At 37.7% G+C, this 72,089-nt stretch overlaps 2 protein-coding genes across 8 annotated transcripts in view; one reads left to right on the top strand and one right to left on the bottom strand.

Annotated features, from left to right (window-relative positions):
* Positions 1-17,093: 17,093 nt before the first annotated feature.
* Positions 17,094-57,281, top strand: MED23 (mediator complex subunit 23; the record flags this gene model as incomplete). 7 transcript variants are annotated; one of them, XM_079716075.1, is made up of 30 exons in its annotated part: positions 17,094-17,141; positions 17,495-17,526; positions 17,685-17,772; positions 20,550-20,674; positions 22,827-22,938; positions 24,617-24,715; positions 25,286-25,387; positions 25,872-25,941; positions 27,227-27,339; positions 28,663-28,758; positions 29,305-29,322; positions 34,402-34,602; positions 36,179-36,322; positions 37,893-38,038; positions 39,019-39,264; positions 41,106-41,248; positions 42,387-42,561; positions 43,242-43,405; positions 45,924-46,048; positions 46,600-46,805; positions 46,894-47,074; positions 48,018-48,188; positions 48,628-48,844; positions 50,509-50,759; positions 51,717-51,880; positions 52,440-52,512; positions 53,315-53,529; positions 54,186-54,306; positions 55,279-55,410; positions 57,060-57,281. In XM_079716075.1, the coding sequence occupies 30 exons, from the start codon at positions 17,094-17,096 to the stop codon at positions 57,225-57,227; spliced, it is 4,146 nt and encodes a 1,381-aa protein (XP_079572201.1). In that variant the 3' UTR covers positions 57,228-57,281. The 7 variants fall into 7 exon arrangements, with proteins under 7 accessions (XP_079572201.1, XP_079572200.1, XP_079572204.1 ...); XM_079716078.1 differs by having other exon boundaries at positions 17,103-17,141; positions 34,561-34,602; XM_079716074.1 differs by lacking the exon at positions 29,305-29,322.
* A 2,773-nt stretch (positions 57,282-60,054) lies between these two features.
* The window catches only part of ARG1 (arginase 1), a 12,046-nt gene continuing 11 nt past the window's right edge, over positions 60,055-72,089 (bottom strand). The window contains exons 1-8 of the mRNA XM_079716083.1: positions 72,001-72,089; positions 67,770-67,842; positions 65,214-65,388; positions 63,189-63,348; positions 61,861-61,955; positions 61,420-61,524; positions 61,058-61,194; positions 60,055-60,812 (exon numbers count right to left, since the gene is read on the bottom strand). The exon at positions 72,001-72,089 is cut by the window's right edge and continues 11 nt beyond it. Of these exons, the coding sequence (XP_079572209.1) occupies positions 60,646-60,812; positions 61,058-61,194; positions 61,420-61,524; positions 61,861-61,955; positions 63,189-63,348; positions 65,214-65,388; positions 67,770-67,842; positions 72,001-72,057 (969 nt within the window). The 5' untranslated portion in view covers positions 72,058-72,089 and the 3' untranslated portion in view covers positions 60,055-60,645. The remainder of the gene's footprint in view (positions 60,813-61,057; positions 61,195-61,419; positions 61,525-61,860; positions 61,956-63,188; positions 63,349-65,213; positions 65,389-67,769; positions 67,843-72,000) is intronic.

Genomic DNA, 72,089 nt, shown 5'->3' with positions numbered 1-72,089 from the left:
ACACATTTTTAATTTCATACACATACCTACATAGTATCTTTGGTTATGCCTCTTGGCCCACAAAGCTTAAAATATTCACTAACTGACCCTCTGCAGTTTTGGAGGCTGGCACTAATGTACTTAACGAGAGAAACCCACCCCAGCTCATCACTTGAACCATTGATTACTACCTCTGATGATTCAAAAAGTCAGAAACCTGATTTGATGCCTCCAATTGTGGCAACTGTCTTCTACTGAACAGTCAACTTTTCTAAGGTTGTGTCTGGGGTCTGGAGAACTACTTCTCTTTCTTTGCCTCAAGTGCAGATCTGCCCTACTAGTGTTAGAATTCTAGTGGCCCACTCTTGTTCATTTCAAAACTCAGAAATAATTTTATTTCCAAAAAATGTCCAAGCTTTCCTAGGCTCTTGGTGTTTTTAGTGTTTTCAAGGGAGTGTCATTCATGACACAATTTCTAGGGACATCTCCAGAAGAGACATCCCAAAATCGGAGTCCCGCCATGCTGCCTGAGTTCACCAGTGTTTGGGACAGCAGCCCCACAAGTGTCAGTCCATGAAGATAAGGGCTGTGAGTTCACTCCACTTCTTTAAACCCTGACAGGCACTGGGCTATTTCCCCAAAACCTGGAATCTCTCTGGCATTCCAGCTCCATTGAGGCAGGGGCTACATTAGTTTAGGCTTGCCATTTTGTTCCATTTTATCTAGCACAATGGCTGGCACCTAGAAAACATTCAATGAACATTTGCTGAAATTATTTAATGGTTTCAGACATAACCTTGGAGGTTTAAGTCATAAATGTCTAGTGAAACAAATTGTTATAAATTATGACAACCTTACAGGTATGTGATCCAAATCTTTCTCTACATCCAGCATTTCAGAAATAGCTATTACCTCAAAGGAAGCCTCACCCATGAAATAATGCCACGTTGGGTGCTTTTATTCAATGCAGAGTAACAATAATAACTGAGAACCACCAAGCCCCAGATTTTATGCCAGGTGTTAGGAGATGCAAGAATGTTCCGTTTCTGTATCTCTTCTAAAGAACTTCAGTCTGGTAGAAGAAACAGACATGTTAAACCATAATATAATGTGAGATGTGCTATACTAGTAGTATTAATGAAATGCCAGGGGAATAGAAGAGGAAATAATAAACTTTTTTCAGGGGATTCAGAAAGGTACCTATATTAGTTTGCTAGGGCTGCCATAACAAGGTAGCCCAGACTAAGTGGTGTAAACAACAGAAATGTATTCTCTCATAATTTTGGAGGCTAGAAGTTTAAGATCAAGTTGTCAGCAGAGTTGCATTTTTCTAAAGCCTCTATCCTTGATGTGCAGATGGCTGTCTTCACACAGTGGTCTCCCTGTGTGTGCACTTCCCTGATGTCTTTGTGTCATAATCTTCTCTTCTCATAAGGACACCAACCATCATGGATTAGGACCCACCCTAATGACTTTATTTTAACTTAATTACCTCTTTAAAGACCCTATTCCAAAAACAGTCACATCCTAAGGTACGGAGGATTAGGACTTCAACATATGAATTTGGGGGAAACGAGTCAGCCCATAACAGTACCTTAAGAGGTAACATTTCTAATAAGCACTATGTGACTTAAAAAGTAACTCAAGCACTGTTGTTGAGTAGTGAAAACATGAGTCCCATCACCCGTGCCAATTGTACTTACAGCAGAAACTTTGCCAAGATTTCATGTGCTTACATGGATAGGCTTAAAGGGAAGGTCTGTGGACCACTTGAAATTATGCACAAACTTTATGTGTATATATGTGTAGGTGTATGCATAGGTATATGTATGTATTTGTTTTCTATATAGCTTACCTCAGAGTCTCAAAGGCAAGAGCTAAACCTTCTAAAAATAACACTTTTAAGGATACAATAGCATACCTACAGAAAACAAAATATGTTTAACCTGAATATAATCATGAGAAATGAGACAAACCCAAATCAAGGGACATTCTGCAAAACAACTGCCCTGGAATCTTCAAAAATGTCAATTTTATGAAAAGTGGGGGAAAGAATGGGTTAGTGAACTCAGTTAAAGGAGATCACAAAAACCTAACAACTAAATGCAATGCAAGACCCTTGTTTGGCTCCTGGATGGGAGAAAAAAAAATATGTGAAGGACATTATTGGGACAGTTGAGGAACTGTGAGTATGGATGTATTTTAGATAACAGTATTATACTGATGTTAAATTTCCTGAGTGTGCTATGTGTACTGTGGTTATGAAAGTCAGGTCCCACATGCATGACTTTCAGAAAGCACACAGTGAAGTATTCAGGAGTGAATTATGACATCTGTAAATAATTCTCACATAGTTCATATAAAGATAATAGATTGATAGAGAGAAGACGAGGGACAGAGAGGAGAGAGAGAGACAGGAAGAGACAGAGAGAAATAGCAAATATGGTAAAATATTTAAAATAACATGTGATGATTGCAAAATTCCTGCCATTTTTCTCTAGGTTTAAATTTTCTCAAAATAAAAAGTTGGGGGGAAAAGAAATAGTCTTTCTGAGGAAATTAATGGAGGATATGATCTCTTCCATCTTCAAACAGGAGAGTATATTGAGAAAGAGGAAGACATGAAACTGAGCAAACAGAAGATGCCTGTAAGAGAGAACAAAAGAGAATCTCCAGGACACTAGCCAGGATAGTAGCCAGGAGGCAAGCTTAGAGAGTAGCCAATCCACACGGGCAGAGGAGGACAGAAGTTCCAGGAGGGATGTCTGCAAGAGGAAGATAAAATCCTGAGAAGAGACTATTATCTCAGATGGAGGTTTCTGGATGAATTAGTCATAGGCACATCCCAAACTAAGCAAAGAAAAAACATGGCACAATGATTAACCCCCAAAACAAAACAAAAAGTTGTACAGAAAAGGAAAATATAATCACAATGCACTCTATTGCATTGTGTAAATAATAGCTATAGAGTCAGAACAATATAAACAGTCTGTAATCTAACCGATAAATTCTGATACACGAGTGGGATAGAGAAGGAGGAAATGTGAGAGGTATTCAGGAACACTAAACGCTCATCTTTCATAGTAAGTCAATATATAATACCTAGAACTGAAAGAACAAGAAATGGTGGGATAAAGCATATTATTTAAAAAAAGAAATGAAAGTGGTTAATTCTGGGGCATGAGAGTTGAAGGTGGGGAGGAGTTTGGTTGGAATGGATATACTTTAAATATGAGGTTTGGAGAATTAGTCATCTTTTTATTGAAGTATTATTGATGTACAATATTATATAAGAGTTAGTCATCTTTTAACATTTACATATATTATTACTTTGACAAATTAGAATACCAAAAAGAAATTAACAATTATAGTAATAGTATTATCAATTGATTTCACAGTGAATAACCAAAAACTAAAGTTTTAAACTCTGGACAGCACAGTGATCACTACTGGTCTGAGTTAAAGTACTATTTGCATCAAAGTTTCTATATACAAATAAAAGGACCCAGGACAGTGAGGTTTTTACATGACTGAATCGATGATAAAAATCAGAGTTCTTCAGTCTGTAAAATCTATGTGGTAGGATTAAAAGAATAATAAATGTGGAGGCAAAAAGCGTTTTGTGGCAAAAGAAAGAAAGAAGAAATGAAAAGGTTCAAACTGAAGAAATTGAAATGTGAGTCTGTTGAAAATGAAACACCAAGGCTGGATTTAGAGGCAGAGAGTAACATGATAAAAGATGTGCTTTAGGAACATTTTCCCGGTTCTAGAGAATGGAATGGACCAGAGTGGGGAGAGATGAAGGCAGAGGGGCCAGGTAGGTGTAGCTGTCACAGTCCCGTGAGAGGTCACAAGTCAGATGAAGGCTGTGGAAAAGGCTAATACATGTTGGGTTTGAGAAATATGAAGCCTGAGCTTGGAGAATGAGTCTAAACCCAGGTGACCCAGAGAAGAGTGGGGCCTGAGCAGAGAGAGGGGCATCAGGATGGGAGGCTCGTTTTCTGGAAAGCTGACAAGTAGTTTTTGGACCTAATGAGGCGGAGGTATTTATAGAACACATATCTTGAATTATTCAGCACCAAAAGTAAAGAGAATATCTTTTAGGAAAGAAGTGTAAAAATGCCTCTATTGTATTTTTTAAAGTAGTACTTCATAATAAATAGTATAACACATCCAATAATCTCTCCCATCCCTCTCAGGTAGCCAATGTTGATACTTAGGCATTTATATAAGTTTTCTGTGGCTGCTATAGCAAATTACCACAAACAATGGCTCAAAACACCACAGATTTATTATTTTACAGTCCTGCTGGTTTAAAGTTCCATCCAGATCTCACTGGGCTAAAATCAAGATGTCAGATGGGCTGAGTTCCTTTCTGGAGCCTCTTGGGGAGAATCTGTTTTATTGCCTTTTCTAGCTTCTAGGAGCCACCTACATTCCCTGTGACTCCTTTCCTCAGTCTTCTAGGCTAGAAAACTTGCATCTTCCTGACCATTCTTCCTTAGTCATATCTCCTTCTGACTCTCCTCTTCAGCCTCCCTCTTCCACTGCTAAAGGCCCTGCGATTGGACCTACCCAGATAATCCAGGATAATCTCCTTATTTTAGGGGTAGCAGATTAGCAATCTTCATTCCATCTGTAAATTTAATTCCCCTTTGCTATGTAATCTAACATATTTTCAAATACTGGGGATTAGGACATGGACATCTTTGGGGGGAGCCATGATTCTGGCTACCATAGGCAAAAATACTTTTATGCTTTGATGAAATAAAATTTCTATTTTAAGGCAGGACAAGAAAAATTAAACATAAAATTCTCTGTGTTTGGGGCTTCCCTGGTGGCGCAGTGGTTGAGAGTCCGCCTGCCGATGCAGGGCACACGGGTTTGTACCCCGGTCCGGGAAGATCCCACGTGCCGCGGAGCGGCTGGGCCCGTGAGCCATGGCCGCTGAGCCTGCACGTCCGGAGCCTGTGCTCCGCAACGGGAGAGGCCACAACAGTGAGAGGCCCGCGTACCACACACACACAAAAAATTCTCTGTGTTTGGGCCTCCTCCCTCCCTAATGTGCTGTGTGCATCTACATTGCACAATAACCAGAGCTCCTCAAAGATGGGAGAGCCTGTTCAACTGTAAAGATCAATTTTTTTCTTTCTTCTGACGCTAGCAATGTAACTTCTTAAAGAATAGCATGGGGTCATGGTGACTTCCTGCTCACTTTGTACGTGCTTACCTGGACTGTGCACCCTTGGTGCACTTTATGTAAAATATTATTATGTCATTTGATGTATGATCCTTTGCCTTGAAAATGTATAAGGCTGTGCATTTGACTTCTAACAGGCAGAAAGTTCTCAGAGCTGCCCAGGTTATAGTCCTCAGTTTGGCTCAAATAAAGTTCCCTTTTTTTCTTCTTAACTCGACAGTTAATTGAATGTTTGTCGACATTTTCTTGGCGTAGTCGGCAGGATATCAAACCTGGCATCTGCCCTGAACCAGTGCTTGATATCAGCATGGGCCCTTTGAGCCCCACTTGTTTACTGGTATTCCTCAGGTGCTTTGGTGAGTTCTCGTGATATCCAGACATCATTGCTTTAAATGTCCTGAATTTTACTCCAGCTGTTTTTCTTGGGATTTGGAGTCCTAAGAGTATACCAGTACATTTCCTAGGTAGGGACCTAGGGGGAATTTTGGAGTAAACTGGCTGGCTGTCCTTTTTTAAAAGTTGCCTTAAATTGGAAAGATATGTATATTTGGTCTGAACAAACTGTTTGCTAGTGAAATGAAAGACTGAGCCTGGTCAAGTCTGAAGAAAAAGAGACATCTGCTCCTTCTGGCCACAGCACATGTAGTGTCTGAGGGTCAATCCTCCTGCCAGGTAGTGGTCCCACAGAGGATCCCACTACAATCACTAAGTAAATCCTGCTCGCCAGGTTGCATTATAAAAGCTAATCGCCTAGTGCCCTGAGCAGTTTTAGACCATTGGAGGGAGAAACAGACTCAGACTCAAACACACCCAGTTGAGTCTCTAGAATTCTAAACTCTCACCACATTCAGCAACATTCTGAAAGCCAACAAACTTCTTATGAAGTAATGTTGCTTTCTGCACCTCATACCACCTTGGTTTGATGTAATAACATTAATCTTGTAACCTTGCTTCCAGCATCACAGGAAGAAAAGAACTACGACTGCGTTTTGTTGACAGATTATCTTCTTGCTCCCTGGAATGACTTACAAGAAGCCCCATTGATAAGGCTGATCTAATTAGATTTACAGATGGTTCCTACGTAAGGGATGAGCAGGGACATTACAGAGCTGGAGATGCAATCACATCCGTAGAGGATATAACTGAAAGCTTTTATTTATCAGAAAAAAAGTCAGCACAGCAAGCCAAATGAATTGCCTTAACTCTAGCTTGTCAACTAGCTAAAGACCAGGTGACAAATATTTATAAAGATGGTCGCTATTCTTTTGGAGTGGCACAAAACTTTGGAATGCTATGAAAACGATGAGGTTTTTAACCTCTTCAGCACAACCTGTAAAAACTAAAATAAAAGACAAGTTGCAGAGTTATTAACTGTTATACAATTGCCAAAACAGTTAGCAATTATCAAGACAACAGGGCATTCCAAATCTGACACTAGGGAAGCTAAAAGAAACAGCTTGCTGTTGCTGCAGCCCAACAAGCAGCTTTAAATATTCATCCTGTTCAGCCTCGAGAATGCTCGCCGTTAACCCTGCTAACCCAGCAAAAGGTTTCTTTCTACAGAAGTAAGTCGGAAAGAGAAAGACAAATACCGTATGCTAACACATATATATGGAATTTAAGGGAAAAAAATGTCATGAAGAACCTAGGGGTAAGACAGGAATAAAGACACAGACCTACTAGAGAATGGACTTGAGGATACGGGGAGGGGGAAGGGTAAGCTGTGACAAAGCGAGAGAAAGGCATGGACATATATACACTACCAAACGTAAGGTAGATAGCTAGTGGGAAGCAGCCGCATAGCACAGGGAGGTCAGCTCGGTGCTTTGTGACCGCCTGGAGGGGTGGGATAGGGAGGGTGGGAGGGAGGGAGACGCAAGAGGGAAGGGATATGGGAACAGATGTATATGTATGACTGATTCACTTTGTTATAAAGCAGAAACTAATACATCATTGTGAAGCAATTATACTCCAATAAGGTTGTATAAAAAAAAAAAGAAAAAGAAATTGCCACTACAGAAGGGAAACGGACACGGCAACAAAAGGGGGGAATTTTGACCCCACTACGCATATATGGTTTAGACCTGATGAAACAAAACAAAACAAAACTTATAGAGTCTAGTGAAGCCGAATTGCTGTTACTCCAGCATGTACATTCTTTTTTTTTTAAATAAATTTATTTATTTTTGGCTGCGTTGGGTCTTTCTTGCTGCACAAGGGCTTTCTCTAGTTGCAGAGAGCAGGGGCTACTACCTTCGTTGCGGTGCGCGGGCTTCTCATTGCAGTGGCTTCTCTTTGTTGTGGAGCACGGGCTCTAGGCACGCGGGTGCAGTAGTTGTGGCTCACGGGCTCTAGAGTGCAGGCTCAGTAGTTGTGGCGCATGGACTTAGTTACTCCACAGCATGTGGGATCTTCCCGGACCAGGGCTCAAACCCATGTCCCCTGCATTGGCAGGCGGATTCTTAACCACGGTGCCACCAGGGAAGCCACCCCAGCATGTACATTCTTTAATCCATTGGGCATCTGAGAAAATGGTTTTCTGGGAAAACAATATTTTGGAAACTTTCACCTACAATGGTTCAAAGGAAATATATTACGTTATTGCCAGGGTCTTATTAAGACACTTTAAAAAAATTAGTAACTACCTTTACAGCAAACGCCCAAGAAATGAAAAGGATGATAAATTACAACCTAGAGATTTTGTTTATTGGAAAGGACATCAAATAAAAGATTATTTGCAGCCACAATGGGAAGAACCTTATCAGGTATTAGTAACTAATCCATGCACAGCCAAACTGAAAGACATTAATTCATGGTTCACATCTCTCATTTTAAAAAGCCTCCTCCACCTGAATAGGGCTTCCCTGGTGGCGCAGTGGTTGAGAGTCCGCCTGCCGATGCAGGGGACACGGGTTCGTGCCCCGGTCTGGGAGGATCCCACATGCCGCAGAGCGGCTGGGCCCGTGAGCCATGGCTGCTTAGCCTGCGTGTCCTGAGCCTGTGCTCCGCAATGGGAGAGGCCACAACAGTGAGAGGCCCACATACCGCCAAAAACAAACAAACAAACAGAAAAGCCTCCTCCACCTGAATGGACTTTGACCCCTGTTTCTACACCTGGCTTCAACTAAGACAAGCATCACCAAGCTAGGGGGAGAAGAAGATGACAACAGTAGGAGACAACTGACTGGTCTCTTCCCATCCTCCAAAGATTCTAAGCTGCTTCATCTCCATCCTCAGCATCTATGGTTTCCAGCTTTCCGTTAGAATTGCTATATCCTATTCCTTAGGGAGGTAGGTGCATCCCCTGATCCTCAAATCTGGCCCAGCATTTCTTCTAAACCAAATGTTTATTTTCTTTTTTTTCTTTTTTTTTTTTTTTTTAGGTTTGGAAAAAATATTTATTTGATTCTTTGTTTACTTAATTAATTTATTTCAGCCTATTCACTCTCCCCCAAGACCCGTTCCCTCAAAGGTCTGTAGATCTTTGAAATAAAAAAATAGCTTGAAATTCACCATGGCATAATGAAATATTATAACGCTAAACAATAACAGTCACCTCCTCTAGGGGATGTGGTGTGCAATCGTCCAGCACAGGGAAAGGTTGTAAGCATCTGTTGAAGCTTCTCTGAAAGAATAAGGTTGAGGTACTTAAAATCATCTTAGTGGTCACACTTACTTCAGTATCTTTCTTTTTATTTATTTATTTATTTATTCATTCATTTCATTTATTTATTTTTGGCTGCGTTGGGCCTTCGTTGCTGCACGCAGGCTTTCTCTAGCTGTGGTCGGCGGGGGCTACTCTTCATTGCGGTGCACGGGCATCTCATTGCGGTGGCTTCTCTTGTTGCAGAGCACCGGCTCGGTGCGTGGGCTTCAGTAGTTGTGGCACTCGGGCTCAGTAGTTGTGGCGCACAGGCTTAGTGTCTCTGTGGCATGTGGAATCTTCCCAGACCAGGGCTCTAACCCGTGTCCCCGGCATTGGCAGGTGGATTCCACTGCGCCACCAAGGAACTCCCCAGTATCTTTCTTAATTAAAAAAACCCTACCACTTAACATTTTATAAATTGATGAGACTTAAACGAATGAGGAAATAAACATTCAGGATGTTAAAAAAATTATGACCATACAAATTCAATTCATTTTAAATTGAGACAATCCGTGTGGACTTCTAGTCAGTACTGTTTATTTGTTCTCATATTCTTTTTTACTCCTTCATTGCCTTTTTTTGATCTTACTGTCTGTGCGTGCCACCCTGTTCTCTACTTTTCATTGTAATTTCACAGTTGACCGAAGAACAGAGGAGCTGAACAAAGCTGCTGATATGTAAATAAAAGCTTTGAAGATGGAAGTACCAAATTGTTCCTTTTGGGGGGTCTGAGGTCTTCTGTCAGCGTTCAGTAGGTGTTCTGTAGGAGTTGTTCCACGTGTAGCTGTATTTCTGGTGTATCTGTGGGGAGGAAGGTGATCTCCGCATCTTACTCTTCCGCCATCTTCCCAGGGTCCCCCCAAATGTTTATTTTCTAAGAGACAGAAAGGAAACCAAATTTTCTTTCTGTCTCTTAGCTCACTCCATTATTTACAAGCCCAAAGTGATCATCACATTAGCTGATGACTCAAACAACCCATCCTGGCTCTCAGGGCTCTCCAATTCTGAGAGGTACTACCTTTGACTCACTCTCCAGGATGATTCAACCATTTGTCCTAAGACCAGCTCTAACAGCGATCCAAATATACTAGCCGTTTTTACAAAGACATCCTGGTTGATCTCACAAGTCCTGCTGGTCTCACAAGATGTCATTTTTACAAAGACATCCTGGTTGATCTCACAAGTCCTGCTGGTTTCACAAGATGTTGTTTTTACAAAGGCATCCTGGTTGATCTCACAAGTCCTGCTGGTCTCACAAGATGTCATTTTTACAAAGACATCCTGGTTGATCTCACAAGTCCTGCTGGTCACCTTTACCTCTATTTCTGCCTTAGCTTGTTTCCTGAACTTTTGACATATTTCCTGTTCTCAGCACCAAGCCTCCACTATGCAAAATTGCACTGATAAATCACACTGATTTGAATACTACTATACTTCCTTAGGTACAGTTTTATGTTCACCCTTTTGCTCAATCTGCTGCTCCACATAATTTTTCTTTCTGCTAAAGCTTTGGTCATGTTTGAGGAAAGCTAGGACAGCTCATACTGTATTTATTTCTAAAACTACCCATCTATTAAATCCATGAGTTCATATCAAAATATCCAATTTCAATCAAGCACTGTAGGGTTCATCCTAGTTTTCTCTTTCCACATAGGTATTCCTCTTCTCCCACAATGTGAAACCAGACTTTCACTGAACTTACTATTTCTGCTTAGTTGATAAACTCCCCTGTATGCAACCAGCCTCTCAACCTCACCACCACCCCTCCCATGCTTGGATGCCCATGTCACGCCACTTAGGTGCCTACAAGCTTCACCGAGCCACCCCCTCCACCCCCCATCCTGGAGGACAGAGCAAATAATCAAACTGAAAAGGATTATTCTCAAGCCTCAAAATCTAGTGGAAATTGCCCAGCTAGATTTCAGAGTTGCTTGGAACTTGTGACCCCTTTATTCTTTTCAATTTTTCCCTTTTGGAATGGGAATGTATATCCTAGGCGTGTCCTATCATTGTGCTTTGGAAGCAGATAACTTGTTATCTGGTTTCACAGTCTCATAGCTGAAGGGGAATTTTGCCTCAGAATGCCTCACACCTGAAGCACCTATACTGATTTAGAGGATATTTAGACAAGAGTTTGGACTTGGAATTGATGCTGGAATGGTTAAGATTTGAGAGCTGTTGGAATGGGTTGAATGTATTTTGCATGCTAGAAGGACATGCATTTGGGGGCCCAGAGGAAGGAGTTTTGAGGCTGAATTGTATGCCTCCAAATTCACATGTTGAAGATGTAATTTATTTGGACAGAGGGTCCAAATAAAGAGGTAATTAAGTTAAAATGAGGTCATAATGGTGGGCCCTAATCCAATATGACTGGTGTCATTACAAGAAGAGGAAATTAGCCACAGACATGCACAGAGGGAAGACCATGTGAAGACACAGGGAGAAGACAGCCGTCTGCAAGCCAAGGAGAAAGGCCTCTGAAGAAACCAACCAACTGATAAATTTATGAATCATAAATATTTCTTATATATTTATCAAAATAAGTAATGATAATAATGGATTTTGACTTATTGAGTAAAATAGGAAACCTTGATCTCAAATTTCTAGCACCTTGATCTCAGACCTCTAACCTCCAGAATTGTGAGAAAGTACATTTCTATTGTTTAAGCCAGCCAGTTTCTATTGTTACGGCAGCCCTAGCAAACTAATACACTCAGCCTAACTCTTGAAGCTACTCTGTAGCAGGAAATTTGAATTCTTTCATTTCAGGTTTTTAGAAGCTCTTACGTGGTAACAAGGGCATATTGTGTTGTATATACATATTACAAATGTTAGGGAACTAAATATCTGCCAGGTCAAAGCCACGACAGGAGAATTATTAGTTCGTCACCTAGCAAGTGAACGACACGAGTTCAGCTGTACAAGATATTCCACAGCCTTCAAAAAAAAAAAAAAAAGTTAAAGGGCTTTTGGAGGCCTATGACTCCTAGCAGTTTTCTTCACTAGTTAAAGTTGATTATTCAAAAAAAGGCATGTTTTGTTAGGAGTTGGCGATGATAGTAGCATATGAAAAAAAACACAATCTCAATAAAATATTAGCAGATAGAATCCAGAAATATATAGAAAGGATAACATATCATGACCGAATAGTATGTATCCCATGGAAGCAAAATTGGTTTAGCATTTTGATGGGGTTCAGGGCAGGCTGCCCCAAGATGTGCCACTCTGGCATGCTGAAAAGGCTCAGGAAGAACCTTTGAACTTCCCCCATTTATTGTCTAAAATAATTTATGATAGAAGACCTGTTTGAGGAAGGAGTCAACACCATAGATACTATAGTAAAATATGAGCTACGTGTGGTAGACAGGGAGGAACCTACCAAGGCTAGTTAGATTAAAGTCCTATCTGTGTTCCACTGTCTCTAGATGGTCTAGCAAACATATGCTTACCAAATATTAATTCTTTTCATCTTCCTGTGAATGCCTTATGTCCCTTTGAAGTCCCAGACCCCTACCTCCTTCTCTCCAATCCAGAATAATAAATATACCTCATCTTGCCTTACTGTCTTTGGAATTCTTTACGCTTATGAGGGTTCCCTGTATATATGTAATAAATTTGATTTTCTCCTGTTAATCTGCCTTATGTCATTTTAATTGCCATCCAAAAGAACTAAGAGGAAAAAGAGAGGGAAATTCCCTTCTCCCACAATTCAAAACCCCATCAATTAAACCCATCACATTAACAGAGTAAAACTGAAAAATCTCAATAGAGGCAGAGAAACATTTGACAAAATTCAATATCTATTCATGATAAAAACTTCCAGTAAACTAGGAATAGAAAAGAACTTCCTCAATCTGACAAACAGCATCAATGAAATGATAATGAAAATCAGTGAAAAACCTACAGCTAGCATCAGACTTTATGAAAGGCTGTTTTCCCCCTAAGATCAAGAACATGGCAAAGGTGTGTGTTCTCACCACTTCTATTCAACATTGTACTGCTGAAGGTCCTAGCCAATACAGTAAAGCATGAAACAGAAATAAAGGAAGAAGTAAGTTGGAAAGGAAGAAGTAAAACTGTCCTATTTACAGATGACCAATTGTGGACATAGATGATTCTAAGGGTTCTATAAAAAACTACTAGAACTAAAAAGTGAATTGAGCAAGGTCACAGAATTAATGACCAATATCCAAAGATCAATTGTATTTCTATATGTTAGCAATAAACAACTGGAAAACAGAATTTTTAAAATGCTACGTGAAATACCATCTCCCCCAAAACGCATATAAAATACATAAGATTAAATTTAACAGAAGATATGTAATATCTGCACACTGAAAACTATAAAAGATTGCTGAAAAAATAAAAGAAGACTAAATAAATGGAGAGATCAACTCTGTGGACTAAAAGAGTTAATATTGCTTAGGTATCAATTATCTCCAAATTACACTATAGCTTCAATTTAATCCCAATAAAAATCTCAGTATTTTTTGATAAAAATTGACAAGCTGATTTTAAATTTTATATGGAAATGCAAAGGATTTAGAATAACCAAAATAAGCTTAAAAAAATAAATTTGGAGAACTTAAGCTACCTTACTTCAAGACTTACTAATTAGCTACAGCAATTGAGACAATATGATATTGGCATAAGGATAGACAAATAGATCAAAAGAACAGAATAGAGGGTCTAAAAAGAGACCCAGACTAATATAAGGCAATGCAATGAAGAAAGAAGGGTAATTTCAACAAACGGTGATGGAACAAATGGATGAAACTAGAGGTATGATTCATCCTTTGGCAAAATTCCTTTCTATGAACATGTGAAACTACAAAACAAGTTATCTGCTTCAAAATACACTGGTGAGACCAGCATTCCTATTCCAAAAGAAGAAGTCAAAAAGAAGGGGTCACATGGGTCCCAAGTGAGTCTGGGACCTGGCAGGGAAAATTCCATTAGATTTTAAGGCTCAAGAATAATTCTCTTTAGCTTGAGGCTCTGTTCTCTAGGCCCATCAGGGTGGCAGCTGAGCAACTCAGCCCTAGGCAGCAGCCATGACCCCTCTGGAAACAAGGAGGAGAGAGTCCTGCCCCACCCTAACACATACACACACATGCACCCCACCTACAAAAACTAATTAAAGATGAACCATGGATCTAAATATTTGAACTATATATCTACACTATCAATACTAACTATAAAGCTTAGTTCTTAGAAGAAAACATTGGAGGATAGCTCCATGACCTTAGGGTGGACAAAGATTTCATAGGCTACTTAAAACAATAACCATAAAATTTAAACATAATAAATTGGACTTCATCAAAATTAAAATTTTCTGCCAATCGAAGACATCATTTTTTTTTTCTTTTGAGGTATGCGGGCCTCCCACCGCGGAGCACAGGCTCCGGACGCGCAGGCCCAGCGGCCATGGCCCACGGGCCCAGCCGCCCCGCGGCACGCGGGATCCCCCCTGACCGGGGCACGAACCCGCGCCCCCTGCATCGGCAGGCGGATCCCCAACCACTGCGCCACCAGGGAAGCCCAAAGACATCATTTTAAAAATGAAAAAGCAAGCCAAAACAGAGAGAAAACATTCACCATACATTGATTTGATAAAAGACTTGTATACAGAATATATAAGTACTCCTACAAATAAATGGGTATATAAGAAATCACCTGATTAATAGTAAGCAAAAGGCTTAAACAGACCCTTCACGAGAGATATCTGAATAGCTTATAAGATACACATTTTTTAAAAAATCAACATCATTAGTCACTAGGAAAATCCACACCCATTGGAACGGCTAAAAGTAAAAAGATTGACAACACTAAACGCTGACAAGGATGTAGAACAATTAGAAACCACACAAATCTGTAGTATCAGAGTGTAAAAGAGTAAAAACATTCTGGAGAACTTTGCCAACTTCTTATAAAGTTAAGCATATACTTACCATATGACTCCAAAATTCTGCTCTTAGAAAAATAATATATGTCTCTACAGAGAGACTTGTTTGAGAATGTTCATAGCAATTTTATTTGTAGTAGTCAAAACTGAAAATGTAAATATCCATCAACAGGTGAATTGAAAAATAATCTGTGGTATATTCATACAATGGAATGATATACATGGATAGATCTCAAAATACAAAGTTGTGTGAAAGAAGTTAGACACAAAAGAGTAAATACTGTGTGAATCCAATTATATAAACTTTGAGAACATGCAAACTAATTAATGATTACTTAAATTAAACAAGTGTTTGCCTCTGGGAGGGGGATTGCCTGCAAAAGGACTCTAAGAACTCTCTGGGAAGATAGAAATATTCTATACCTTGCCTGAGGTAGTAGTTAAACAAGTGTCAACATTTATCAAAATTCATGGAGCTGTATATTTAAAATATGCATTTCACTGTATACAAATTATACATCAATTTAAAAAAATGACTTGGGGGGAAACACTTGAAGAAGGCCTAGAAATGGATGGTCAACTTTTATTCAATGAATAGAGCATCAGCAAGCATAATATAAAAATTAATTTGTATTTGGTAATGACAAATAATTCTTACCTGACCATTTTACCTACTTAATTGTACAAGCCCTGGCCAATATCAAGAGTAGCTGGCATTTGCTGAGGATATACCGATTTCCCTGAAGAACCTAGGGGCAGGACAGGAATAAAGACGCAGACTAGAGAATGGAGTTGAGGACACGGGGAGGGGGAAGGGTAAGCTGGGACGAAGCGAGAGAGTGGCATGGACATATATACACTACCGAATGTAAAATAGATAGCTAGTGGGAAGCAGCCGCATAGCACAAGGAGATCAGCTTGGCGCTTTGAGACCACCTAGAGGGGTGGGGTAGGGAGGGTGGGAGGGAGATATAAGAGGGAGGAGATATGGGGATATATGTATATGTATAGCAGATTCACTTTGTTATAAAGCAGAAACTAACACACCATTGTAAAGCAATTATACTCCAATAAAGATGTTAAAAAAAAAAGAGAGAATATACCAATTTCGAAACACAGAGCCGAAACGTGGAAATCTGCTAGTAAATGAAAGCTGTCTTAGAAGTGAATCTGGTTGAAGACAATCCACAATAAAATAATCTGTTTAGCATACAAAAAAGAACAATAGGTTGCTAGGGTACTTGGATTTTAATAATTCTGGCTCTGTCACCCTTCTATAATAGCTCAGATATTCTGCAAAATACACTCTGCAATACAGTTCATTGAATACCTAACACCGTGTCTAGCACTGAGGGAACGGTGGATAAATATTCCATAAATGAAGTCCTCTACTACTTATACACAAAAGTGTTATATGAAGACAAAGAAGAGACGCCTAAATCAGCTTGAAGAATGAGAGCAAGTTTCCACAAAAATGTCAACTGATGCTTGAAAGAATACAGCGGTGGGGGGCACACCACTCAGTGTATCTGCTCCGACCATGCCACTGAATCAACCTTCCTCTTTGCCACCCTTCTCCATCCCTACCCACCACCAAAGAGGCTATATGTATTCAGTTATTGATAAATATTAGTTTTAGATGATCATAACTGAAAACAGTATATATTATTATTCGATTATTTTAATTAAAAATCAGTAGTGATGTATTCATTCACCTTTTCAACCTTCATTGGAAGCCTGCTGTGCTTCTGGCACTCTGCAAGGCACTGAGGTTACCATAGTCGAGAAGGCATTGTCCCTGTCGTCTAGAAAAGTGAGCTTTCAACTCCTGGCTCCAGGCTGCTGACGGAGTCCTAGAAGGTCAGCAGCTCGTAGACATCAGGTTGACCCAGGTCGCAAGAGGAGCATTTCCAGCAGGCTCTAGCCCATGGGTCTCAAGCTTGTTTTCTTCCCGCCGTGCAAAAGCATCAGCACCAAGCTGGAAGCAATTCCCGCTTCAGCCGGGAAGTGGCGGCCTGCAGCCGACCGGGCCTCGGGGTGACTTAGGCTCGAGGTTCCACTTAGGGGCGCTCTCGTCTGGCTCGCGAGCCGCACTTCTCCACATGCGGAACCATCTGACTGGGTCCCCGGTTTCTGCGGGTTTCGTAATCAGCGGGCACCCAGCGCTCCGGCTTCCGTGCAGCTTCCGGTTGTTTGCTGGGCCCTGCAACAAACAGGGGCCGGACTCAGCTGGGCGCTTGGGGAAGAAACCGACCCCGGCGAGCTGAGGTTTCCTACAAGCGTCTGCGGCCCTCTGCCCCTCCATTGCCGGATCTCGGGCCTGACCCGGGCAGCGCGCCTGGTGTCCAAGGAAGGCGGGGGAGATGGTCCAGATGGAGACGCAACTGCAGAGCATTTTTGAGGAGGTGGTGGTGAGTGGAACGGCCAGGGATCCAGGACGATGGCTGGGAGAGGGGGTGGCTCGCGGGGAACGGCTCAGGAAACCCGGCCCGGGCAACCTCTCCTCCATCTCTTCTTTGTTGTGAAACCGTGTATGTGTGCAACGGTTGAGCAGTTCTCAAACTGCTGTCCAATTCCAAGTCTCCTTTTAAATCCACAACACCCTTTGTTACAGGCCAAGCAGGCAGGTATTGTTTATTTCTGCGCGTTGCTGATTAAGGTGACTTGCCCTTGTTGCACTGTACTATTTTGCTTGGGGACGCCCCTCCCCCTCCCTTTTTAAAAAACAAAATTCACATCGTTTACTTTTTTTTTTTTTTAACAGAAAACGGAAATTATAGAAGAGGCTTTCCCTGGGTGAGTATATGCATGGCAGATTTTTGTGTTTTTACCTGATTGTACCTTTTTAAGATTTTATTTAGGCCTGTCTTGGAGGTTTATAAGATCCACTATTCTGGTTATGTTGGATTACCTTTTTAAAACTAGTGGCAAATAATGCTATTTTTGTTTTTTAGCATGTTTATGGACACCCCTGAAGATGAAAAAACAAAACTAATTAGCTGTTTGGGGGCCTTCAGACAGTTTTGGGGTGGTCTTTCTCAGGTGAGCTCTGCATTTTTAATACAGTCAACTGATGATTTTTGACCCTTTCTTTTTTCACATTTTCTTTGATGTTGCTGTTAAGGTCTTTCTGGAAAAGGAGAAATAAAATTGTCATCATCTTTTATTTGTCTATTCTGATTTCCATTTGTTTCAATTTGTATTCTTCCAGTAGAGAATCTGTATTGAAAAATCAGGTTGACGACAGCACAGTGTGAGTTGTTTTTATAAATCTCTCCCAAGTTAGATTATATAAAACCATTTTGATCCTATGCTGATTTATTTGGTGCACTTCAAAACAGTTGTGTTAGGGATTGTAATGGATAAAAATTTCATTCATTTACTCAACAAAGGAACTGGCCCAGCATTGATACAAAGATACCACAATAAGGATACAAAGATATAATAAAACTGAGGAAAGGAACAGTAAAACTTAGTAACAGAAAACATTCACCAGAAAATGCAGCCTTGAAAAAGACAAAGTGTGTGATCCTTAAAGAGCTCATAGTCCAGTAGTACCTTATCTTCTTATGGTGCATTTTGGTAGGAAAATGAGAACTGTTTGCAGTTGAGCTGCTGGTGGTTAAGACTTGCTACTCAGACATGAATCACAGAGTTTCAATATATTAGTTTTTTTTAATTTCTTTTACTTATTTGTTTTCTTTTTATTTATTTACTTATGGCTGCGTTGGGTCTTCATTGCTGCATGTGGACTTCCTCTAGTTGTGGCAAGCGGGGGCTACTCTTAGTCGCGATGCGCAGGCTTGTCATTGTGGTGGCTACTCTTGTTGCAGAGCACGGGCTCTAGGCACGCGGCCTTCAGTAGTTGTGGCACACACGCTCAGTAGTTCTGGCTCATGAGCTCTGGAGTGGAGGCCCAGTACTTGTGGCACACGCACTTAGTTGTTCCATGGCATGTGGGATCTTCCTGGACCAGGGCTCGAACCCATGTCCCGTGCGTTGGCAGGTGGATTCTTAACCACTGTGCCACCAGGGAAGCACCCTAATTATTTTCTAATAGATAATATATTCATACGGTACAAAATGCAAAGGGTTGGACCAAAAGTTGGACCCAATGATGAATCTGCCTTCCATCTCTCTTAGCTTAATTGCTTGTTTCTTTTTCTGTCTGCAAACAGCATTCCCAGTTTATGTTTCCTTCTAGAAGCGTTTTTTTTAAATACATTTATTTATTTATTTTTGGCTGCATTGGGTGTTCGTTGCTGCGCGCAGCCTTTCTCTAGTTGCGGCGAGCAGGAGCTACTCTTCGTTGAGGTGCGCGGGCTTCTCATTGCAGTGGCTCCTCTTGTTGCAGAGCTCAGGCTCTAGGTGCACAGGCTTCAGTATTTGTGGCGTGTGGGCTCTAGAGCGCAGGCTTAGTAGTTGTGGCGCAGGGGCTTAATTGCTCTGCAGCATGTGGGATCTTCCCCGACCAGGGCTTGAACCTGTGTCTCCTGCATTGGCAGGTGGATTCTTAACCACAACACCACCAGGGAAGCCCCTAGAAGTGTTTTATGCATAGAATCATTTTTATAGAATGTTCATATGCCGTGTACACTGTTCATTAGCACCTTGCTTTTTTCCTCTTAATATTAAATTCTCAAAGTAATTCTACATCCATCCATTAAGAGTTACTTCTGCCTTCCTTTCTTACTTATAGCAACATAATATTCTATTATATGGTTGCACCTTCCTTTATTTAACCAGTTTCCTACCAACTGACAGGTTGCTTCTTACCTTTTTTCGCTTTAAATAATACTATAATGAACAGTTTTATGCATGGGACACAGAATAAATTTATAGTATTGCTGGGTCAGAGGGTATGTCTATGTGTAGTTTTTATAGAAATTGCCTAATAGCTTTCCATAAGGGTTTTACCAATTTATACTCCCGATAGCAATGTATAAGAGTATCTATATGTTCCCTAGAGCCTCATAGTAGAGTGTTAATCTACTTTTTGATCTTTGAACTTTTTGATCTTTGCCTATCTAAAACGGGAGAAATTTTATTTCAGTGTGGTTTTATTTTTGCATTTCTCTGAGTGATGTTGAACATTTTTATGACATACTTTAATATTTTAATAATTCATTAACATTTTATGAGTTAAGATACAGCCCTTGTCTTCGAAAATTTTATATTCTAATGGAGGATCCGGGAAGAAAATAAGTATTTCTAAATCAGCATTACATGTTCAACAGTAGAAGTGTGTATCAGGGACAGTGGTAGCACAGAGGAGCAGGACATCTTGAGGATATCCTAGAAGATAATCTGTGATTTGGGTACTACATTTTGGTATCAGATTTAAAGTTTTGCAAGTCTAGAAATTGGTTATGTCATTAGGTTCATAACTCATTGGGCTCTTAGGGATTAGACTCACGAAATTCTCATGAGGCTGATATACTAATTCATAGTGGATTTTTCCCCCAGTGACAAGAATATTTATATCTGCCATTAAGGGCACTGCTTACAATGCCGTACACAATCTTTGCTAGAGTTTTCTATTGATCATGAATATGCTAATAAAATCGTACTCCTTTTAGAGGTGCCATGTAGTAAAAATGGTGGAAGTTTATGTAATTGTATGATTTTAAGCTTACTATAACTCAAGTACTAAATCTGAATTTTTTTCAGTTTTTTTTTTTTAGAATTTGTTTTCATCCATGAATTTATAATGGGGTATCTCATTCATAGTCTTGATATACTCCCAGGTACTATTAGCTATTTGTTAGTTACAAAATGTAAGTTTAGACCTAAAGTGTAATCATTTTCTGATTTTCCAGGAATCTCATGAACAATGCATCCAGTGGATTGTTAAATTCATTCATGGCCAGCATAGTCCTAAAAGAATTTCTTTTCTTTATGACTGCTTAGCAATGGCGGTCGAGACTGGTCTCCTTCCACCCAGGTATGTTTAATGGTGAATATGAGCAATCTAAAGAATTTTCTTTCTTTCTTTTTTCTTTATAAATTTATTTATTTTATTTTATTTATTTTATTTTTGGCTGCATTGGGTCTTTGTTACTGTGCACGGGCTTTCTCTAGTTGCAGTGAGTGGGAACTACTCTTCGTTGCCGTGCGCGGGCTTCTCATTGAGGTGGCTTCTCTTGCTGCGGAGCATGGGCTCTAGGGCGCCCAGGCTTCAGTAGTTGTGGAGCATGGGCTCAGTAGTTGTGGCTCGCGGGCTCCATAGTTGTGGCTCACAGGCTCTGGAGCACAGGCTCAGTAGTTGTGGCACACGGACTTAGTTGCTCTACAGCATGTGGGATCTTCCCGGACCAGGGCTCGAGCCCGTGTTCCCTATATTGGCAGGTGGATTCTTAACCACTGCGCCACCAGGGAAGCCCAGAATTTTCTTTTTTATTAAAGTTTAGAAATTGGTTGAGGTTGTTGTTGTAAAAGGATAAGGGAATGAAGAAGGAAGTTGGGCTCAACAAGAAATCCTTTGTAATATCTCATTTTTAATTTCTAGGATGCAGTATTCTTAGAATTATATACTTATGGTGCTCAAAACCAGGCAGACTTTGCCTTTCAGTCCAGAGACTAAAATCACTCATGTTGATGAGCTTGTTCCAGTTAACTTTTGTTGTTTTTGTTATATTCACTAGTTTGTTTATTGTACTTTTTAGATTCTACATATAAGGGATATCATACAGTATTTTTCTTTCTCTGTCTGACTTATTTCACTTAGCACAGTACCCTTCAAGTCCATTCATGTTGTTGCAGATGACACAATTTCATTCTTTTTTTTTTTTTGATGAGTAGTATTCCACTGTGTGTGTCTGTGTGTGTGTGTGTGTGTGTGTGTGTGGCATGTCTTCTTTATCCATTCATCTGTTGAGGGACACTTAGGATGCTTCCATATCTTGGCAATTGTAAATAATCCTGCTATGAACATTGGGGTGCATGTATCTTTTCAGTTTAGTGTTTTTGTTTTTTTTTTGGCTATATACCCAGGAGTGGAATTGCTCAGTCGGTTCCAGTTTACTTTTGCTGCGTGATGAATTACTTCAATACTTTGTGGCTTAAAACAATAATAATCCTTTTATTATTAACATTCATGATTATAGTGCTTGACTGGGCAAGTAGTATGTAGTTTTTTCTCAGGTTTAGTGATTGCAATCAGATAGTGGCTACGACTGGAGTCATGACGAAGGTTTCCCCATTCATATCTGTTGGATGATACCTGGCTGTCATCTGAGACATCAGCTGGCACTGTTGGCCAGAACCTACATGTGCCTTCTCCATGTAACCTGGACTTTCTCACAGCATAGTGGAGTCCAAGAGCAAGCATTCATGAGAGGGCTGGGCAGAAGCTTTATCACCTTGCCTTGAAAGTCATACAGCGTCCCATTTGCCAGTATTAGGCCTGCCCAGGTTGAGGGGTAGAGAATGACACTGATACTTTTCATGGGAGGAGTATCAGTGTCACATTTTAGAAGAGCATGTGGGATCAAAAGTCTTCTTGCAGCCATCTTGGAAAACTACAGTTTGCCACAAACTGGTAAATGGTAAATATTTAACCAATAGCTTTTGGTACATATCTTTCTAGTAAAAATATAATGTAATTAATATTATTTAGTTCTACTTTGTGTTTAGTCTTTCATGTAAGCAAAAAATGTAAAATACTATACGTAATTTTTTGAAAGTGTGCTTGAGTAATATGTACCTTTATGAAAAATACTTACTGGGACTTCCCTGGTGGTACAGTGGTTAAGAATCCGCCTGCCAATACAGGGGACATGGGTTCGAGCCCTGGTCTGGGAAGATCCCACATGCCACGGAGATCTAAGCCCGTGCGCCACAACTGCTGAGCCCATGTGCCTTAGAGCCCGTGCTCTGCAAGAAGAGAAGCCACCGCAATGAGAAGCCCACGCACCACAACGAAGAGTAGCCCCTGCTCACCACAACTAGAGAAAACCCGCGCACAGCAATGAAGACCCAACGCAGCCAAAAAACTTACTATGGCAAATATAATGTCCAGAGTACGCAGACCTTGGCTATTAGAGAACTTGCAAAAATTCTGTCTTGTAATTGGAATGGGTATTCCTTTTTTCTAGGATGGTTTGTGAATCCCTGATAAACTCTGACACACTTGAATGGGAAAGAACACAGCTTTGGGCCTTAACATTTAAACTGGTTCGGAAAATAATTGGAGGAGTGGATTACAAGGTATTTTTTTCCTAATTATTCAATATAAAAAGTAATCGTTGTTAGGTGTGATTACTTTTTCAGTGTACATATCTTAATTTCACATGGGAGAAGTGAAGTGGAACCACTTACAAAGTCTCCTTTTTTGTTGTATCTCCTGAAGGGATTTAAAATTGCTCAGTGTTTCTCACAGCTTCTCTGCTCCCCTCCCAACATTCTTAAAAATGCAGGTGGCTGGTAACTTTCTGTGACAAGTAGGGAAGGCACCAAGCAGACTCTGGGTCCCTTCATGCCACAGATCTTAGGATGTTGGGGCCCCTTTCCAGTGAAAGCACAGAGCAGGTGTGTATGGAACTGAGAAGAGATGCAGGCATCAGCAGATGAAGGGAGCAAGTCCTGCTTCACCTTGACCTCTCTTGGACACATTTCCTTCCTTAACTGGTGTCTTCAGCACTCTGCTCTTGACCCAAAACAACAGCATACACTCTCTAATTGTGTCTCATAATACATCTCAGGAGCTCCATAGCTGCAAAAGCTTCTCCTTCATTCAAGCCACTTTTGTTATTGTCCTTTCTGAAAGACTTGTCAATACCTGACCCTGTGCTTTTATGTCTGTATTTTTGCTAATCTAAAATGACTTAACTGATAAGTATTGGCTTGAATCGTGATTTAATACAAAATTAATTCTAAGAAGCTTTTTCTGATTATTTTCTCTGTACTTTTACTTCCCTTTTCTTAGCATTAATATGTAGTTTTTACCTCCTTACTTATTTGTATGGTGCTTTATAATTGTTTCTATTTTCTTTCATATATATGTTTTGTCTGTCTTTTTTACAAGATTGGTCACATTGTTTATACTATGGAATGAAATTTCTTCTCTATGTATCAGATTCTGCTCTGAAATAATGCAACTGGTAACAGATATGAGTAGATGACCAGTTAACAGAATGGCCTTATTCGCTAAGTTTGAGGGATTAAAGTATGTGATGGATAATGAGAAGGGGGAATAAAGTTAGAATAGGCAACGGGAAGGAGTAGAAAAGGTCATCTGCCAGAAAGTTTGTATTATTGTCCATGTTTTCAGAGTATTTTCAACTTATATTCAAATATATTTCTGTCTGTTAAGCTCAAATTAAACTTTTTGGACCCTCATAGTAATAGAAACTCTTCTAATGTTGTGAAGGTCAAAAAAGCTTAGCAGAGTGTGGAAAGTTTAATTTTATTTATTTTTTATTTTTTTATTTTTTTTGCGGTACATTGGCCTCTCACTGTTGTGGCCTCTCCCGTTGCGGAGCACAGGCTCCGGACACGCAGGCTCAGCGGCCATGGCTCACGGGCCTAGCCGCTCCGCAGCATGTGGGATCCTCCCGGACCAGGGCACGAACCCGTGTCCCCTGCATCAGCAGGCGGACTCTCAACCACTGCACCACCAGGGAAGCCCTAATTTTTATTTATAAGTGACTTTCTTCATTCATTCATATTGCAAGCCATTCTTTAGAATTCTGCTTTGGAACATGACACTTCTCTTGGGTTAATGTTAGGGGGTTGAATGTTAGCTCTGCTTCAGAAAAAAATCAAAAGTGTGACCTTGAGGGTAACATTTTTTTTTCCAAGTGTATAACCTTGAAAACTTTAGATGTTTTAACTAGCACCGGGGACGTTCTTATATTTTAACCTATGACTTTTTTTGTTCTATCAGGGTGTTCGAGATCTCTTAAAAGTGATTTTGGAGAAAACCTTAACAATTCCCAATACAGTGAGCTCAGCTGTTGTACAGCAGCTTCTAGCAGCAAGAGAGGTAATTTAAACATGTCTGCAATTCATTGATCATATCCTAAAAAAAGTCTAGTTTTACATAGTTCTGTACTTTTAAAACTTACGGTAGTTTGTAAAACGTTCCATTTCTTTACTTCTACAAAAGTCGTGTTTTAAAGGTTCTATTTCACTTTCGTTATATTTCAAAGGGAAATTTTATATTTTAATTAATTCATGGTTTTTAACTATGAAAACAACGGTATTGATATTAAAGTATTTTCAACCATTTTAAAACATCAGCTGTGGACCACTTAAAAGATCTTTGTGCTTTGTAACTAATGTTGCAAGAATTGTTAGTCTGTTGCCTTCCTGTTGGAGTCTACAAATAATTGATGAATTTTCAATGTTTCTTACTATCAGCAGTCACTATTTATTAATCTTCATTCTTCGATATTCACATATAAACAAATTTTTTGTGCTACAGTTTAAGCCCAGTGAATCCATGAAGTAATATCTCTACTTTTTAATACCATAGTTCTTGTTGTTGTTGCATTTAAGGGGCTTTTCTGTGGGAGTAGTCAAAATAATAACATCGCCCTCTTATTTTTCTTAGGTTATAGCATATATCTTGGAAAGAAATGCTTGTTTATTACCAGCATATTTTGCAGTCACAGAGATCAGGAAATTATATCCTGAGGGAAAACTTCCACACTGGGTAAATTTGATATTTTCTAAAATTTTTAATAGAAAGTTTTATTAAAAATTGTTATATTAATCTGATTTTTTGTGTGCTTATTCTTTTAATGGTCACTTTATTCTTAGATAATAATGTGATTTTTTTGTGTGCTTATTCTTTTACCAGTCACTTTATCCTTAGATAATACGTAATATGTATTTCTTTCATTTCTCTGCTGTCCTGCTGAGACAGTTTATATATTATGTGATGAAATATACATAGCTTCATCAAATAGCTAAGAACATGGTGGTATGACCTGGCTTAATTCAGGAAGAAATGAACTGGTAAGTAATTGGAAGGAAGGAAGCAAAAGAGAACTAACCTTTGAATAATTTTATGTGCCAGGAATTGTACTAAATCTTTACATATTATCTCATTTTATGTAAATGATTATTGTATTCAGAGCAATCTTGATTTTATTTTCATACTTATTTGTTTTCTGTTTTGTTTTGTTTTGTTTTAGTTACTTGGAAACCTGGTATCAGACTTTGTGGATACCTTCAGGCCCACAGCAAGGATCAACTCCATTTGCGGTAGGATTATAATTCAACATATACTAAATAGTACCTGGTCTTTAGTGATCTGACTATTGAACAAAGTTGATGGATGGTATCTTATATATGTCTTGGTGACTTGTCATTTTAGTATAACTCTAGGAGCTTAATAATGTCCTTTTACTTGCTTCAGGTACTTTGTGTGTTAAGTACAGGGAAGGAAAAGCAACTGTCTGGACTGGTCTAAGCTTCAGATAGAACCATTCTAGAAGATGTGTTTCCCGGTGATTAGAGGGAACTTTTAGTAGAGCTAGTAAAGCACCATGGAATCTCTAGGCAACTGGAAGTCGCGGTAGATCTGCCCCTCGATTATCTGACTCTCTCAGCCCATTCCAATTTACACCTTTGCTCTGTATTTCATTTATTTTGTTTTCCATTTTTTCATGGTTGTTAGATTCTCAGAATTTTCTTTTAAAAATAAGCACGTGATTTTCAATTTTTGCAGTGCTCATATATATTCCTGAATAATTTGTAGACATCATGGTGGCCTCAGAACAGCCTGGAATATAGACATTATTTAGTCAATGATGAAGTTTTTAGCACTTTCTGTGAGTCAGGTGCTATTCTGCACACTGGAAATACAAAAATAAACTAAACAGACACTAGACAGATAATTCTTAGGCTTTTAGCTTTTGTAACTAAGTAGATATTGACATCACTTAATGAATTATGGAAGGATTGAGAAGGATGATGATGAATTTAGTTTAAGTTATGTTGAACTTGAGGTGCCTGTGGGACATCGCAGTGACAGTATTTATCAGGCCTTTGGATACATGAACTGATTGATGGTCATATACTACATCTAAGGCTTCTAGGAGCATCATGTTTAAAGTTACTCAGGTTGACCCTAGATTAAGCATCTGTAAACTTCTTCTATAAATGGTGATATAACAAACATTTTAGGCTTTGTGGGCTATACAGTCTGCTGCAGCTACTCAACTCTGCCATTACAGTGCAAAAGCAACAGTGTTCCAGTACAGCTTTACAAAAACAGGTGGATTTTGTCCTTGGATTGTAGCTTGCAGACCTCTGTCCCTGGACAAATGCAACATTTGTGAGTTTGGAAGGCCTGTACAAATTGGTCTTTAACCATCTGGGCTAAAAATAATCAAAGAAAATTCCCAAACTTATATCTAATTAAAACATATCTTTAACCAGTGCCTGGTTCAGCATAGATATTCATTAAATAGTTGTAGAGTGAATGAAGGACCAGGCATTGCTATGTTCACATTTATTTAGAAACATTTTTTTGTAATGCATACAGGCCGTTGCAGCCTTCTGCCAGTTGTAAATAACTCAGGCGCCATTTGTAATTCATGGAAATTGGACCCTGCAACTCTCCGTTTTCCTTTGAAAGGCCTCTTGCCATATGATAAGGTATGTTACTAAATACGATGGAACTTTTTTGATCCATCTAAGAGTCTTCATCCTGGCTTATTTGATGTGTAATGCTAAATTGTCTCTTCATAGACTGAAGAAGTAAATATTTAATGAAAGATAGTTTATGGTTTATCATATGATTTCAGTATCCAAGTACAGCCTGTGGTTTATGATATTGCAGGTGTCTATGTTCCAATGGTCCACTTCTGGCAAAGCACTTGGTGTTAGAAAATTGAAGTTTTTAATTGATTCCTTGTTTTCACTTTTCCTTTACAAAGCAGGGACCAAAAATGAATTTGCAGTGTCCCTAAAATTTGAAGAGTGAGCCTCCTATTTGTTAGATTTTTTTCAAAAGGGGAGGACAAAAGTAGAGTAGAAATTTCTCAAAGGAAAAAAAATCCACAAATATCCATAAAATGAAATATGTGATATAGACATAAAGCTATAATGAAATATGAAATTTATTTTATTATCTTGGGGTTTGGAGTAGTGACAGAGCAGGGTATGGGGAGGGCAAGATAGTTTTCATGTAAATGTTTCATGTCAAAAATGACATAGACAGTGATTAGGAAACTTTTCCAAAAGTGAGGAGCGTAAAATAGTGCAACTAAAGTGACAATTCTGGGTTCTTGGCATATTAGTCAGCAAAACTTTAGAAGATGAAAAAGTGGTAAACTAAATGGAATTTGCAATCATGATAGCAGTAATAATGAAAACAGAGAAACTTATTGTGAACTTACTATGTGCCAGGCACTGTTTTAAGAGCTTACTTTGCAACAACTTTTATTCTTAACTATCATCTTAATATTTCCATTATCCAGATGATGAAACTGAGACAGTGAGTGGGGTAGTAACTTGATTAAAAGACCCCACATTTAGCAAATAGTAGAGTCAGGATTTGAACTCTTAACCCGTGTGCTATCAAGTCCTCTCCAAATTTGGAAATGATGTTTATGTTTACACTTGTAGGAGAATGATTAGAAACTTCCTCCATTCCTCTTTGATTAGATTTCCGGGGAAAAAAATCCTTTCCCTACAGTGTTGCTTAAGACTTTCACGTGACTGTAGCTGAAGCCATTTCTAAGTTTTCCTCTATGACCTTGGGCAAGTCCCTTCACCTCAGTTACATCATTTATCAAATGAGGGGTGGGAACAGATTAATTGTAAGCACTAAAATCCTATGATTTTTTTCCACTAGATACTGCCTACTGTGTGAAGGTAACAAGTGCCTTTAGAGGATTTTTTGGTCCCAATTTCAAATTATTTGAATTAACATTAACTTTGATCTTGAAGCAATAATTTTCTTTATTTTCTTTAAAGGATCTGTTTGAACCACAGACTGCTTTGTTGAGATATGTTTTGGAGCAGCCTTATTCCAGGGATATGGTCTGCAATATGCTAGGTTTAAATAAGCAGGTACTGTACTGTGCTGGAAACCTAGTAAATTCTGCATAGAATCTGCACTATTCTTTTCTCTTTTCTTTGCTATAGCTAACTGAGCAAAACAGTTAAGAACTATTCAGTGATTTTTTTTTAATATATGGTTTATTAAACAATGTATTGTTCTTATCATTTATATATTGCTTTAAGAATATTTAAATTAAGAAGGAGATATTTTAAAAATTGGTTTATTTTGCATTGCTTTTTTTTCTATAAGGCCAGTTTCAAGTATACCTTTTGCCAGAGAAACCTACACATGACTTAACCATAATTTTTGACTTTTTTTTGTTGTTTGGGTGTCTATTTTTATAACCCTTGGTATTTTCAGCATGGCCTCAATTGCTGATTTTTTTTTTTTCTTTTTGGTGTGTGTTTGTTTTTGGTGGTTTAACATGTGGGAGGGTTTGTGCTGACTCTGGGTTCCTTGAGGCTGGCCTCATAGTCACTGTTTTGTCTTTTCTTTTTTTCTTCCTTTATTTTTGTTCTGTCCTGTCTTGTCCTGCCCATCCTCCAATGCTCTAGACCTTGAACATTGCTCAGGTATGTTCACAACCTTACTGTTGTATTGTGACTAACGATACGCTGGCCGCTTTGTAGCCACTGATTCCATTTAGAAAATACATGTATGGTCGGGGCTTGAAATTGGCAGGACCATGCTGAGACCAAGGCCACTAAAATGAATTTCTTCTTGGGATATGAGAGTTGTTTTTGGTGGATTGTTTTTGTTTTTGGTTTTTGGTGTTTGTTTTTTTTAATATTCTTTTTTTTTTTTAATCAAATCAAGAGACAACACCTGGCACATGATAAAGCCTGTCACTTTTTTGATGGGTTGTTTTTCCTTCCCACTCCAGTTTACTGTTTTTCATACTTTAGGGCTAAAGCTAGCCTGGTGGAATTTTCAGAGATGGAAAGATTTGTGGTGGCCTTTATCTTTCCAGACTATTAAAACATAAACAAACAACAACATCAATAAAAATACTTATGTTGCTTTGCCTAAAAACAAAAACAAATTAAAAACAAAACAAAAAAGAGAACAAAAGCACTTTAACAGAGATATGTTACTTTTAAAAGTTGGAGTGGTACGCTTTACATGGGGAAGTTTTTTTGGAAACATGGAGATTGACTAAGAAATGTCACACTCTTAGGTGACCCCACACCTGCTTGACAAACACCCTTCTTTGTCAGTCTTTGCCAGAAGTGTCCTCCTCCTGCAGTGAGCGCCTCGCAGCTGAAGTCCACCTGTGGCAGGAGGAACACGAAATGGCCAAACTTTATAAACCAAACTCTTATACAGTCCCAAGTCTGTTCCAGGACTTTTCACCTTTGAGATTTTAAGCAAAATAGTGGTTCTCTTTATTTTTGTTAAAAATTTTTGAGCCCAACATATTAAAATAGACCAGCTTTTTGATTTTAAAAAGACATTCTTGTCTAGGTTATATAAAATAGCGTTGCTGTTTGCAATACTATAGTGAAGGTTGTGCCAGTGCTTCCATTTATAAAGCCCTATTTTTAAGGACATATAGCTTGGCCATAAAACTTGCTCAGTGTTGAAACTTTGCATGCCAAACCTCACCCTAGTAGCAGTATCTCTTTTATTATTTTAAGTTTTTTCTTCTGAAAAATTTACCAAGTCTCCTTGTTTGGACAAGCCTTTAGTTCATGTAAAACTGAAACTGCTTCACACCACAGTATCTGACAGTTAACCTCACATAACCTGTCAATGTAACATCTTAAACACCAAGTCTTTAACTCTTATCAGCTTTCACTTGAGTTAGAGGTAAGTATTCAGTGAACCTTGAAAGAATGCTTCATGCTATGTCTTAAAACTAATTTTTGCCGTGAACTTTAAGGCATACTTGACTCAGTTTCTTTTTGCAGTTTGATGAATAAATGTACCCATGGTCATTTGAGCTGCAAGTACCTTCCCCCAGATATCCTTAACCATCCTTAGCTTTTTGCTTTTGGGGGGCAGCTCTTCTCAAACTAGAAATTGACAAAATTTAGAGAAGGGTGTTTCTGATCTGATCCTTTCAGTAACAAGTTTCAACCTAAAAAAAGTTTATGACTAAGACATAAATCCGTAAAAAATAAAGTTTATAATGGAAATGCTGACAGAACATTATTAATATTGATCTCACTGTAGTGTAAACATTGTCAAAAGTTCACAATTCATCATTAATTGTTTTGGGAGAAAACTGTAGTGAGCGCACTTGTAAGATATATGCTGCATTGACTTGATATATTATTTTTACCACCTGGACAGTAGGGTAGACAATGAGAGCACACTGTATAAGAAGCATATGATTAAAAATAAACAAGTTATCTCATCACATCTTTTATCATTACAGAACTATATCCTGCACTATACTTTCTTGTCCTCTCTCTAGCAATGCAATAATTTACTTAAAGCTTTGAAACCTTTTAAGAGCTGTCCATATTGCATTTTCCAGTAGGAATTGGGCTATGGTATTTTATCCGATAATTGGTTGCATTCAGAAGGTCATAAATAGCCCAGTTCTGTGACCAGCAATGTAGTGTTCACAGTGTAAGAATCCTGTTTTGTGTATTTGCACAAGAGTTTGTATTCTTTCTACTGAATAAGAGCATTACAGAACAGATTCACTCCTCAAGCTCTTATGTGGTGGTATATGAACTCTGGCTACCCTGAGACAGTGAAGTACTAGACTGATCACTCAGTTTATCCTTAAAAGGCACCATTGAAAGTGGTATTAACTGGCATGGGACTCCAGTTCTGATTGGTAGAGAATATGATAAATGACATACAATGGGATTTTGCTTCCCAACCTGTCCTAAATAGATACTGCTTTAAAATTGATTTCTAGCACTGAAATAATGATTTTAAGTTAACTTACGCCCACCTAAGTACAATATGTTAAAATTGCGCCACATAAGCAGTACCAAAACTGTTATATGAAAATGTCAGGGGCCACTTAATATAGGATATGCTTACTAAGACGGAAAGCATTATCATTTGCCATTTTAAACAGTGGTGGGAAAAAATCAGGGTCATGGGTGGGGCTTAATGTTAATGTTTCTATTAATTCCTTGTGCCTGATTTTCAGCGTTTACCAAAACTGAAAATTTAATACAAGTTTCCGATACAGTTTGAGCTGTTATGCAGAAATTGCATTGTTAAAATACTGAATTTAGATTCTTATTGTTAAAACAGGATTTAACTAAACATACATATACATATGATGTAAACTAATTCAATTTGTATGCCTGTATCTTGAAGACTTAAATTTATGAAAGCTTTCAGCAAGTTGTGAATAGCCATAGACATAGCATCCATTGGCTACCAGAATTATCACATCCTATGATTGATAATTAGCCTTTATTCACAGATCATTAAACTGATTTACAAATTTTCATTTCTTCCACTTTATAAAATAATTTATGTGGTGGAGAATCTTAATTTTAATGTCATTATCTTTTAGCAGTTGAAAACTAAAGCAAAACTTATTCTAAAGTAGTTAGTAGCACAGATCATTTTATATTGCAGACTTTTCCCTCTTTTTTTTTTTTTTGGTATTATTAAAATTGGCAAGTAAAAAAAAGGAACATGTGTAAGCTATCCCTAAACTTGGTTTGAGAACTATCCTTGGATTTAACCAAAAATACCTGAGAAATATAGAGTTCATTCTGACAGATGTTCTGCTACCCTCAGACTAACCAGTGCATTTGGTGCCATAGAGATTCCTGACTGATTTAATTGTTAACAGAAAATCTGGGGGTAGTCTTGAGTCATGGTATAAACTGAAAGCTTATCAGCTTTGGCTGTAAATTTCCTAGCTGTTCTTACTTTGCCAAAATCTTAATATTTTTGGTTTTCCTGTAAATCATTAACTATATGACCACCAATCACTGCAGTCCTAAAAATATGTAGGTAAAAATCCAGTTCTCTGAAACAAATAGCTAATACTAATAAGGGAAACTCAAAAATGACCCAGGTGCTAAAAACCAATTTTGTTTAGTTTATTCTTTTTTCCTGAAGCAGACTGATGGAAGACCATCATGGACGGAGGAATAGATGCCAAATTGGTCAGTTTCCAACAAGCAGCAAATTCCCATCACTGAAGAAAAATTCCTACTGGAAATTCTGGCTTTACTTCTTTTCACAAATTTTTCTGACTCTTGTATACTTTGAATGATCTCGCTCTAAATTTGTGTTGTCTGACACATTCCTTAGGTTGTTGGTGGTTGGCAGAACTAGTGAATTTCAAGCCCTGTACACAGTAGTTGTGCATGCCGATTTAAGAAATAGTTTGTAGTGTTGTCTGTTGCACTTTGCTCTGCTTCATAATGATAATTACATTTGGAGGAAAAGTACTGTAGTCCCAACTGGTGGTGTTAATATTGCTCTTCGTAAACCTGTAATGTGATTGAACTGTGATCATGGCATTGTGTTTTTGGAAAAAATATGAAACAACCATTGATGCTTACTGTTTTGGATAGATGTTTGTTTTATTTGCATGCTTTAAGAAAGTGCAGCTATATTGGAGCTTTACAAGTTTGGAGCTGGCAGAAAGCATGCAAAAGAGGGGATGCTATTCATTATGTTTTGTTTTTTTTCCAAATTCGTCCCCATTTTGCATTTTCCCCCTAAATTTAAAGAAATCATATCCCTTTTTCATGGCAAAAGACTAATAATCACATCTAAAGTTTATAGGGAAAGCATCTATGTTAGTATTGTATTCATTAGAAAGGCTTCCAACTGCCTGGCTATTAAGTCATATAACATTTTATTAAAAGTATAAAAATGGCTTAAAATATGGCTTAACATATTTCTTTTGGTAAAAGTACATTTTTAAAAATCACTTTAAAAAAGCAAAAATCTTTTTGCCTCTAGAAAGGGAAGTTGCATTTTCATTTTTAGTGTTTAAACTCAATTCTTTTTCTTGTTTTAGATTTTTAAAATAGTCTAATTTAAAATTAAAGCTGCATTATGTTTGGCTTCTAAGAGGGAAGAGCAGAGATTTAGCTTTGAGATCAAGTTGTTGTTTTTTTTTTTTGTAGAGGAAGTTTTCCTTTCAGTATCAGATCAATGCCACACGTTGAAAAATAGACATTGAGTAATCTGGAAGCTATTTAGATATACCTCTGTATATAAAGTTAGTATAAACATGTGGTGATTGCTTTTAAATAAATAGATCACACACTGCTTTGTTTGCTCTCCTGTCATAGTATTTAATTCCTGGAAATCCAGGGTTTTCATATTTTGAGCTAGATTGCAAAATTAGTACTGTTATCCCCATTTCGTTTGTCTTTTAAATGATCTTTGTTCAAAAAATAAATAACAAAATTTTCTACTGTGCAGTGCCCTTTGTCATATTGGAACAGTGATGTCTATAGTGAAAGTCAAAAGTTAATGGGAAGGCTGTTTTGTGTGAGACCTGAAAAATAATTTTTTATGATACTCATCCTCTATGATAATGTAACATGATGCAGCTTTAACAGACTAAATCTAACCTTAACTTTCTAAGTTCAACTTCATTCCATGCTTCTCAGCCTCTTGTTACGATTAATGCCCATTAACTGGTAACTTCTGAAACTAACCAGGAGGCTTTTGGAATACTGTATTTAATCTCTGCCCTACAGCACAAGCAGCGCTGCCCTGTGCTGGAGGACCAGTTGGTGGATCTGGTGGTTTATGCCATGGAGCGATCGGAGACCGAGGAGAAGTTTGATGATGGGGGAACAAGCCAACTCCTCTGGCAGCATCTCTCGAGTCAGCTCATTTTCTTTGTGCTTTTCCAGTTTGCAAGTTTTCCACATATGGTCCTTTCTCTTCATCAGAAGGTAAGTACCACACCCTTTGTCAGAGCCACTTTACCTGTTGATTAGTATGTTTTAGACTGGTGTGGATGTTACCTAGTGAACAGAAGTTCCGAGCTCAGATTTCTGTTTTGTTCGGTGCCTTTATGATTTCTTAACTTCTCATTTTCTTGTCACCATAAAAACTGCATTCACTTATTCATTCCACATATTCACAGTGCAAGGACCAGGAGATACAAAATGAAAAGGCACTAGTATAGTACCCTCAAAGAGCTCTTTACCGGTGGGAAGATATGCGTATAAACAATTTGATTATAATATTATAGTTCACATAATGGAAACATGTTTCCTTGTGATAGGAATGAGAGAATAGTCCCTATTAAAGACATCAGGAATGGCTTTATCGAAGGGATCTTGAAACTACTACTTGAAAGACAAGTAGAAATTTGCCAAGAGGAAAAGATAAGAAAGTGCTTCCATAACAATAAGATAGTCATTTGGAAAGGGACAGAAGTGTGTCATAACTGGAAAGAAAAATATAAAAGGGAAAGTGTTGGTGAGATGAAGAAAGCAGGAAGGTAAGACCAGACATGGAGAACTTTATATGACCCTGTGTTTGTTCTGAGTTAAATTTACTTTGGGAAGCAAATGAGGAAGGGAATGACATCATCATATACAAGTTGGAAAAATTACTGCTAATGACCACATGTAGGAAGACAGTGATGTAGAGATGGATGGAGCCAAAATCAGAAGCAAAGAAATTAGTAAGGGAGCTGTTGCAGTGGTCTGGGTGAGAGATGCTGAAGACCTAAACCAGGACAGAGAGGAGGAGCCAGAAACCTGGTATGCTGGGAGGTGAATACGACTTGGTGACGATAGGTGACAGGGAGTAACAGGAATCTAGGATCACTCACTGGTTTCTGCTTAGGCAGTGAATGAAAGAGTAGATCAATGAATCCAAAACAGGGAACACGAGTGGAAGAGTAAGTTGTGGAAAGGGTTGGTTTTAGGCATAAGGCTTTGGACACATTGAATGGGAATAAAATAGTGTTGTTGTATCTGTAACATCTTGATAGTCTAGATTATTTGGGGGAAATTTTTTCAAAAGAGTTGTTAAAATCCTTTCAACCACCTCTTACCCACCACCCCTATCACCACCACTGGTTTCTGTTATAATCTACAGGAAACCAGGAAAAGTGTTTTTGATAACCAGTCCTTGAGGAGTAAAAAAAATAAATTTAATCCTTTTGGTATAATAAAGTACTCCTTGTGTTTTGATGAAATATTTTTAGTAATATTCCCAAATTAAACTTGATTCTCATGCATACATTATCAACTTAATCATGTTTTAAAACATTTAATTTTTGATATGCATAGTTGTTTTGGAGGTCAGGGAGAAAACATATAATATTAAAATAATTTAAAAGGCTTTGCTGGTGTGCCTTGAGTGGAGAAAAAGTAATTAGTAAATGCAAATGTTAGATGCTAACTTTCTGAGAACAAGGTTTCTCTCTCTCTCTCTCTTTTTTTTTTCTTTAAACTTTACTGTATCTGTTTCTTTAACTGGCTGTGTAGATTTGTATTTAAACATTTTTTACAGTTAGCAGGGCGAGGACTGATTAAAGGCAGAGATCATCTGATGTGGGTTCTCTTGCAATTCATTTCTGGAAGTATTCAGAAAAATGCACTAGCTGATTTTCTCCCTGTCATGAAGCTCTTTGACCTTCTGTACCCAGAAAAAGAAGTAAGTTTTACTAAATAGTTAACAATGTGATTAGAATTATGTCTAATTTATGTTTAAGGATTTTAGTGTGATTTTGTGAAAAGAGCACTGGACTTGAAAGCTGGAAACATGGTTCTTTTCCCAGTTTTTGTGATTGCTGTGATCATGGGATAGACATTCAGTTTTTCTTGACATTAGTTTACTCCTGTATAAAGTGATGAAATTGAACTAGATTATTTTTGAAGTTTATCTTAAATCACAGTTGAACATCTAGTATGACAAGGTCTTCCTCTACATTCTAAACAGGGTTACAGTTTTTAAAAGCATGAAACTGTTTTAATCTATACACATTGAATGACCACATAATATCAGTATCTGTTAATATGGTTTTTTTGGTTGTTTGCCAATTGAGTGTGTCACACTAGTGTTTTATTATATAAGGTATTTGAATAAAATATGGTATATATTGATGATTGTCATTTTCTAGAAACATTTTATTATGGAAATTTTAAAATGCACAAAAAATGTAGAGTAAATAGAAAAAGAAACTCCTGTCCCATCACCAAGAAATATTCTTTTTTTTTTTTGGCTGCATTGGGTCTTCATTGCTGTGCGTGGGCTTCTCATTGCAGTGGCTTCTCTTTGCTGCAGAGCACAGGCTCTATGTGCACGGGCTTCAGTAGTTGCAGCACGCAGGCTTCAGTAGTTGTGGCACACGGGCTTATTTGCCCGTGAAATATTCTTATTTCATCTTCTTTCCTCAGCTTTTTTATTAATGCCGGATGATTTTAAAGCAAATTCCAGACATCCATGTCATTTCACCCATCAATAAACAATATGTTTGATGCTACTCATTTAGATTGCATGTCTCTTATATGTTCTTGGAAAGCATATATGTGACTTTTAGAAACTGTATTCATATTTATCACACTCAGTAAGATAATGGTGTGATTTTTTCATAATGATGTGTTTAATTTTTAAAGAATAAAATTATTTTTTTAATAAATTGATTTTATTATTTATTTTTGGCTTCATTGGATCTTCGTTGCTGCACGCGGGCTTTCTCTAGTTGCGGCGAGCGGGGCTACTCTTTGTTGCAGTGCGCAGGCTTCTTGTTGCGGTGGCTTCTCTTGCTGTGGAGCATGGGCTCTAGGCGTGCAGGCTTCAGTAGTTGTGGCTCGCAGTCTCTAGAGCGCAGGCTCAGTAGTTGTGGCACACGGGCTTAGTTGCTCCGTGGCATGTGGGATCTTCCTGGACCAGGGCTCGAACCCGGGTCCCCTGCATTGGCAGGCGGATTCTTAACCACTGCGCCACCAGGGGAGTCCAAGAATAAAAATTTAGTGATTATGAATGCTTTGTGGCAGTAGGAAAAGCTTGACTAAGCACCTGTGGATTTCTGTTATTTTCTTGGCAAGTAAAAACAATCTTATAATAGTTTCAATATTTGATAGCTGTTAGATCTTCTGATTTGTGTTATTGAACAGTCAAAGGACAGTTGGGCTAAATTATGAGATATAGCAGAAATGGATTACTAAAATATATATAATTAGTTAATTCTACTCTTTCTTATATTTAAATTGTTCTTTTTTAGTTTATCCCAGTTCCTGACATTAACAAACCCCAGTCAACTCATGCCTTTGCAATGACCTGCATTTGGATTCACCTCAATAGAAAAGCCCAAAATGACAACTCCAAGCTACAGATTCCAATACCTCATTCCCTAAAGCTTCACCATGAGTAAGTTGTTTGTAGCTTGACAGTTCATTTTTTTAATTTAATAAATAGTGGGTTGTAGACTAATATTGGTCTCAGTATTTATGTGAAGTATGGAAATCTTCCCACATCCACTGGAGGTAAGGGTAAATATTTAATGTGTACGTTATAACTAAGAGAACCTGATCAATTGCAGCAGAAAGCAACTAAAAGATTAACCAAGCCTGTTTATATGTATGTGGAGATATCTATTTATATATATATATATATATATATTTTTAACTTTCAGGTCTAATCTTTGCTTTTACATGTTTTACCTTAGTTAAAATACTTAATTTCCAAAACTATGTGAAAATGTTTCAAAATTGCTTAAGTACTTGGAATTTGAGCATGATCTGACTGAGATATCTTTCACTCCCTGGGCTGCCAGGATTGATTGAGCTGATCTGGCTGGCATGCTCCCTTGCATCATTTCCAAAGCTGCAATTACTCAAAGAAGATGCCCTCTTTTAGATAGGACTGGGCTTCCGTCAAGGGTGTTAGGAATAGCTGAACTTCTGAAAAGGACTGACAGTCAGATCTCTTCATAGGTGACTGTAGGGTAGTCAGACTTCACATTTCATTTGGTTTTCATTTTATGAGGTAACCCTTAACAATTTTTTCTTAGTGACATCTGTAATGAAGGTATATTATTGTACTTAAGCAGACAGATAAGTAGAAGGCTAGTTCATGAATCTGTGAGTTATTTCTTCATTATCTGAATCTTAGTGCAGCGTATCTAGTACATACTTAACAACCATTCAGTGTTCACTTATAATTACTTACATTCTTTCTGAAATGCTTCTCAGTCTTTTATATGTGTTAACACTATGTTTTGGGCAGAAACTATAATACCTATAGGAATAAATATATAGTTGCATGAAATTAAACTTTTTTAGAAATGCAAGTTACCTTTCTAGAAATTATTTGCATTTTTTTCTGTTGAATGGAACTCGAAATTTTAGGTTCCTACAGCAGAGTCTTAGAAATAAAAGTTTACAGATGAATGACTATAAGATCGCCCTGCTGTGTAATGCATACTCTACAAATTCAGAATGTTTTACATTACCCATGGGAGCTCTGGTAGAAACTATTTATGGAAATGGAATTATGAGGATACCTCTTCCTGGAACGAGCTGTTTGGCTTCAGGATCCATTACTCCCTTACCAATGAACCTCCTGGATTCACTGACAGTTCATGCCAAAATGAGGTATGTTCTTTTTTATTTATTTGGTCCTATGCCAGGGAAGATATCAGTGTAGCAAAGACTTGATTTCATGATTATGTGTGTATATTTTATGGCCAGGTATATTTTAAAAATCCTTTAGGTTTATTTTATTACAAAAATGGTATTGTTTATTATAGGAATTCTAGAATATACAAATAAACCCAAAGAAAACGAAAATAATTGCTATAATCCCTCCATAAGAAATAAGCATTGTAAAATTATATATATATGTGTTGAGTCTTTTTTCTATGTATAAATATATGAATTTATAGGGGGTATTTTTGTTTTTTCAAAATGTGTTCTTAACTACAGTACTACTTTATAACCACCTTTTTCTCATATAATCTATTAAACACCTTTTTTTTTTTTTTAATTAAACACATTTTTAGATCTAGTGCTCTTCAGGAACATCTGTTTTAATTGCTACAAAGAGGTCTTTTGTGTGTCTATGTATGATTCTTTAGTCAGGTCCACGTAGTAGGATACTGAGATTGCAGTGTCTCAGTGTTATAAAGATGGCTATGAAGATTATCTTTCTGGCTGTCTTTGCACCTTTCTGGCTGTCTTTGCACCTTTCTGGCTGTCTTTGCACCTATCCATAATTCCATTTTTATTAAATAATTTGCTGGAAGTAGAATTGCTGAGTCCAGGGATGCAAAAACTGTAATATCTTTCCTATGTTGACTATACATAAGAGTACTTTTAGAATTGACAGTTATGGTTTCTAAAAGACAGAAAGGGCTCTGTTGGGTGTGATTCTAGAACCTCAGGTGCCCATAGGGGCCAAGCTGATAATGTAAGTGAGTGATGCCTGCCTGGGGCTGCGTGAAGGCGAGTCAGGTAATAGTGTGCACAGAAGCCTGTGTGTATAGAGGGGTTGAGGCTGACTGGAACGGGAGGGGCTCAACTTACGGTGCTGCCACTTGTGCTAATTTCTGCAATGTAAGAATGAACATTAGTGTAGCTAGTTCTTGTTTTTTTTTTGGAAAGGGCTTTTATTTCTAGACTCTCAACCATTAAGTGTTGGCTCAAACTTCAAACACTGCCTAGGTCAAAGAGAATGTATGTGTGGGCCTCCAGGTGGGGGGTCATTGGTTCTAGAAAAACCATGCTCTTTTTCAAATGGTTAACATTGTGCTAGAATTGTACAAGCACTTTACTGGCATATGTGATGAAATTGAGGAAAGTCCCTTTAGTACCTAACATTTGGGTCTTACCAGTGATTTGTTAAGTAATTCTATAACAAAAGTTAATTTCTTAAATGGTTTTAGTTACATATTTGAAAAACAAAAACAGCCTGAAACCATTCAAGCATGTACCCAAATTTTGAGTTCGGTACATGAGTTGTACCCAAATTTTGCTTTTCCGTGAGCAGAGAGATCCTGAGGCACATTGAAAGCAGCGTGGAAACCAGAATTAGTCTCAGGTTGTACAGTGCATCACTACCATGTGTCCTGTACAACCTAAATGATTAAAACAGCTGATTCATTTCATATATTTAAGTTCAGATTTATACCAAGTTCTCTATAAGTAGAATAATTCCTGTGTTTATGTCAAAAATAATGAATTTTGGGGCTTCCCTGGTGGCACAGTGGTTGGGGGTCTGCCTGCCGATGCAGGGGACAAGGGTTCGTGCCCCAGTCCGGGAGGATCCCATGTGCCGTGGAGTGGCTGGGCCCGTGAGCCATGGCTGCTGAGCCTGCGCTTCCGGAGCCTGTGCTCCGCAGCGGGAGAGGCCACAGCAGTGAGAGGCCCGCATACCACAAAAAAAATAATAATAATAATGAATTTTAATTTTCTTTTATTTTGTTGTTTCTCCTCAGCCTTATCCACAGCATTGCTACCAGAGTGATAAAACTTGCTCATGCAAAGTCCAGTGTGGCCTTGGCTCCAGCCCTAGTGGAAACGTACAGCCGTTTATTGGTCTATATGGAAATAGAGTCTTTGGGCATCAAAGGATTTATCAGTAAGACAGGACTTTCTGGTGTTTTTAACTATTAACGCTTCCATTCATTCAACGTATACTTTTCTATTTGCTAGGGATATAGCAGTGTACAGAAGTCACTGCCATCATAGAGATTACCTGCTAAATGAGGAAGACAGACAAAAATTGTAAATAATTGAAATACGGAATATGTCAGGTGATAAACCTTACAGAGAAAAATAAAACAAAAAAGAGGGATAGACCCTCACAAAGGGTCAAGGGAGTGGGATGCATGTTTTAAAGTAAAGTTATGGTTAAAAAAGGGGGGCATGTAATTGTGCTAGATGCTTGGGATGCAGTGAGCTGGACAGACGTGATGCCTGTACTCATATAAAAACCAGCGGTCCCATTTGCCTCTCTTTCTGGTTTGCCCGGGACAGCAATGAGTACCAAGTCTGACTGGCAATAGGCAGGGGGTGTTCCTGCATTGCAGAAGACATTGTACGATGTCTGTTGGTTGTTATGCAGTTCTAAATAATAGATATTTTCTAATATGGAAGTGTTTTTCTGATTTGAGGTAATTTTAACTTTTTATTAATACAGTATCATTTTAACCATGGTTACTCTTTTTTTCCAGATAATTGAAAGTCAAATTAAACTTTATTAGCAGGGAGGAGGGGGTGTGATACAATTTGTGTATTAGAAAGTGATCCTCATGCCTCAAAAGGCTGGGAACAGTAACGTTATAAAAGTAATTTAAAAGATAACTAAATAAAAATAAATAAAGAAGTGAGGAAGGTTAGAGTAATTTTTTTCCATATCCTGGCTCTTATTTTACCTTTCCAGATGAACTTGAGTATCATTTGTCAAATTCCAGGAAAAAAAAAAAAAAAGCAAAGTTGGTATTGTTGGGTTGGCCAAAAAGTTCGTTTTGTAACAGAAAAACTCGAACGAACTTTTTGGCCAACCCAAAAATAAGGATCTGGATTTTCTTCCTTAAAATTAAAGTACAAATTATGGAGAAAATTTGGAAAATATATGAGTATATACGTGTGCATGCGTATCTGTATGTTTGTATGCGTGTGTGTTCATGATCAGAAGCTTTGCATGGATTTTATTCAGTGTGACTTCTCTTCAGGTATCTTTTAATACATAGCTTTTACTGATCTTGTTCCTCAAGGTCAGCTTTTGCCAACTGTTTTCAAGTCTCATGCCTGGGGAATCTTGCACACGCTTCTTGAGATGTTCAGCTACCGGATGCACCACATTCAGCCTCATTACAGAGTTCAGCTCCTGAGTCATCTTCACACTTTGGCTGCAGTTGCACAAACAAACCAGAACCAGCTCCATCTCTGGTGAGCTCATTGGAGACTGTCTTTCCTTGGATTTATTAGAAACTTTGTTGGAGATGGGGAACTTAATCCATTACCTTACAGTATTTTTATTCACTGTCATAAAACTCCAGGGCTTCTGGAGTGTTTTATTTCCAGTATAGAAGAAGTAGAGTCCAGCTTTTTAAGTAGAAACCTAGTAAGATAGTTGAATTATTGCCTAGGGATCTTTGGACTGAGAACAAGTACTTCCAAGACCTTTGACATTGTATTCTAACTTAGCCCTTTAGAATACTGGATTCAAATATACTTCAGATTATGGTTAAAGTATCATGTCATTTTGATTTTCTCTAAGTGAAAATACATTTCAAATTTTAAAAGATGTACTTTTTGAAATGCTGTGCATCCAGGTGAAATTTTTTAGTCCTGCAGGCTACAAGCTGTCTTTTTCAAATGTGTAAAAATGTCAGTTGGTTTTTGCTGTAAAATTTGGCACCTTGGGCTTTTAAAACAAATTAAGCAAAGCTCATTCTCACACAAAAGATGAGTTCATCTGTCTGTTTGTTTTTAACCAAAGAAGGGAAATTTATAGTTTGCATGTTTTCCCGTTGTGATTAACCTAGAATTAGATTTAATTCTATAGTTCTGAGATTTTATCTGCAGCTTAATCTTTTAATGATTGTTTTTGTTTTCCCACTTTTCAGTGTTGAGAGCACTGCACTCAGGCTTATAACAGCATTAGGTAGCTCGGAGGTACAGCCACAGTTTACACGTTTCCTTAGCGATCCCAAAACGGTGCTTTCAGCGGAATCTGAAGAACTGAACCGCGCCTTGATATTGACCTTAGCTAGAGCAACTCACGTAACAGGTACAGTGAATATGCAGCCACCACCAACAAACAGATGAGTCAGAGTGTGCTGTGTCCCTCCTGACTACTAAGGGGCAGGGGGGAGGGTAACCTACTGAAAACATTCTTCTCACTTGTTTCCAAAAAACCAGTTGTTGTTTTGATATCTTCACCATTTCAGTAATTAACGTAAATTCTTCTGTGTGTACTACCATTTTAACTAGGTTGAACATCAGTTTTTGGTCATCTAACATCATTTTAAAGTCATGGTTCCTGAGCTTTTTGGTCTCAGGACCACTTTATACTCTTAAAAAATAATAATAATAATTGAAATTCCCAAAGATTTTCTGTTATATGGATTACATACATGATATTTACTTTGTTAGATATTAAAGTAGGAGTTTTTTAAATATTTGATTTATTTTAAAATAACAGTAATAAACCTATTGCATGTTAACATACATGATGTAATTTTTATGAAAAATAAACCCTATTGTCTCCAAAACAAAACTTTAGTGAGAAGTACCATTGTTTTACATTTTTTTTTTGCATCTTTCTTTTTTTAATAGAGCTGCTTTTATTTATTTATTTGTTTATTTATTTATTTATTTTTGGCTGCATTGGGTCTTTGTTGCTGTGCACGGGCTTTCTCTAGTTGCGGTGAGCAGGGGCTACTCTTCGTTGCAGTGCGCGGCCCTCATTGCGGTGGCTCCTCTTGTTACGGAGCACAGACTCCAGGCGTGCCGGGCTTCAGTAGTTGTGGCATTTGGGCTCAGTAGTTGTGGCTCGTGGGTCCTAGAGCGCAGGCTCAGTAGTTGTGGCACACGGGCTTAGTTGCTCTGTGGCATGTGGAATCCTTCCAGACCAGGGCTCAAACCCGCGTCCCCTGCATGGGCAGGCAGATGCTTAACCATTGTGCCACCAGGGAAGCCCTTTGCATCTTTATTTAATGTCTGATGTAAAGGAACATTGCTGGATTCTCATATTTGCTTCTACATCTCATCTATTGCAAATGTTATTTTAGTAGAAGTAAGTAAAAAAAAAATGGCCTCACACAGGTAGGAGATGGAAAGGGGAAGAGTATTTTAATAGCTTTTTCAGCTAATTATGAATATTGTTTGATGTTGCACAAAATTGAAAAATTGATAGTTTCTTAAATGGAATACAAAGTCCTATCAGTGAACTCTTTGTACTCTGTTACCTTATAACCCACTGGTCTATTTTGTACATATAATGGATTTTGTGTTCATGCATATTTTGTAAATTCATGAATTGTTTTTTTAGAAAACATTGGTTTACTGAGTTCTGTAGATAGAGCTTGTAAATGTTGACACATTTCATTATGTAGTATAAGAAAATTACATTTTTTAATCTCACTACAGATTTCATTGGAAAAATTCTTTAAGTTTTGGAAAACTATTAGGCTTGTGGTAGTGTATATAAGTTTTACAAAATTCTAATTTTCACTTGAAAGGTCAAATTTTATCATTGGCAAAAGATGCAGTCATTTGTTCTTCTTGAGGTGACAGACTCCCTTTGTTAATTTTCAAGAAAATGTCTGCCTAATGCCCAAATCCAGAAAACTATATGTTCTTTCAAGTAAAATTGGAATTCCATTGAAAAAAAAGAACTAATTTGACCCAGTACTCAATCGCACAAGTATTTTTCCTCAAGATACCCATCATACTTGGTGTGTAGGTGGAACACCTTATGCATACTTCCATTTTATCACACAGAATATTACAAATAGATGTACTTAAGGGCTGAGATACAATCTTTTTTTTACTACTTTGTCAAGGATATTCTTAAGTGAAACTGGCACTTTTTTTTTTTTTTTTCCTGCTAAGAGTGTTTTGTGGTGACGATTACAGTGGCTATTAGTATTGTTTGGTGCCACTGTTTGATTTGTTCTGAGGGCCAGCAGTGTTACCCACCATTGCTTTTGTGACATCAGTGCACATTTCAACACAGTAAAAAGGCCAGTGATATCTTAGTAGTATTATTATTTCCATAGCATTGACCTCATCGAATCCTTGAAAGGATAGTGGGGACCCACAGAGTCTACAGACCACACTTTGAGAATGGCTATTTTAAAGAAATAGCTATTGAATTTCGCAACCTTTGTGTACACTGTCTTATTTTACATAAATAAACTTCTTTGGTTTAGAGAGTTATAGTCTATAGCTGTTTCAACCACCAGACAAGATATGTGGTACTTTATTAATTCTATTTCCTTGGCTCAGTAAAGTGCTAATACCTCACTGTCAGAGTGAACTACATGAGCAGTCATGATGGGCCTGTACCAATCTTTTATCATTGGTGCTCTGTAATTTAAAAAAAAAAAAAAAAGATACCAAATGTCTTTTGTCTTCTTTTCACTAGTTATGTTCATATTTACCGATGTGATTACTCGTTAAGTAGTGAATGCACTGCAGTGAAATTCTCTGAGTGTACATACTTGTGACTTTTCTGTGAAATCATTTATGAATTGTGGCCATGATCTTTTATACGTGGGTTACATTTGTTTGCTTGTGTTTAGATTTTTTTACAGGCTCTGATTCAATTCAGGGAACTTGGTGTAAAGACATCCTTCAGACCATCATGACTTTTACTCCTCATAATTGGGCTTCACACACTCTTAGTTGTTTTCCAGGTCCACTGCAGGTAATTTCCTCTTGAATTATATATTGAATATACAGTATATGAAATCATTCTTCCCATTTACTGTGTTATTCTAGAGAGTTTGGATGATACCCAGAGAAAATTAGCTTTTATTTCTTTTTTTGTAAATCCTTGCTATTACTTCCAAAATCTCTTGAGTTTTTCCTTGTCTTATTATAGGACTGGATATGTTTCTAAAAATTTAATTGTTATGGCTTCATCTTACTAGTTAACAGTTTTAGAATCTTGTGAGATTTAACACATTAACTGAAAAATTCTTTCTCATAGAACAGGAATGGGGAGAAATACAATGTAATGGAGCTTCACAGAATATACATCATGTACATTTGACTGATTTTTTAAAATCACACAGAATCACACAATCAAGCCTTTGTATTTTCCCAGTATAGAAATTCAGGCCTTGATTACTGAGCTGCTTGAGGTCACCTGGAATTTATTAGTGTTAGAGTCAAGCCTGGAGCTGGTTTCTTGACTCTGTAGCCATAGCCCTTTTTACTACAACCATTGAAATAAACTTCTGATCTTCCTTGTAGGCATTCTTTAAACAAAATAATGTACCTCAGGAAAGCCGTTTTAATCTGAAGAAAAACGTGGAGGAGGAGTATAGGAAGTGGAAGTCAATGACGAATGAAAATGACATCATTACCCACTTTTCTGCACAGCGCTCTCCTCCCCTCTTCCTTTGTCTTCTCTGGAAAATGCTCCTGGAAACAGATCATATTAATCAGATTGGCTATAGGTAAGCCAGAAACCTAGATCTGCATTCCATTTGGCAATCCATTATACCCTACAGCAATGCAATTTATTTTTTACTCTCTGCTTTCCAGAGTGTTAGAGCGAATTGGAGCTAGGGCCTTGGTAGTCCATGTGAGAACATTTGCAGATTTCCTGGTATATGAGTTCTCTACATCAGCTGGGGGTCAGCAACTCAACAAATGCATTGAAATTCTTAATGACATGGTATGGAAGTACAACATTGTTACATTGGACAGATTAATTCTCTGCCTGGTAAGAATACACTTACTTAAGAACAGATTTCTAAGCAGTCCCATTCTCGTTTGGATCGATGTGTATGGCTAATGGATCTTGTGCTGATCTGTTCTATGTTGTTTCTAAGGATTTAATAAATTTATACTATAAATCAAGTATTGCTATCAATTCCCTAAGGAACTAGAGGTTCCCCAATTTCTTCATTCATTCAATAAGCATGTATTGAATATCTACTGTGTTGTATGCACAGAAGGTATAGAAGTAAATAAGACAGATGTGGTCCCGGCCTTGTAATGCCCTGAGTTGATTCTCAAAGTCTCCTACTAGAGGCAGGAAGTAGTAAACAGTCCCTGAATCTTATAACCATTTCTGTACACTTTGGTAGCCGTAGTCATAACTGAGTGTTTCTTATAGCCACCCAGTATTCCCCAAGCAGTTTTTTTCTCCTGATTTTGATGTCTATTTCAGGCCAAATTTTCAGAAAAATCACTGAACCAGGCTGGACAATACTACATTTTTTTTAATACTATAGTGGTGATATTTAGGGAGCTTAAGTGGTTAACATTTTCCTCTTAGCTATAGAGCATAGATATAAAGATGGTTATAGTCTAGTAAGGGAAATAAGGTCAGTCTATAAATCAGTAAAATAAAAGGATAAGTTAGAGGTGTAGGGAAAATATTGCCAGGCAACAATGAGAGATGACATCTACCTAGGTGGTGGATCTTAAAAGGTAGGTTAAATTTCAAAAAATAAAGATGGACATTCTAGGTGAGAGCCAAAAATAGGCAAGAAAGCGTCAGATATGTTTGAGGAATGCTGAACAGTTGTTTTGGGGTAGACTAGACATATAATGAAATTCTAATAATCGTGAGTTTTACTGTTTTCAAATTTAGACTCTTTAGAGCCATGCTTTTGCACAGGTCGGGCATTTTCATTCAATTTTTCTGTTCTTTTCCAAAGGCCATGCGTAGTCATGAAGGGAATGAAGCCCAGGTTTGTTATTTCATAATTCAGTTGCTGTTGCTCAAACCAAATGATTTTAGAAATCGAGTAAGTGACTTTGTGAAGGAAAATTCCCCAGAACACTGGCTACAGAATGACTGGCACACCAAGCACATGAATTATCACAAGGTACTAGTTAAAATTAGTGCTTCAATTAATCCTTTTTAAGGCCAAACTTTAGGTATTTGGCTAACTGACTTGGCTGTTTTCTCTGCAGCTCTGCTCTTTTCTCTCTGGTCTGTATAGAAGTGAATTAGCTCCCTAAACTTTCTCAAGGTTCTAGAGTATCTCTAATGTTAAGAATAAATTGAAGCTACAGTTTTAGTAGACATGGGTACTTATAATACAAAATGAAAAGAATTATTACCAGTCCTTTCGTATGTAAATCTCTTTTGGTATATCTTTGGGATGATAGAGATTTGGGGTGAGTAAAGGACTCTAGATTTCGTTGCATTGCAGGAACAAACACAGTTTCATATTCTTCGAAAAATGACAGGTTTATTTAGCTCCTTTTTTAAGAAAATTACAAAAGACCGCGTAAACATTTACCATTTCCTCACTTCCACAGAAATATCCGGAGAAGCTCTATTTTGAGGGCCTGGCGGAGCAGGTCGATCCTCCTGTGCCGATCCAGTCTCCATATCTGCCCATCTATTTTGGAAATGTGTGTCTCCGATTCCTTCCAGTATTTGATATAGTAATCCACAGATTTTTAGAGTTGCTCCCAGTATCCAAGTCATTGGAGACTCTACTAGATCACCTGGGAGGTTTATATAAATTTCATGGTGAGCTTTTTCAAATTTTAATTCCATCTAATAGCTCTATAGACAAAAGTAGGCTGGGCATGACCATTTGGGTAATAGTAGTTCTAAAGGTTTTATTTTAATAATTTTTAATAAAAGTGTTTTTGAGGGGCAGTGCTATGTGAAGATGCCATGAAGTATAAAATAGAAAACATAAAGATATCAATAGTTAAATCATAGCCAAAAGAAAAAAGTAATATTCAAGAGATCCCTTATTTTATATATTGTGTGATTAATTACCAAATCAGTATAGAGGGAGGGAAGTATGAGTTCAGAACAGACTAATGTTACTATGAACTGAACAGGTCTTGGCAGGCTTCTTGGATGGATAGTGTTTGAACTATGAATGTATGTGATTTGTATAAAGAGAAAGGAGAAGAGAGCATGATAAGCAGAAAGAATCCTTTGGAAAAATCATGGAGGTGTTAAAAACAAGGCATTTTGAAAACAACAGGCTAAATTGTACCTGGTGGTAGATCACCGTAAATGCCAGGCTGAGAAGTTATGATTTTATAACCTGCAGATAATCAAGAGTTAACTAGAAGTTATTGAGTAAAGTCATGGTATGGAAAGCATTCTTTTAGAAAAGTGAATCCAGTTCTAGCCGCAGCATGTCTTGGAAGGAGGAAGCCATTTCAAAGACTTAGGTCAAGACGTTCAGGTGTATGATTAGCATCTAAACAAGTATGGTGGCATTGAAAATGAGAAAGAAGGGACAGATAGTCAAGGAAGTAGGAATTGGGCTTGATTGACCAGTTATGGGGAAAATATCAAAAGAAAGAAATCAAGGACAACTCTAAAGTTTTGAGCCTGGTAACTGGAGCATGGTGAGGTCAGTGACAGAGCACAGAAGTCCTGGAGCAGCCACTGTGGGGACAGGACATATTTATCTGGGGGGCAGTTCTTCTTAGTCCTTGATCTGGGATGTCTCCCTTCAAAGCAGAAGTCTGAATTGCGGTTTAGCACAGCACAGTAGTATGAAGTTCAAGGGAGCATTCCTTTAAAAATGCTTTTCTTCTGTATTAGGTAATGTCTGCACATGATGCAGTGAAAAGTAGTTAGTCCCATCCCTATCCTCCAGCTAGGCAGTTTCTTTCCCTATCGGCAATCACTATTACCAGTTTCTTGTGTATCCTACCTTAAATACTCTGGAGTTGGTAGTTTATTTTTTTTCACAAATATTATGTAATATACACATTGTTCTGCACCTTGTTTTTTTTTAACCTTTATAATGTATTAGGGTTGATTATTTTGTATCAGTACATACAAATCTGCTTCACACATACCATAATTGACCTAACCAGTCCCCTGTTTTTCACCATTTACACTGTTCTAATCTTTTGCTAGTATAAACAGGGCTGCAGCAATGTTGCTTACACATAAGTCATTTTTTCAGGATAAATTTCCAGGACTGGAATTGCTATGTCAGAATGTGATGAATATCCTTCAGTATAAGCTGTGTATATTGTTAGAAGCCTTCTGCATTGTCCTAGAGTAAAAATATTCATTGTGTGCAATTACCCAACATGTGAAATAGTTTTATAACCTTCTGAGCTGTTTTTTGGTAATCTTGAAAATAGAGGATTCGTTTTTCACAGTTGTCAGTAACCAGGTAACACTGTAATGATCTGTTTTCTTCTTGGCAGATCGTCCAGTGACCTATTTGTATAACACTCTGCACTATTATGAAATGCACCTGAGAAATCGCGAAAGTCTCAAACGAAAACTTGTCCATGCAATCATTGGGTCGCTCAAGGATAATCGACCACAGGGCTGGTGTCTAAGTGACACTTACCTGAAATGTGCTATGAATGCACGAGAAGACAATCCCTGGGTCCCAGATGACTCCTACTATTGCAAATTGATTGGCAGACTAGTAGATAATATCCTTTTTACTGTGATTATTCCAGACTCTTCAGAAATAACTATATGTTGGTTTGTGTGAACATATATTGTCTTTAAATATTCCAAGATTTTGATATATTCTAATATTTCAGTTTTTTAAGATCATTTTATTTGAAATGTTTTGAAGGTTTTGAAATCTTAAATTAGCAGCATTATGCCAGATAGGCCGAAATTTACTCCATTAAAATTTGTATTTCAAAAAAGACCTTAGAGAAGAGATCTGTTTTAAAGAAAAAAAATCCTATTCCTAAATAAATGTACTATGTGTTATAGTACATACATCTGTTTGCCACTGGAGAACATAGAATTTTGTTGCTTTAAATAAATCCCTAAATGTTTTTTAAAACATTAATAGATAACAATAAAACCTTATTTTTTTTTTTTTTAGTGAAAGAGATTCTATATTGGTATTTTTATTTCTTCACTTTTATGTTGTTTTAAATTATTAGTACACTGTGCTTAATATATCTATACACCATGCCACTATTTACTAGATAGAGCAATTTTACATAAATGGGCATGATTTCGTATGCAAGGAATTATTTCCTGAAATAAAAGAATTACTCATGAGAAAGTAATGTTCTTATTAACTTTCCTATAACTATTAAAAGAAAATAGGTTGATAAAGCCTACAGATACCTTGGTTGCATCTATAGCTATCATGTCACAGTTACAAGAGCCCACTTATATAAGACCAACCGTTTATACCTGTGGTTGACCACATGGTTGCTATCAGTACACTTTGGTCATGTCAGATTTATTTGTATTTGGTTTGTATTGTTTGCCTCTTAAGCTCTCCAATAAATCACTTCTTGAGGCCTCATAATCAGATGAATTGGTAATCGAATGAGATGTTTACATGTGAAACATTTGAAAACTGTAAAGCATACAAATGTGAGCCTTTAATCTCAAAATAATCAAATAGTTATTGCTTTAATCATCTGCACCAATGGCTGGCAAATCTCCTGGTCCTTTCCCAAACTGTGACTGGAGATTCAATGAGTTTCCCAACCCTGCTGCACACGCACTGCACGTTACTTGTGTGGAGCTCATGGCCTTGGCTGTTTCAGGCCAAGATGTTGGAAATGCTCTTCTAAATGTTGTCCTGAAAAGGTGTGTATCCTGTTTCCTGCAATAAGATTCATTGTTTATTTGTAGAGAATGATATTTTATTTGGAGCTCTTTGACAAACCTGTTGTCCCAAGGCCAATGCACGTTGAATAGCGACTGTCTTTTGGGTCCAGATCTTGTCTTTGTAATATAGATGAAATGGAATGAGCCCTGAACAGGGTCAGAAGACCTGGGTTTGTTCCCACTTCTACTCTTTATTAGCTGTTTGACATTTAATTTAGGAATAATGTTAACTTCTCACTAAAGATAGTCTTTCAAGATTCCCTTCTTAAAGACCAACATAAAGTAGGGGATAATGATTGGAGAAGAAGTATACATAAGTGAAATAGTCTTTTAGCTCAGCAACCATTGTTAAAGAAGACAACCAAAAAAAGAAGAAAAGCCTTATTTAGCTCTTGTTTATATTTTTACTCGCTAAAAATCCATTGTAGTTTTATTGAAATAGGTCAGTTGTCACCCCCCAAATGATATATGTTCTCAAAATAAGATCCATTGTCACTTTTATAATTTCACTCTTTTATTCTTTTTTCCCCACTAATAGTCAGCCTTTAGTGCCAAGAGAGAACATTACAGCATGGATGAATGCAATTGGATTGATCATCACTGCCCTACCAGTGAGTTAATCATTGTGATTTGTATAAGCTTGTCATGCAATTAATGAAATGTTTCATATTTCTTAAGCTTTCACGTTGTTATTGCTTCAGAAATCTACAATGACTATTTTATTTGCATTTTGCATCAGATCTAAATAAATCTACCTGACTTATGGGTCCCTGCATCTCTGGTCCCACCTTACCTATCCAACCTTAGTTTTCCCATTAAAATCTGATCTACTTTCAACCCGTAACATGTTATGTATCTAGAGCCTTTGCTCCTGCAAATGATGCTTGTTGAGACATGTTTCAGGTACTTCTGCCGTGTAAGAGAATATATCAGAACACTTATTCCCTCTGTCACCTTCTCTAAAGCTTACTCATTCTCTGCTGGCTTAGGGCTTGCTTCGTCAGTGAAGTCTTCCATGACTTCTCCGCCCACGTGAAGTCTCCCTTCTGTGACCTCCACATGTGTCTAGTCAGCACCACACAGTTGTCTGACATCTTTGAATGTCAGTAATATTGTCTAAACCTGAGCTTTCCACACTTGTTTTTTATGCACCTTTATGAATCACTTTTTCCTTACACTCCTCCAAAATATATATACACACACACACACATAGTTATGAATTATAAATGTGTACCAGTGTTATCTGTATAATAAATATAGGCAAAGACAATTTACCATGTAGTAAATATCAGATACTAAATGAACTGGACATGAGAAAGTGCTATTATTTTAAGCTTTGGAGTAGAATACTGGATATGGGGTGGAATACTGGACAAATGCTATTTTTCACCAGGCTTTCTCCTGGTTTTAAAGGAGCCGTATTGGATTGTCCTTCATGATCGAATTGTGAGTGTTATCAGCAGTCCCAGCCTGACGTCTGAGACAGAGTGGGTCGGCTATCCTTTCCGCCTCTTTGATTTCACTGCTTGTCATCAGTCCTACTCTGAGATGAGCTGCAGCTACACGTTAGCTCTGGCACATGCGGTGTGGCACCATTCTAGCATTGGGCAACTTTCTCTCATTCCCAAGTAGGTATTATGATTTCTTAAAGACATTTGATTTATCATTTTGTTTTTGTTTTTTAATCTCATTTATGCATAGGTATATATCTCATTCAATAGAACAACTTAGAAGTAAAAGTCTTAAGTAGATTCTAGGTATCAGGAAGCCTCCTTTATTTCAGAATTGTTTGAATGAAATTAATTTGTATGTACAAGTAACAATCTGGTATCTTGTTTTCCATTACCATTTTGGGAGGCTTAGTCAAATGCATTCTTTTTCCAGAATATATCCCAAAAGTTGGCTTTTGAACTGCATAACTAATATTAGGCTATCTTCTGATTTTTTTTGACTGTATAATTGGTATTAATTAGATTCACATTTCTTGAGAATGGCCTTTGTATTAGGTTGGTTATTCTCTTTTTATTTCAAAGAATTCACATTCTGTCATTCAGTAATTTTACTATTAGGAATGACTTCTAAATCTGAAGTAATTTATTTCAATAATCAAATGAAAATAAGAGCCAGTGAGAGATGTGAGATTAATTTAAAATGTTACCAAAATTAAAGGAAACTTTTTTAAAAAGATTACAAATTTTGCAAATACTCGGGTAGGCTGTATTAACAAAGTTCAAACAATTCAGCTGATTTCAAGTAACAATAAATTTTTATTTTTAAATTTTAGGTTTCTTACTGAAGTACTTCTTCCTATAGTGAAGACTGAGTTCCAGTTGCTTTATGTGTACCATCTCGTGGGACCATTTTTACAAAGATTTCAGCAAGAGAGAACTCGATGTATGATAGAGGTAGAATAAAATCTGGGTTTTCTGTGATAAGATTAAGTTCTAAAAGATATATTAAGTTTTCTTTCCCAGTGGTTTTCAAACTGCATATCATTACCATTAGTAGGAAAATCATTTTAGTGGGATCTAAGAGCAATTTTTGAGGCCTTAGTGTCCCCATAACTTAGTATGCCTATAACGAGTTTGATGTGTGATGTGTTGAACTGGAGATGCAGGGGAAAATATCTGTCATCAAGGTTGAGAAGAAAGTTAAGGACGGAGAAGTGCATTTGAGAACATTCTCTGTAGTACAGAGGAATTCATTAAAATCATGGGAATGGTTGAAGTCAATCACCTATAACAAGAGTATAGATAGGGCTTCCCTGGTGGCGCAGTGGTTGAGAGTCCACCTGCCGATGCAGGGGATACGGGTTCGTGCCCCGGTCCAGGAGGATCCCACATGCCGCGAAGAGGCTGGGCCCGTGAGCCATGGCCACTGAGCCTGTGTGTCCGGAGCCTGTGCTCCACAACGGGAGAGGCCACAACAGTGAGAGGCCCACGTACCGCAAAAAAAAAAAAAAAAAAAAGAGTATAGATAAAAGAAAATGAGCCAGGAGTAGACCCTTAAAAGTATGAGCCACCAAATGGAACTAAGAAAGTCCAGTATAAAGGCTCCCTGAGATTGCAGATATCCCAGAAATTGAGAGGTGGTTTCTAGAAAAGGGATTGTCTAGCTCTTAAGTTTAAGAGAATACTATTAGAAAGAGAAATTGCATTTAAGCTCTAATAAGGAGGCAGTTTGTAGCACTCTGGATTCCATTATAAATGCAGGCAGTATCATGTCACCCATGTGCATAAGGTCTGTATGATAGTGACAATCCCTCAACAAACATGTTATCCTCTGTGCTAGTCTTGTAGTGGAGTCTAGTTGCATCAAGCTGAATTACTGAACCATTTTCTAACCATTTAAATAATTTTATATTATTTGTTAAATAGATTGGTGTGGCATTTTATGACATGTTGCTGAATGTAGACCAGTGTAGCACCCACTTAAACTACATGGATCCCATCTGTGACTTCCTGTATCATATGAAGTACATGTTTACTGGTGACAGTGTAAAAGAGCAAGTAAGTTCACTTTAATTATTTTTTAATGACGTTTAATTTAGAAAACTTAAATATATGGCGGATAGACTTTTTTGTTTGGGTGAGTGGGGTTTTTTGGTTAATTTTTTTCTTTTAAGGGGACAAGTTTAATAGACCTTTTTAGGCTACATGGCATATTACTCTGGACATAGTGTTAAAGTAAATACCTATTATAATTTCTCACACTTTTCCCCTTGATATTTGCAGCAAAACATCTGAAAAAGACCTGGGGGTTTATTAACAGTAAACTCATTAGGAAGAAACAGTACGGTATGGCTACTGAAAAGATCAGAGAGGCCTTGTGTTATAAGTGAAGCAGGGCCTAGTTTTCTTCACAGTGATTAGGGTACACTGTGAGGATGTGAGACAAATCGCAGCATGACAAGAAGACTAAAACTGGGAGGGTCAGGAGAATAACTAATGAAGGGTATTTGAAGGAACTGGGGGTGCTTAACTTGAATTTCTGAAGTTCTGGGGAATTAATTGTATTCTTACTATTTGGGCGTTGCCATTTGGAATAGGTATTAAATTTGTTCTGTGTCACTTTAAAAGGTATACAAACTGGTGAAGTTAAAGGGAGGCATGTTGTAACTCAACATATAAAGAGCCATTCCCTGGGAGAGCTGTCTCAAAGTGGAAGGGTCCTCCTTAAATCATAACTGAGTTTCCTGTCTGTGGGAACCAGGATCTCAGCTGTTTTAGAAGGGTGGAGAGAGGGCAGATAGGTGGAATTAAGTGACCTCCCCTCCATACTTCAATGTTATTTCTCTCTAAAATGGGAAAGGAACATAAATTGATAGACGTAAACATATGACTCCTAGTCTGAGGGATTCGTTCCTTGGAGCTGGCGACATGGGATGGGGAGGGTGTCAACTCCTTCATGCCTCAGCAGGATTGTCAAGTGGGAACCAATTCAGAAATGTTCTCGTTAGCATATTCCTTATATTTGGACCTAAGAAACTTTGACACAAGGGGAATACAAAAAGGAAGAATTATTAATGGGCTGATCTTTCCTAGTAAGACCCAAAAACATTTGAATAAAGCTAAGAAAGCTATGGAACTGCTTGATGTATTTATTTCTTTAAAGTTTTTTAAGTAAGAGTAGATCTAATATTATTTAGTTTGAATTCCAAGTGTAAATCAAAACCAAAAAGTTAGCTTTATAGATAAATGTTATGAACGTAAGTTATTCAAAGAACTTCGACTATAATCGTGCTTTATGCTTCCCTTATGTGATACCTTACGTGAAGATGGTATCTTAAAAGGATGATCCCCTTGGTGGGTATGTAGAATTCCCAGTGTAAACTCTACTTGCTATCCTCAGTGGGACGACTGGCTAGCTAGGTAAATGAGTATGTTTTTGTAAGTGTATGCATACATAGATAAACGCACATACACATATATACATATATATATAATGTGTGTGTGAGGGACAACACATGTTTTTTCTCATGTAAGGGAGAAAGAGTTTTATCTGCTTTTGTTAAAACACAAAACATGCAGAGAAACATCTCATCCACCCGTTCCACTCCCTAGTTTATTGTCTCAGGATATGTATAAATTGCTTCTTTAAAGGTTGGAAATTGAAGTTCTCTGGTTAAAATACTTTTTAATGTGTTTTTATTTTTTAGGTAGAGAAGATTATCTGTAATTTAAAACCAGCTTTAAAACTTCGTCTTCGATTCATCACTCACATCAGCAAGATGGAACCAGCTGCAGTGCCTCCACAAGCCATCAATAGTGGGTCTCCAGCACCTCAGTCTAATCAGGTGCCAGTGTCTCTACCAGTGACTCAGTGAAGTCAGGGTGTGCTGTGGTGAACACGGACTCGAATCTATTAAATCTGAACATGATCGCGCTACACAGTGGTGGAGTAGAGGCAGTGATGTTCAGATTGTTTTATTCTGATTCAAATGGTGAATCTGTTGACTTCCAACTCACATCTCCCTATGTTTTTGTCTCTAAGAGATAAAGTAAGCTACACGTTGTTCATATCCACAACAATGTACCAGAGCTACCTAGGAATGGGGACATATCTGATCAAATGACTTTTACTAGGCACTCTCAATCTTTCCTATCTTGGCCATTGTTTTTATTTTTTAGTATTAATGACTTATTCAGTCTTCAAATACACTGTTTTAAAGGTACCACACATGTAAAATAGTTATTACAAACCCTTTTATACATAAATCTCTTTTGGTGTATCTGGGATAAGAGATTTTTGTCAAGTAAAGGACTCTAGATTTCATTGCATTACTGGAGCAAATAGGTTCATATTCTTTTTAAAATGGCTTAAATTTTTGATCATAGATTTCCAAGTAAATGGGCTAATATTTCTAGTGTAGATTGGCAAGTTTTTGCCTTTGCCGGGGACTTGAACTTACTATATGAAATGAGTTGGAAGTCCTGTAAGAAAATAACATAGCTAGGGCTTCCCTGGTGGCGCAGTGGTTGAGAATCTGCCTGCTAATGCAGGGGACACGGGTTCGAGCCCTGGTCTGGGAGGATCCCACATGCCGTCGAGCAACTAGGCCCGTGAGCCACAACTACTGAGCCTGCGCGTCTGGAGCCTGTGCTCCGCAACAAGAGAGGCTGCGATAGTGAGAGGCCCGTGCACCGCGATGAAGAGTGGCCCCCGCTTGCCACAACTAGAGAAAGCCCTCGCACAGAAACGAAGACCCAACACAGCCAAAATAAATAAATAAATAAATAAACTCCTACCCCCAACATCTTCTTTAAAAAAAAAAAAAAGAAAAGAAAATAACAGCTAGAAATGCATAAACTTAATAAAATCATCCTTAAGTGGTGATTCTTAAATCTCTGTTTTTAAAAATAAATCAGTTGCTTTTCCAGGTTGACACTCTCACCTGACAAATGATGTGATTCTCTGAATTTTTATAGTCTTAAGATTTTTAAGTATTTATATTTTTAAATATCATGTACATTTTGGTTCTTTTGAGTTTATTAGATTTTGAGAAACATACTGTCAATGAGGGGGGTGGCATTAAGATTGTAAAAGAGTTGAAAAATAATTAGTAAAATCTGTTGAATGAATAAACTGTCTGATTAATTACTCAGTTTGAATGAGCATCTGCTGTGTGCCAGGCAGTGTACTGGCTGGATTAGAACAGAGAACTGAGCTACTTCCATGGGTTGTACACTGTAGGTGGTGACTGACATTGACCTAGGAATTAAGAGGTACATCTTTTTTAAAAAAGAATTAGTGAAGTTTAACCAACTGTACTTCAAATTTTTATTTCCAAATACATTCCTCCTAGACCTTCATCTTCTTCATGTTTCATATTATCATAATCACTAAATGTTTATTTGTCTTGCAAGGACAGCTTAAAATTTATATAATGGTATAAGCAATTTTTCTAAGCTAATAATATTCTTAAAATTCTCCAGAAATTTTATGCTAGAAATGATTTCAAGTATAACTCTTAACCTAGTCTCAATATATTCTTGCTGCCTCAAGGACTATATTGCTTTGAGATCCTAGAATGGGAATAATTGTAACACTGGTATTATACAACCATAATAAAGGGAAATGAAAATCAGTATCACTTTCTTAAGGACATACACATTCCAATTAATTTTATTAAAAATTCAATTTTTCCTCTCTAGCTTAAAAAAATGGGAATATGATTTTCCCCAAATAGGCTTTTAAGAGATTATTATTATTAATCAGAGGCATTAATAGAAGACAGAAGCTTTATGTGTTTAGAATGCAGCTGAGGAAAAAATATTTATTTCCATTACATCCTAAAATTTTTCTTTTTGAAAACTAATAGTAACTTTGGAGTGGCTGTGTTCACTAGGCATTTCTGCAATGGTAGAAATAGTCTATATCTGTGCTGTACAGTACAGTAGTTAGTAGCTCCATGTGCCTGTTGAGCACTTGAAATGTGGAACTGAATTTGTTATTTTATTAAGCTTTAATTAATTTAGCCGCCTGTGGCTGCTGTATTGGATAATGTTCTCTAGAGTAAGATCCATTATAATTGCTCTTACCTAAAAGTCATTCAGTAAAATATTTATTCTACAAAGTCCATAGTGTCAACAGGTTTAAAATTCTGGGTTGCAGGCAAAAAATCAGATGGTAGAGGCTTTTTAACACATAAAGCAATTATAACAAGAACGACAGTAAAAATTCTTTAACAGAGCCTGCTTCATTACAGTCCACTTTGAGTTCTATGTAAGTTAGAGGAAAGGGGAAGAGTTTGCTTCCCTTGTTTTGATTATAGTTTATTCTAATTTATTTTTCCACTTCCTTCACTATATAACAGCCGAGCTGAGTTTTTAGGATGTTTAGGAGTTCAACAAATGAGACACACTGTAATTGCAATGAGTGAAAGGTGGGGGCATTTGGAAGCCACAAATAATTTTAGGTGAAATTCAAATCTGAATTAACATATCTTAAAAATAAAACAGTAGTTTGATTTCTTTCCTCTTTCCCAAAAGACTATCATCAGAATAGCAGTCATACTTAAAATATCACCCAATATCATGTTTGAGGCTTAAAAAAAGTAAAACATGGTCATCTAACAATAATGAAGTTGGAGATTGCCCAAGCCTTATGATTGCTCATTTTATAGATGAAGGAACCAGAGCCAGAGAGTTTAAATAACTTCACCAAGGTCTTACAGTGTTTTGGGGCTAATGATTTCACTGTGGCTTTTTAATATTTATAGTAGTCTTAAGCAGGATGTGTGTGTATCTATGTCTGTGTGTGTGTGTTTTGCATGTATTTAGAAACCTGTGTAGCAGTGACAGAATCTTACAAAGAATAAAGATAAAAGAAGTTTCTAGGGATTACAGCTTTGAACAACATGGAAATATGGTCCCTTTTCAGGTTGGGTAGCTTTATCTCCTGAAACCAAGAGTTCCACTCTATGTGCGGGGGCTGATATAGGTGTTTATTTTTAATGCCAGCACATTTTTATTTGGAAATGAATGTGTATTTCTCTAACGATAAGGCTTTTGCCAAAATGGGAATGTAAGCTTTTTAATTTCACAAAAGTTAGCATTTCCATATCTTGAATTTCATGCCCAGAGGGAATTGATACAGTTTATACTAATTATACTAACTTTTACCAAGACAAAACATTTTTCTGAAAGACCAAACCTTTGGGAGGATAACTAGGAGTTTAACTAAACTAGTCGATTTGCTAATTATGTCATTAACTGTGAGATTTTTATATGACGTTTCCATGTTTACTTAGGCGGGTTAAGGTAATCAATAGGCTTATGGTTACCCTCCCGAGCAACTCCAAAACAAGCCAAGGTTATTGCTACTGCTGTGTTCACTGTCCGAGTTACTTCTTCTGGTGTCTTCCCCAGAGATGGATTCACTTCCATTATATCTAATCCTGACAGTAGCCCTACAACAACAAATGGAAATAATGTAATTTATTAAATAGTTGACATTTTAAATTTAGTACAGACTGACTTGAAATATTATCTGGGAATAGAAAGAGGTGTAACAACTGAAAACATTTCAGTCATTGCATCATGCAGTGGACATTTAGGAAGTGTCTGTTGGGGCTCGATTTTCAGATTTGGGAGGTATCAATATATACTGGCCGGGTGTACACTTCCTTCTTTATTCACTCCGATTTTTACATACCTGTTTTGTAAATTTCTTCTGTGATGTAGAGACCTTCTCTGTAAGACAGACCTCCCTGGACTGGTGTGCCAGTAGCTGGTGTGAAAGATGGGTCCAGTCCATCAACATCAAAGCTCAAATGAATTGGCCTTTTCTTTCTTTTAAGAGGTGGGAAAGGAATTCAGTTTAAAGTTGGTGGTTTAATATTTTGTAGAAAAATACAGTTCTTACTTTGCTTTATAAAAAGTAACAACCCAGTGAAGTTCCATGATTGTACTTACTGGCTTTATTAATAAGTTACATTGACCAGTGTCAGTAGCAAGTCATTTTCATAATATTTATGTTACACACATAGAAACACACATACACACAAAGTATCATACCTTCCTAGTAGATAGCTGAATGCTTCTTCCATCACCTTGCCAATTCCCAGTTTATCCACTTCAGTCATTGAAAAGTATTTAATTCCCAGAATTTTCAAAATGTAGCTATGAAAGAGGATATATTAATCTACAATTTATAAGGAGGCTGACCCTATGCCCTCTTGTTTCCTTTTAAAGAAAAGATCAGTGTGGTGAGATTAAAAAAATATTTAACTTTGGTGAACTGTATATATATATCAATATATTTCTAAATAGCAAGTCAAGGTAAAAATCACCTGAATACATACACATACATGTATGTACGTGTATACATATAAATATGTGTAGATATAGATATATAGACTTGGTGCTGAAAATAATTTTTTCTCATCGGCTCGATCAGCACGCCTAGCAAGAGAAAGGACAAAAAGGAAGATAAGTCACATCAAGGAATAAACTTACTGTTCCCCAGGGTCCACGTCTCTCAGGCCGATATACACAATATCTTTGGCAGATAGGCAGGGAGTCACCCAGGAGAATCCTGGGACATCGGGAATCTAGAATTGCAATGGTTCCATTGGGTTATATATGCTTCTCTTGAGCAAATCTTACATTGAAAGTTAAGGACACTTGGTAGATTGCGTGTATCTTGTTTAGAACATAAATCTCAGGGAAATCATTAAAATATAATACAAAATTAAGAATGAAGTGCCTGCCCGCCTGTGCTACCCTTGTTTGCTTTGGCCTTACCCAGCTTCACCCTGTGGCCCACACCTAACCTGAATCACTTGTCAGCGTTTACCTGCCCTGCGCCCCATTTCCACTCCGCCCTGCTTTCCTGGAACTCTTCTGTAAAGAAATCAGCGTGCTTCCATTACTTTCATAGCTTCCTTCTTTTCTTCTCTTTCTCAGTAAAGACTTAATCCAGAGGGTGGTTGAGAGTGGCTAAGGGAAATTTTCGATCAGACCTTTGGTTTGACCATATCTTCAGATGTCCTGGAGCCAAGCTTGGCTGTTCCCATGAGCTAGCTACGCATTTTACAAGCCTATCACTTTGGTCATCTGTTCAGAAAACATTGTTGCCGACATTTAACGTTAAGGAGGTTTTGATCCCCAACTATCATCACAACGGCCAATTTGCTACGGTTGAATCAATAAAAATTGTTTTATTGATATGCTACAGCATATCAATAAAATTATGAACCACAATGTTAAATCTTATTCTGGAATTTCATCTTAATGTCTTTTAGAAAAGAAGTTTCCAAGGAGGAGGTAGTTCTTCCTCTTGTGGTTTAGATATATGTTTCTCATAGTAAAGATGTTAAATAATAAACCACCATAATCCTCATTTTAAAACTCCATGTTTGAAAGGGCCCTATGATGTGGAGGGGACACTTGGTAAGAATGAGAGGCTGGCTATGGGGTTTGTAGTAGAAGGAGGAGGTGCCAGGAGACCAGTTCTGGTCCTTGCTGCACATTTGGTATGTCTGTTTACCTCTGAACCTCTGTTAACTTGCTTATAGAGGATTCCTCTCTGCCCCACCTACTAAAAAGGGTAGTTTAAGAATCAAAAGGGAAGCTACATATGAAATCAGTTTGCAAACTATCAAATAAGGTAGAGGTACAGAGCCTCACCACCTCTATCCGCTCACCCATTGCTTATTGGCTGCCCAGAAAAGGCTTTGAGAAATTAATCAAGAAGATGGCACAGGGGTTCTTACTTCCCTTCCGCCTCCTGAACTTCTGCTAAAGATAATTCTTTTGTAACAAAATACCAACGAGCTGTTTACCTTTCCCTTTAGTTCCTTCAGGAGGAAAGATACAGGTTGTCCATGTAAGTTCCCTGTTGTGGTTGTCAGTGGAGTGTTGATGTCGGTGTGAGCATCCACCCAAATGACACAGAGATCTGGGTGGACCCTGGCATGGCCAGAGATGCTGCCAATTGCCAAACTTTAGAGGAAAAGAAGTTTGTATGGACATCAGGCTTGCAGTATTATTACATACATCATATCATAAATGCAATATCCTCACCTGATTTTCCTTTAAGTCAAAGTGGCTAATATTTCTGAGAGGTTTTAAACGAGATGCCAATTAAACAATTACAACAGTAGAGAAAGTATAGCTTATACTTAATATTTACTAACAAGTTCTATTTATTCACTTCAATGGCATTACTAATAAATTTGTAATTTTTTTCAAAACCACCTTCTAATAAAATTGCAAATTATAGTTTAACTAAAAATTAACTGTGTGAAAAGACAGTAGCCACACAAGAAATTTTTTAGCATGAGACACCACTCAACTCTCAGGGTTAAATCAGGCTCATTTTCTGTACTCTCATCTCTCTTGGTAAATACTAAGTCTCCCAAGTGAATTATGACTTGGAGTCATAAGAGTCCTTCCATTTTTCTTAAAATCCAATTCTTTTACAATAGGGGAGCATCACTCAGAAGTCCTTACATCCACTTCAGCCAGTGTATCCTGGGAGCTCACTCACTCAGATCCTCTGCTGGAACTTTCTAGTCTCCTGCTATATATTTAAGGACCCGCTTTTAGCCAGATCCAGAACCCTCAAAGTTCATCTCAAATATTCCAAGCTCCAGAAAACTTGCCGGAATGAAAATGCTAAGTAATATCTTACACAAAGGTTAAAAGATCAGGATTTGCCATGCAGTGCTTGCATTCTCCCACTTGTGAATGTTCAGGAATCCTCCAGAGAATCGTGAACTTTCAGATTCTCAAAGTGGAAGCAGTCGTTTCTTGATGTTCAGGTATTGATGATTCAGCTTGATGTTTGTCTTTTCCTACAGGTTTCTTTTCCTTTGGCCATTTGCCACTCTTAAAATTTCCACTTACAAATTTTTCCACTTAAAAAAGAAAGTGAGCTCCAGTTTCTCAATGGCAGTTTTGTCACAGAAGCCCTGGTAACACTTTGGCTTTAGGGGAGAAAACGGAGGAGGATGAAGTAACTGACTCTTGCATCAAGAGCTATTGTAATGTTTGTACTTTTTATCTAATTATACTTCTTCTGATAACATATCGTGGGACCTTGAGAGTAAACATGGAAAGACTTGCACGCAAAAATTATCTTTGCCACACTATTTATAATGGTGAAAATTTGAAAATAACCTGAATATCTGAAAATATGGATATATATAGTGATATCATACTTTGATGAAAAATTAAGCAACAATAAACAATTATGCTTATATATATCATGAAGTAACATAAGGAAATTTGTAGTGTAGATTAAGAACAAAACAGGATAATACACAATTGTTAAAATCATACACAAGGAAAAAATTATGGCAGAAAGGAAGTATGCCAGATTTTCAAAATTCCAGTAGAAACAGTTGTTAGAGAATTACAACTGCCATTGTTTTTTCCCTTTTATATATGAGTGTGTGTTTCAAAATTTTTACAATTATTAACTTTTATAATGGGAAACACATGCTTTAGTTGTTGACCTAAATGAGTTGTTTCTATTATCAGTAATCAAGTACAATAAGCTGACTATGAATTTCCTCAGTGTTCATTTATTTAGAAATGTAAGCCTGAATATTTTGCCTAAATCCATTCATATGTCATGTATTTTCTGCTGTTATAAAGATAATGCAAGCCTTCAAACAGAGCTAAATTTATGTCTCCAAAATAAAGTAGTAACCAATAAAATTAAAAGAAAAAAGACAGAAAATTTGGTATAAAATATTGATCAATGCTCTCCCTTCCTTATTTTATCTCTTCTCATGGTTTTGGTGATACTTCCTTTACAGTATTTGTGCCTGACTTCCATAGAGATAATCATTAAAAAAGACCTGTGGTCTCCGCCCAGTACAAGACTGGTCCTTCCGTTCCTCTTGATTTCTGCCACCACATCAGCCAGCTGTTCAGTTGCTTTTCCCACAGACCTTGGATTCTTCACGATTTGAAAGGGACTGTCATTAGGGACATCAGCAAAGGTCAGGGCCCCATAATCTTTCACATCACACTCTATAATTAAAATTAAAAGTTTCAGGTTACTAAGTAAAAAAAGAGATTACAAAACAGCCTGTAGGATGATTCCAATTTTACCAAATAGGTGTATTTGCAAAAAAAAAAAAAGTCCGGAATGGCTGTAAAAACTTGTGAAGGTAAAAACCTTGTCCACTGTTGCCTGACAGCATCATCCCACCTTTGCTGTACACCCGTTCCTGCTGTATCCTGGGTTCTCTGCAAATATCGATACTTCTTGAATCGAGCCAGTTAGGCTAGACACGAAAGTGTAACAGTGATAAGCTGGTTTGAGCTTAATGGGTGGCATCACTGTCTTGGTCTCTGTCTCTGTTTATGTGCTGTCTACTTTTCTACAATAAACGTGTTTTGTATATGTAATGAAGAAATTGTTTTTAAAAGAATATGTATACATATATATTTATGCCCAGAAGAAAATACACCAATATTTTCTAAATTTTCTTACACTATATTAACAGCCTGTGGTTTCAGTCCAATCTGTCACCAGCTGAAGCAGCTCAGCTCCCTGCTCTGTCCGTCGTACCTGCCTCATAGTGGTACTGTCTGAATTAAATAAGAATGTATGATTAGCAACGAGCTTTAAAGCTTTTGTGAGGTCAGGAAATAAAAGCTCTATTATTATACTTCTTTAATAAAGAAATTGCAGCTAGCCCAAAGTTTCTAAGGACCTAGGTCACTCCCTAAAAGGCCCTGTTTAGGCTTCAATTTGCAGAACTTCATGTGATATAAGTACAGTGTTCTGAACTAACCAGTCATTGTACGCTATAGTCATTAAATGTCTGTGTGTATCCATAATTCACTAACACCTTCAAGAGATTCAACCTGATATAAAATACGACCAAATTATGCTTGTTAACAGACGGACTAGTCTAGTCCATTTCCCCAAGCCTTCTGTTCTCTCTTGGGGTCTTTTTTTTTTTTTTTTTTTTGGCTTTATGAGGTATAATTGTTATTCATTAAAATTCACTCACTTTAAATGTACAGGTCAACCAGAAATATCTACAGTCTTGCAACCATCACCATAATCACGATTTAGAATATTTTCATCACCCCCTAAATTCCCTCGTGCCCCTTTATGGTCAATCCCTGCCCCACCCTCAGGCAACTACTGATCTTTGTCTTGCTATGCTTTCGTCTTTTCTAAAATTTCATACAAATCATACAGTTGGTAGTCTTTTGTGTCTGGCCTCTTTCACTCAGCATGATGTCTTTGCCATTCATCCATGTTCTTGCCTATGTCAGCAGTCTGTTCCTTTTTATTGTTGAGTACTATCCCACAGTATGGATGTACCACTTTTTGTTTATCCGTTCACCGGTTGATAGGCATTTCGTTTCCATTTCTTGGCTTTTATAAATAATATTGCTACAAACATTCAGGTAGTAGTGTTTATAGTATATGTTTTCACTTCTCTTGGGTAAATATCTAGGAGAAGGTTTGCTGGGCCAAGAGGTAAATGTATGTTTATTTAAGAAACTGCCAAAGTGCTTTCCAAAGTGGCTGTATCATTATGCATTCCCACCAGAAATACACGAGGGTTCCAGTTGCTCCATATCCTCCCCAACACTTCATCAGAGTTTTAAATATAAAGATGACGTTTACTTTCGCCCATATTTTTAAAATTATATCACTTTGCATTTGCATGCTCGTATATATGTATGTATATGTATATGTGCACACATACACACATATACACACCATGCAAACACTAGGTACTATTATTATTATATAACTGTCGTATTTTCTTTCCTTTCACAAATAGGGGTCCTCTTGCTAGTAGTGTACTTCCTGCTGCCCTTGGCTTTTCGTTTTCAATTCCCCTGACTCCCCTACCACCCACCCCCAGTTCTTGCACACACACATTCTTTTATACAAGAGTCTGGCTGGAAAGACAAAATATCTGAGTGAGGATATTCATCCAACAGTATTTACTGAGCATGCTCCCCATCGCTGCTTTTTTTATAGGATGTACTTCTAAGGTTATAGCCAATGCTGCAATTCTGTGGTATAAATGTCACTCCAGACACACCCTCTTTTAGCAGGAGCCTGGTCCTTCCTTCAGAGTGAGAAGAAAATCAGGCTGATCTTTCAAGTTAAAAATTACCTTGCTCAAACTAGTGGTTACCAGTGGAAAGGGGCAATATAAGGGTAAGGGATTAAGAGTAACGAACTATTATGTACAAAATAAGCTACAAGGATATATTGTACAACACAGGAAATATAAGCCAACATTTTATCATAACTGTAAGTGGAGTATAACCTTTAAAAATGTGAAGCATTATATTGTACATATATGTAACATATAATATTGTACATTAACTGTACTTCAATAAAAAGTAATTAATTAATTTTTTTAAATTACCTAGTTCTTTAAGTTTCTCAAGCAGACCAGCCTTCCTCAATACTGTAGGGCCTTCTTCTACCCCTCCTCGTGGCTGAGCAATTAAAAAATAGAGTAATTCAGACATTATCATGACCATCTGATGCCCACAAAAGAACCCTTTTCATTAATCAATTGAAGAGTATCAATTTTTGAATACCTACAGAGTCAGGAATTTACATGATCTCATTTAATCATCGTGGCAAGGTAGATTGAATTACCCCTATGTCAAATATGAAGATCCAGGATCAGAAAGATTATATAACTTTCCTAACAAGTGGGAGAGCCTTAGTTCACATCCACATTCTTTAGATTCCAAAACTTGCATCTCCTCTTCTCCATCACACCGTGTTACCAGCACAATGAACACATATTTTGTACAAAAGCACTCTGAGAGATGGAGATACAGTGATTAAAAGGAGAGGGCTTTCGTCTTTGAGTAACTAACAAGCTAATAGGGGATTTGGATATGCAATCCCAATTACAGTAGAGACTTGCTTCAACGCAGATAACAAGATTCATAACCACAAAAACAGGATGATCCTAACTCCGCCAGGGGCAGAGTGTGTCAGAGAAGTCTGCGTGGAGTAGGCTGATATTTCTGCTGAGTCCTGCAACATGAGTAGGTGTTCAGGAAAATAGATAGGGTGATAGAGAAACTTTGCAAAGCAGGGGAACAGCTTGAGTAAAAACATAAGGAAAAAAAAAAGAGTCTGGCATGAGAAAGACCTACTTGCAGGTCCTCACGGTCGTAAGTTAGGGCTCTTGGGGAGAAAGCAGGCAGCAGGGAAAATCATCACCCGGGAGCTGAAACCACAAAACTAACCCGGTATTTTAAGTTTTGAGCTGCTTAAGCACAGTTGGCACAATTCTTCCTTTGCTCAAGGAAGCTAACACGCCTCTTCCCGGCTGTAAGTCTTCTTCAGCCTCCTGGCAGATTAGCCATCTAAAGAACCGGTTCTTGCATGTGTCTCTCTGATTCTAATTTCCAACAAGCCTTTTCAATACAGGAGGTTACTTTGTGTTCTCAGGGGAGAAGGTGTGCCAAAAGACAGGTGGATCTATCCCCAGGATTGTGCTGTGGCACCAAACTAAGTAGATATTTCTTCCCAACTCAAATTACCGGATGACTTGCCCTGGCAAGTCATTTGCCAGGCAAATCCTCCTTGTCAAATTCCTGTCCCTGGCAGCCAGGGATGCCCCACACTCAGCTGGACATATTTGCTCCTTCACGCCACTCCTTTTATGTATGACTCCCACCCCCTCTCAAGTAGACACAATTTCTCCTTCTTTAAACTCCAACAGCATGCTACTTGGCTCAAAATTTGCCTTGGTTTTGTGTTTGTTTTTGTCTTTTCTCCATTATTAGATTTCAGTCCAGTTTTTTCTACACTTCCAGCACTGTATTTTGTAGTATGGAGCTGACACTTAGTAGATGCTCAAAAATTGTCAATTTGATAAAACTCCCTGCCCTTTTTCCCTCTCCCTTTCAAACTTTAGAACAAATCTCATACACCCCTTACAAATGAACTTATTTACAAAACAGAAATAGACTCACAGACCTACAAAACAAACTTATGTTTACCAAAGGGGAGATGGAGGAGGGGATAAATTAGGATTAAAATATACACACTACTCTATATAAAATAGATAACCAACAAGCACCTACTGTATAGCACAGGAAACTATACTCAACATCTTGTAATAACCTATAATAGAAAAGAATTTAAAATTTATGTACATATATAAAACTGAATCACTTTGCTGTACCCTCAAAACTAACACAACATTGTAAATCAACTATATTTCAATAAAAATTTAAAAAATAATAAAATAACACCATTCTGAACTTTAAGAATTATAAAAAAAAAAAATCTTATACACCCCTTAGTTGATACGAAAGTCCTTCCTCAGTGTCTGTAGAGGATTGGTTCCAGGACACCCACCCTACCCCACCACCTCCCCATCCCCCCACCCGTACTCCCCGCTATCCCCTGCCCCCTGCACGGATGCTCAAGTCCCTTGCATAAAATGACATAAAGATATTCCAGATACAGAACCCGCAGATATGGATGCCTGGCTGTATATTTATTACAATATCACAGTCGATCAATTTCACAGAGTGACACTTCTTAGCTTTTTTTTTTTTTTTTTTTTGTCTGATTCAAACTGCTTCTAATGATTGGTCTTTTCTCATTGTTCTTTGTTAGCTCTACTGACTTTGAAGCTGGGCTCCATTCCCTAACTGACCGCAACTCTTAAGGTCCGCTGTAGATTTAAATTTGCACCAGTGCAGGTCAGGAGCACAGGCTTTGGTATCACACAGTCCTGTCTGGAATTACACAGTCAAAGCTGTGTGACCTTGAGCAAATTCTCAAATCTCTCTGAGCCTTAGTTAACTCAACAGTAAAATAAATATAATACCTACTTCATTCTTTGCCACCACCTCCTCCCCTTAACCACTGCCCTGCAAAGGAATGGAGTCCTTTTTCAGATTCAACCTTCTAGCCCTTTAATCCTCTCTTTTGCCTATTTATCCAATTTTACCTCCTTTAAGTGAGGACAGAAATTTATATGTTGGCCATTTTTTTCCCTTCTATGCTATGGCTTAGTGTAGAAAAATCTCTCTCTCTGAGTTCTTACTATCACGAGACAATAAGCTTCATTCTCATGGGGCCATGTTTTAATAAGGAAGAGCTGTAGAAGGCAGGAAGGAAGAATTATGGAGAATGGAAAATGCATCTGGCTATATTTCAAAATATTATCCCCTAGAGTGGCTGTTATTATCGGCATTTGGCCTTCTGCTGAGGTCTAGGGGTCAGAGCATATTCAAGCCTTTTCCTCCCTTCCTTCTTCCCTCCTCTCTTCTTTCCTTCCTTCTTTTTTTTTTTTTTTTTTTTTTTTTTTTTTTTTTTTGCGGTACGCAGGCCTCTCACTGTGTGGCCTCTCCCACTGCGGAGCACAGGCTCCAGACGTGCAGGCTCAACGGCCATGGCTCACGGGACCAGCCGCTCCGGGGCACATGGGATCCTCCCGGACTGGGGCACGAACCCTTGTCCCCCGCGTGGGCAGGCAGACTCTCAACCACTGAGCCACCAGGGAAGCCCGTTCCTTCTTTTTTTTATCAGTTATTTCAGTGCTATCTTTGTTAGAACCTGTCCCAAGAATAGGTGAACACATTGTGGATTTTGCAATTACCCCCAGCATTAAAAGAAACACTTCTTTGTCAGCAAATTGTCCCTGTGTTTCAGGAGAGACCTTTGAAAGATTTCCAGGGAAAGTGAAGCAGTATTGACTGACAGTCCAAATGCAGTTTGCATCTCTAACCTCCGACCTGTCCCAATTTGTTTTGTAATAAAAAAGCCAGAGTGCAAAGCAAGAGTTCAAAACTAAGAGAAGAAATACATTGCTCAGGAGGGCAAAGAGAAAGTTCTAAGAAACCTGAGAAACCCCATTTAAAACAACCACAACCACAAAAAAATCAGCCTGGGAAGGTGTCAATTCACACTCTATCTTGTTTATTTCTGTTTTTTGTTCTTCCACATCCCCCCTCTTTTAGCACAGACGCTTACAGGAGTCAAAGATATCTGTAATCTCATTGGATTTACCAGAATGAGTGTGCCTGGGCAGAAAAAAAGAAGACTATATTTACGTGTTGCTGGCATGTTTTGGAATCTGGGAGTTTGATAAATTCTTTAGTCCTTTCAATGTGGTCAACTTGCAGGTGGGTTTAGGTTATCCACATGTTTAGGTTATCCACATTTTTAAATTCTAAAGGTTGCTGCCTGTCTATGAAATTTTTCTAGGTGTTAATTACATAACTAAACAAATGCGTTTTCTTAAAATTCTACCTCCTTCTACATATACACAGTAACACCAAAAGCAACAAGAGCACGGAAATCTAAATGAGTAGCTACAATGCAGAAATAGTCTATTTCCATTCAAATAAAAACATTTTCTCTTAAAAAATATGAGGAAAAATTCAGCAGATTTAAATAAAATTAGCTGTGGCTGAGATTAGGAGCCATAAGAATAAATGGATTTGTGACCATAATTATACAATGATGCAAAATGGTGAGAGGACTTTAAAATATAGATTTCAGGTCCGGTTGTATCAGGGAATTTAACTAACTAGACATTAACACCTTACTAATTTTGAAGTTCGAAACTTTCTCATAAATTCCGGTTATTCAAAGCCAGGGTTTTTACTCACCTGGCCCTTTGAGAAAGGAGCTCCGATGATCCCTATGGATTTTGGTTTGGAACTCATGCTCCAGCACTGCTCACCGCTGCACGCAAGGT

The sequence above is a fragment of the Hyperoodon ampullatus genome (assembly GCF_949752795.1).
Source record: "Hyperoodon ampullatus genome assembly, chromosome: 12".
Taxonomy (NCBI): domain Eukaryota; kingdom Metazoa; phylum Chordata; class Mammalia; order Artiodactyla; family Ziphiidae; genus Hyperoodon; species Hyperoodon ampullatus.
Note: the sequence above shows the minus strand (reverse complement) of the source record. Positions and strands in the feature narration are given on the sequence as shown.